Genomic DNA, 72,089 nt, shown 5'->3' with positions numbered 1-72,089 from the left:
TTTTAAAATGGAGAAAATTAAAACACTTTAAAGTAAACATTAGTAAACATTATCAGGTCCTGGCTACAATGAAGTGAATTCATTAGTGGCGGAGCCAGATAAAAAAATTTGGGATGACCGCTAACGTAAAATAAATATTATAAATAAAATGTAAATAGTATTTTAAATAAAACATTAAAGTTAAAATAAATACAAAGTTAATTACTAAAAATTTAAATTACATGTCTTAAAACTACCTTAAAGTAATGCTTTACGCGTTCCGAGTGACTTGAAATCGTAAATAATTGACTCCGAACTAATGCTTGCACTAATCTCCCTTTCAATATATACTGTCATGTTATCTCCAAGAAACCCATCATCCATCTTGTTTCTCAACTTAGTCTTAATAATTTTCATTGCTGAAAAAGACCTCTCAGTTGTGGTCGTAGAAACGGAAGAGTCATGATAAGACGAAGTAGTCTATCAATCAAGAAGTAAGTTTCAGCCTGTCCAGATGCAACCAAACATGAACATAGTTCTTGAATAGTTGATAAATTATTCAAGTTTGATGCTTGACGAGAAACAAATAGAAAATGTTGGAGTTGAAATTGCAAATTATTCTTCTCTTGATCACTAAAATCCATAGGATAATATTTTTCAACTAAAGAACAAATAGTATCAATGCTAAAAGCTTTATATCCATCCTTAGGAGCAAAACAATGAACATAGTATGCATAAGGACAATCCTTCATAAAGAGGGCTTGTAAACCATTCCATTCTCCTCTCATATTGCTAGCACCATCATACCCTTGGCCACGAATGTTAGAAACATCAAGGTTATATCGAGAAAGTATATCACATATTGCTTCCTTAAGAGTTAAAGATGTGGTGTCTTTAACATGTGCCACATCAAAAAATCTCTCTTGTATTAAACCAACTTTATCAACAAATCTTAATACGAGAGTCATTTGTTCCTTTTTTGACTCATCACGAGCTTCATCAACAACGATACAAAATTTGGAATCACCAATTTCCTCACGAATACTCTTTTTCACCCTACTAGAAAGAATTTGCAAGAACTCTTTTTGAATTTGATGTGAAGTATACTTGCAATTTTGTGGAGCATTTTCCAACACAACTTTTGCAACTTCATCATTGTAGGATGCTAAAAGTTTCAATAACTCAAGAAAGTTACCTTGATTTCTTGATTTGCTACTTTCGTCGTGACCCCTAAAAGCACAAGCTTATAGTGTTAACCAACAAACAGTGTCAATTGAAGTCTTGAGTCGTAACCGATTATTCACTCTTTGACTTGAACTTTTCACTTGAATAACATTTCTAATATGACCATCTTGATTCAACAAGTATTGACAAGCTTACATTGCATTGTTGTGTGGTGAGCAAGGATCCTTCCCTATGTGTTTAAGAAAGGAACAATGTTTTCCATTCCTAACTTTCTTCCAATTTCTAAAACCCATAGAAATAAAGACAAGTGATCCGGGACGTCCACTTAGTTTTTTGCTCAAAAGGTAACGTGGTAAGCAATATGCGGCATCTTCAGATGGTGAATATTCTAACCATGATGGAAATATGCTAAATCAAGTATGTTGAAACCTTCTCGGATGATCCTTGTTACCGGACAAAGGATAGTTTTCTAAATGAATTTGATATGGACCGCATTTTAGATAAGCTCTTCGTATTGCATCCACTTGATTTGGTGGATATTGCCAAATCGGAGGATGCTTTCCAAAGAATTTTCAAAACCATGATGCTCTTCAATTGTTGGATTCTCAAGAATTGTTTCAGATTCGGATGTCGGGATTATAATTTCTTCATCTCCCTCTTCTCTTTCAATTTCACATGCTTTCCTTTTGAAAAAAGAATCAATTTTCCTATTATTCATCTTTACTCTTCCTATAATATCATATCAGATCCAAAACTCAATTTAGAGAATCAATTTTCCTATTATTCATCTTTACTCTTCCTATAATATCATATCAGATCCAATTTCTTCATCTCTCTCTTCTCTTTCAATTTCACGTGCTTTCCTTTTGAAAAAAGAATCAATTTTCCTATTATTCATCTTTACTCTTCCTATAATATCATATCAGATCCAAAAATCAATTTAGAGAACATAAAAATTAAAAGAGAAAAAAATTAATAAACTTAATTAATCAACTTTAATCCGTTTTCAAATACCAGTAACTTTACTATTAGAAATTAGCAGCAACAATGATTAAATAAACCTTATTACAGTGTATAACTATATTTGTAAATTATAGTGTTATGAATTGGCTTAATAAACCTCATATAGATTATTTTAACACATCAAGAAAGAAGAAGAACCCTAAAAATCTCAAAAACACAAATCAAGCAATCACTTTAATTTGTTACTTTTTATAAAAGAAGAATGAATAAAGTTTATTACCTGTTAGATGTCGATCACTTTAATCTGTTCCGATTCCGGTGCCGGTAGCAAACCCATATGAGAAAGAAAGGAAATGTATGAATTTTTTACCTTATCTGTATTTTAACCTAACTTTGAATGAAAAAGAAAAAATAAAAATTAATTTTAATTTAAAATAAGAATATTTTAGTAATTTAATATATATGAATTTAAAAAATAACAAAAAGTTGAGGGGTGGCCGTGGCCTTCCCACGTCCCCTTCAGTTCCCGCCACTGAATTCATAAACATTATAATGTAGTATACTTTTTAATATCAATACAATTTTATTCATCTTAAATTTTTTTTTGTCAAATATTTGATTTTTATCCAAGTCTTTATAATTTATCGGGAAAGAAAAATTATACATAAATTTTTTTATTGTTTATTTTATAAATTGCATAGTTTTAGTTTTTTTTTGTGTAATTACTCTTTGCAATTGTGTTACACAAATTTTGTTTAAATTTCTTGTATTGATTTTTTAAACAAGTTGTTAAAAATCTAATTAGTTTAATTTAGCGATGTGTGATTTATAAATTGCAATAGCATTAACTATATTGATACAAATTTTGTGGATATTATTGAATTTTAAATATATTCACAAGTTTGAATTTTACACAATAAAAACACTTTTTTTTTAGTAATAATATATTTTTTTGAGTCAACATAATATCATCTTAAAGACAATAGGTGAGTTGTATTTAGCCACCCCATGCTAAAACAGATGAATACTTGTAACTGTTGTTGCCTTTTTTTGACTAAATGTTTTTCCTTTCATTGGGGAGCACAAATGCAGCCAACCCATTTATAGTCTTAGTTTCAATTCTCTCACCAATTCAATTACAAGTTTTACAAACAAGTCAAGAATATAAATAAACAATTTTATAATAAAAGTAAATCAATAAAGTACTAATATTGTTATATATTTTTTCAATTATTATAAATAGAAGATAAATTTTAAATTTATTAAATATTTGATATATCTGATCTATATATAAATCAGTTTTTTAATAATTTTAAAACGTGGAATTTTTATTTATAATATTGATAGAAGAATATATACACTTATTTATTTATTATAATTAAATAAAATATTAGTAATATTGTTAAAATAATCAAAGTTGAACAATTTATTTCATTAAAAGAATTGTTAAACAAGATTATGATATAGTATTTGATATTTATTTATCTATCTAATATAAGAAAACTAAAAAATATTGTAACCAAATAGAATATTTTTAATCTTTCATTAATTAAAATAGTTTTGTTAGCGTATCGAGGTTTTGTTTGGAGCAAATTAATTAATTAAAGTTGTAATAATTGGATATGTTTCATTTATATTTAAAATACAATTTTAAATTGTTAGTTGATTCAATGGTGATTGATATAGAATTTGGTAGAAAGAATCATGTTTCAATCTTCTCTAAGAGCAATCAAAAGAGAGTTGAAACTATTTGATATCTGAACTAACCCCAAATTGAATTAATGACCAGACTTTGGTGAAAAAGATACAATTTACTATAGTAATTAATATAACTTGTTGGTTAAGCAACAACCTAACCAACTATCTAACTACTTATTAGTTAGTCGAGGCTACTAACAGATTTAGTTAAAATAACTAATTGAACTTATATTTTCGCATGAGTGTATATTATATGAAAAATATTATTCTTACACCATTTTCATACACCAATACTTATATCGTGCACTGCTCACCATATTTATACAGTGAACGGTGTTTTTTTTAAATAAAATAATAATATTTATAAAAAATAATTTTTTAAGTAATTTATTTACCAATAAATTACACAATATTAACCAAATTTTGACATTAAAAAATATCAAATATAATAATTAATCTATATTTTATAATTTAATGTCAGAACTTGATTAATATTGTGTATTTTATTGGTTAATAAATTAATAATTTTGGTTAATAAATTATAAGTAAAATAAGTGATTAATAACATATATTTTTATGGTTAATGTAATAATAAAATTGGTAATAATAAACTTTAAATTTATGTTAAAAATAATATTTTTTTTAAAAAGTATTTTATTTTATTTATAAAAAAAATTATTCACCGTATAAATGATGTGTATGGTGTATGAATGGGATGTAAGATATGGTGTAGACATAGCATTTCTGATATTATATATGAAGTGTATATTATATAGTGAATAGTATAACTATTTCATTGAATATGAGTGTATCAGATAACTACTTCCCTAAATTATATATTCCTATAAGTATATAGTATAATTGGAAATACTATGTTTGGAAATTATCAAACAATATTTTTCTTATAGGACTAAACCTACATCAATCCTTGTTCTCTAAAATACACAAACTTATCAATTTTTAAAAGCCTTTATAATTCCATCATCTAGCTATAATTTTGTTGAACAATAAGAAGCTTCAAGCATTCCATTCACCATTTGTTTTCTTATGAGTGGAATCTAGTCTATATGTTTCCTCCTTCCATGTGAAATTGGATTCTTAATCAAATTTATGGTTAATTTGTTGTCAATAATAAGATTCAATGATTTTAACAATTCACATTGCATCCCTTTTAACAATGAATCTAAACAAATTGCTTGAAATAAAGCAAATGAGCTAGCTATGTACTTTGCCTTGCTAGATGATAAAGTTGTGACAAGTTGCATCTTTGTACACCAGGAAATAACAACCTCATTTACATAAAAACATATCCAAAAGTGTTTATTTTATCAGTTATGTCACCACACTAATCAGAATCAAAATCTTGCCTTCCTCGTTTTCCCGACAGTTAGAAATATCAAACTAAGTCTCATACTTCTCTTTAGGTATTTAAGTATTCTCTTTGTTATCACTAGGTGCAACTTCCTAGGCTCACCCATCAACTTGCTGATTATGCTTACTATTAGATTTAATTATTAGATTTAATTCATATTTAAGTTTGTTAGATATTAGATTTAAATATTAGATTTGATTCATATTTAAGTTTGTTAGATATTAGATTTAAATATTAGATTTGATTCATATTTAAGTTTGTTAGAGGCTTATAAATAGGGTGTCAATCATTGTAACTTTTAATCATGTTTTGTAGCCGTCATTCTCTTAATAGAATATTCATCTTTTATTCTACCTTTGCACCAACAATTGGTATCTAGAGCTCCGGTTCGGATTCATTGGGAAACACGGGAAACACGAGTGAACGTGAGGTCTTGTGTGTTTGATTTTGATTCTTAGATTCGTGTTGAATCTTGAACAAAATCTGATCAGAATTTTAATTCTGTGGGTTGGGAAACACTGTGTGAGAAATCTGAGTGTACTGTGCAAGGTAGAAAGATGAACGGAAACGGCAACATGAACACCAAACTTCCAGTATTTGACGGTAAAAACTGGAATCGTTGGATGATCCAAATGCGTGTATTGTTCGGTGCTCAAGATGTTCTAGATCTTGTCACTGATGGTTATGTTCCGGTAGCAGCAGATGCGACGGATGAACAGAAAAACGCGCAGAAGGAAGTAAGGAAGAAGGATCAGAAAGCATTGTTCTTCATTCATCAATGTGTTGATGTAAATGTGTTTGAGAAGATTGCAGATTCAACGACAGCAAAGGCTGCGTGGGACACACTGGTTAGATGTTATGGTGGTGACGCATCAGTGAAGAAGGTGAAGCTTCAGTCCTTGAGAAAGCAATATGAGAATCTCAACATGAAGAATAATGAGAAAGTTTCTGAATACATCTCCAGAGTGATTCTGATCACTAATGAGATGAAAGCGTGTGGAGAAACTCTTTCTGAAGAAACAATCATGGAGAAGGTATTGAGATCCCTTACCTCTCAATTTGATTACATTGTGGTAGCAATAGAACATTCCAAGGATCTGAGCACAATGAGAATTGAAGAGCTGCAGAGCAGTCTAGAAGCGCAAGAGTTGCGTTTGACTGAAAGAACTTCTGAAAGGGAAGTAGAGCAGCAGGCTCTGAAAGCAACTTCTGATAGGAGGTATCAGAAGCAGTCAGAAGCCAGGAGAAGATCTGATGGTGGTCAGAAGTCAGAAAGCTCAACCTCTGATAGACAAAAGAATGCTCAGAAGGGAAAAGAGAAGTATGACAAGAAGAAAATCCAATGTTACTGCTGTAAGAAGTTTGGTCATTTTGCTAGAGACTGTTGGTCAAACAAGGAGAGAAAATCAGAAGAAGCAAATATAGCTAGAAGTTCTGATGACGAATCTGTGCTATTGATGGCCTCTGAATCTGATGATATGGATCTGATAGACTGGTGGTATATGGACACTGGCTGTTCAAATCATCTTACTGGAAACAAGAAATGGCTGGTTGACTTTGACTCTGAAAAAAGGACAAAGATCAGATGTGCTGATGACAAATATCTTAATGCAGAAGGTATGGGGAATGTCAGAGTGATTCTGAACAATGGGAAAACAGCATTGATTCAGAACGTGTGGTATGTACCTGGCATCAGAAGCAATCTGATGAGTGTGGGACAATTAATTGAGAAAGGTTTCTTAGTTACCATGAAGGACAATCTTCTGAAGCTGTATGACTGCAATCAGAAGTTGATTATGGAGTCAGAACAGGGAAGGAATAGAACATTCAAGGTGAATGTCAGAACTGCAGACTCAGAATGTCTTAGTGCAACAAGTGCTGAGAAGGAGAGTGAGCTGTGGCACAGAAGATTTGGTCATTTGAATTTCAGAAGCTTAAAACATCTGAATTCAAAGAAGTTGGTACATGGAATTCCTGCAATTAAGAAGCCTGAAAAGTCATGCAAAGTTTGCATGGAAGGAAAACAACCACGATTGCCATTTGCGTCAGAAACTGCTCCAAGAGCAAAACATGCCTTGGGAGTTGTACATTCTGATGTGTGTGGTCCATTTCCAGTAGCATCGATTGGAGGGAATAAATACTTTGTGTTATTTGTTGATGAATTCACAAGAATGACATGGGTATCCCTTATTAAGTTTAAACACGAGGTGTTTGATGAATTCAAGAAGTTCAGAATGAAGGCTGAGAATCAGAGTGGTCAGAAGTTGAAGATTCTTAGAACTGACGGTGGAGGTGAGTATAACTCCAAAGAGTTCCAGAAGTTCTGTGAGGAGAATGGAATTGAGCATGAGGTTACTGCTCCTTATACCCCTCAACACAATGGTCTTGCTGAAAGAAGAAACCGCACTTTGCTTGATATGGTGAGAAGCATGCTAAAGGAGAAGAAGCTTCCTCAGAAGCTCTGGGGAGAAGCTGTTGCCACTGCAACGTATGTACTCAACCGATGTCCTACGAAGAAGTTGAAGGAAATAGTTCCAATACAGAAGTGGACTGGAGATAAGCAAAGTGTTAGTCATCTGAAGGTGTTTGGCTCTGTTTGCTATAAACATGTTCCAGAAGCCAGAAGACAGAAGCTGGATGATAGAAGCAAAGTGATGATTCTGATAGGGTACCACAGTACAGGTGCATATAAGCTCTATTGTCCAGAAACCAATAAAATTGAATTCAGTAGAGATGTGATTGTGAAGGAATCAGAAGTTTGGAATTGGGATAAGTCTCAATCTGACTCTGATGTTAGAACCTCTGAAGAAAGGTCAGAGTTCAGAATTTCTGAGGTTGGAGTAAACTCTGACGTTGATTCTGACTCTGATAGTGATCCAGAATCTGATGTTCCTGACTCTGATGTTTCAGACTCTGATGATCCAGACTCTGATGACCCAGACTCTGATGGTAATCCAGATTCTGGTGGCAATTCAGACTTTGGAAATATGCCAGAACCTTCAGATGGTCAAAGCTCTGGAGGAAGTCAACCATCTGAAGGTAGAAACTCTGAAGTTGAAGACTCTGAACAAGTTCAGAGACCACAAAGAGTCAGAAACATCCCCAGAAGATATGCAGAATTTGACATGCTGCAAGACACTGAAGTAGACTCTGAAGGAGAAGTTATTCAGTGTGCCATGTTAGTAGACTCTGAACCCATAAGTACAGAAGAGGCTCTTAAGCAGAAGCTCTGGTTGAAGGCCATGAAAGAAGAACTTGATGCTATAGAGAGAAACAAGACATGGAAGCTGACAGAACTTCCAACAGACAAGAAAGCCATCAGCGTCAGATGGGTTTTCAAGCAGAAGTTAAAGCCAGATGGTTCAATTGGCAAACATAAAGCAAGGTTGGTAGCCAGAGGATTTCTACAGAAACCTGGGCTAGATTACTCTGAAGTGTTTGCACCTGTAGCAAGACATGAAACAATCAGAATGGTGATTGCAATAGCTGCTAACAGGAATTGGCCTCTGATGCATTTAGATGTAAAATCTGCATTTCTGAACGGTCCATTAGAAGAAGAAGTTTACGTGTCACAACCTCCTGGATTTGTGAAAAAGAATCAGGAAGGGATGGTGTACAGATTATACAAAGCTCTATATGGATTGAAACAAGCGCCCAGAGCTTGGAATAAGAAGATTGATTCATTTTTCAAGAAGCAAGGCTTTCAGAAATGTGAGATGGAGTACGGTGTCTATGTTCAGCATACTTCTGAAGGAAATATGACTCTGGGATGGAGTTCAGATACTCTGAGAAAGGATCTGAAGATTAAAGTAAACAAACCTCTGAAGCTGATGATTGACAACAAGTCTGCAATCAATCTTGCCAGAAACCCAGTGTTGCATGGGAGAAGCAAGCACATTGAGACCAAGTATCATTTTCTGAGACATCAAGTTCAGAGGGGAGTGTTAGAAGTTGTACACTGCAGCACTCAGAAGCAGTTGGCAGATGTTCTGACGAAAGCTATCAAGACTGACCAATTTCTCATATTAAGGGATGGAATTGGTGTTACAAGTTTTGATGGAATATGAATTAAGGGATGGTATTAGATTTAATTATTAGATTTAATTCATATTTAAGTTTGTTAGATATTAGATTTAAATATTAGATTTGATTCATATTTAAGTTTGTTAGATATTAGATTTAAATATTAGATTTGATTCATATTTAAGTTTGTTAGAGGCTTATAAATAGGGTGTCAATCATTGTAACTTTTAATCATGTTTTGTAGCCGTCATTCTCTTAATAGAATATTCATCTTTTATTCTACCTTTGCACCAACACTTACTACATAACATATGTCAGGAATGTTATTGCATAAGCACCTCAATGATTCCACAACTTGACAGTACATGGTTTCTTCTACCCTTTTACTTCATCAAAGCATTCATCAAAAGTTTCCAACTTATAATTATGCCATCTCAACAATCCTCTCTAATTCAACGGTACCATCATAAACCACATTAGTGCATTCGCTCACCTCAACCTCAACGACACTATTTTCAATAGCAGCATTAGAGACATACTCATTTGATACCTTATCTAAACCATTTTGGCTATCTTCAACTGCACATTCTTCCATACCAGTATTCTGACTAACTCCATTATCATTGATATAAAATTTCTTTTTATCAATTGATTTCACTCACTTTAGCATCCACTACACTTTATAATTCAACACTAAAAATTATGTTCTTCTCAACTGATTCACTAACTAACTTTAACATCAACTACACTTTCTAATTCAACATCAGTAATTTAGTTCTTCTCATATAATTCACTCACTTCACCCCCCACCCCCACCCCTCACCACCACCAACTTCAATTTCCAATTAAGTATCACAAACTTTGTATGAATCTTAACTTTGAATAGGTTATGTACAAACACAAATGTTATCACTTCCTTTATTTGGTGTGTCCTGCCACTTCAATGTCTTTAATTAGTTTGAAAGTCACATCTCTGTTGATGTGCACCCTCTTATCCACAAGATTGTACATCTTATAGGAATTTATGGAATGTTATTATATGAATACAATGTTTTCACTTTTTTTTCATCCAGCTTACATCTTCTTTGATCATGTATGTGCTTGAAACATACTGATCCAAACACTCTACGATGATTTACACTTGGATTTCTTCCACCCCCAGACTTTTTCAGGGACTTTCATCTTCAGCTTCTTGGTGGAGCATTTATTTAGTATATAGGTGGTCGTGTTAACTGTTTCTCCCTATAACATATGAGGCATGTTCTTGTGCTTTAGTATATTTCTAGCCATGTCTAGTATGGTCAGGTTTCTTGTCTCTTTTAGACCATTATGTTGATGAGTGTAAGCTGAGGTAACTTTATGTCTTATGCCTTCATTGAGGCAACCCCACCACCAACTTCAATTTCCAATTAAGTATCACAAACTTTGTATGAATCTTAACTTTGAATAGGTTATGTACAAACACGAATGTTATCACTTCCTTTATTTGGTGTGTCCTGCCACTTCAATGTCTTTAATTAATTTGAAAGTTGCATCTCTGTTGATGTGCACCCTCTTATCCATAAGATTGTACATCTTATAGGAATTTGTGGAATGTTATTATATGAATACAATGTTTTCACTTTTTCATCCAGCTTACATCTTCTTTGATCATGTATGTGCTTGAAACATACTGATCCAAACACTCTATGATGACTTACACTTGGATTTCTTCCACCCCCAGACTTTTTCAGGGACTTTCATCTTCAGCTTCTTAGTGGAGCATTTATTTAGTATATAGGTGGTCGTGTTGACTGTTTCTCCCTATAACATATGAGGCATGTTCTTGTGCTTTAGTATATTTCTAGCCATGTATAGTATGGTCAGGTTTCTTGTCTCTTTTAGACCATTATGTTGATGAGTGTAAGTTGAGGTAACTTTATGTCTTATGCCTTCATTGAGGAAAAATGACTCAAAATACTTTAAGGTATACTCGCCACCACCATCAAACCTCAAAAACTTTATGGATTTCCCACTCTCCTTCTCAATCATGGTTTTGAACATCTTAAACACTTCAAGTGCTTCACTTTTGAATCCTATGGTATAAACCCATAAAATTCTTTTAAGTTCATCAAAAAAGTTATGAAATACTTGCTTCCACCTAGTGATGATACTTCAAAAGGTCCACATATATCATAATGCACAACCTCTAATGCATAATTTGATCTCTTAGGCATGTTCAATGTAAAAACCATTCTTCTTTGTTTGCCTCTTAAATAGGTTTTACATGTCAGTATGTTTTCATTCAATTTAGGTAGGAAATACACTAAATTCTTAGAGCTCAATTTAATTAGGCTTCTAAAATTTAGATGATAATACCTCATATGCCACGACCACTCAAGTTTCTGATAAGTGGTTTTCATATCGTCTTTACTAGTCATTTTTACTTACCATTTTAACGTTTTTTGTCCGATTTATTTCTGTTTATCGTATTTTATGCGTTGGTTGTGTTTTTTTTTACTGTTTTTAGGGTCTAATGAGTGTTCGAGATGAAAAATGATCGAAAATAAGCAAAGAATGGAAAAGCGTCAAAAGTCGGAAAATCCTCATACAAAATCCAGGGGGCTGCTACGACCACCCGTAACAGCTATTATATGCCATATTAGAAAAGGCCTAGGGTTCCCCACTTTTAAAGTTCCTAGTACATGAAGCAGAGACCTACTACGGGTCATAGGAGGGCGAGATACACTTTAATTCTTTCGTTTTTTAGACCGATTCTCATGTTTTTGGCTTTTGGTTTATTTAGATTGGTATATTTCTGATGTAATGACCATTGAACAAAGAGATGTTATCCTAGTTTTAGGTTTTTCTATAAAACTCATAGTTGGTTATGAGTTCAGGTTCCCAGATTTTATTCTGCAAGAGTTCTACGTATTTTATTTGTCTTGCTACTTAAGTCTCCATTAGAGCATTAGATTCAAGCTTTTCAATTCAGGTTTTATTATTTGTTTTCATTACAATTGCTTGTTTAATTCAATTGCATATTATGAATTCATTTGTGAATATCGAATTGATTATGTTTACCCTCACCATGAGTAAGTAATCCATTAGGGACTAGGGGTTATGGGGATCATCTTATAGTCGTTTATATGATTTGTCACATGTCGATTACGAGAGTATTTTGTCTTAATTTATTCTAATACCTGAGTCCATGCATTCCAAACCTTGTACAAAAGTAAAGTGTTATCAGGTACTGGTCATAATAGTCTGAAAGGATATGTGTTGGTACTAGAGCACATGTTTTTAAACAAACAAGTCCAATATAGTGAAAAAGCTTTGATGAATTTGAGAAAGTTTTATAGCCCAACAAAAGTAACGAATAATCCGGCCATGCGAAAGCGGACGAATTTTTCATCATTGATAGGGCAACACGTTGGTGAAAGAAGGTGTTTTCCATATTTATTTGTATTTTTATAAATTGTGTCGAAACTCTCGTAATAGAAGTGACTTAGATTATATGAATGTGTTAGAGTGAGAACCATAACCCTGGGTCCTATTTGCCTCAATCGTGATTTAAGTGACTTTCCAATTAAGTTGTTTTTACCAAAACCTCAAATTATTGATTCCTCTAGATATACGTTGATAGAACGAAACTTGGTACTTAAACCATTGGTCTATGTGGTTTGATAAAGTTTTACTACTTCGCACAGTCGTGCACTTGTGGCGTGCCAGTTCCTCAATGATTAACATGTACACCTTATTTTTATTATGAATGCTACATTTGAATGTCATACTCTTTAACATTTTTGACTTCAGCACCAATTTCTTGTATGGATCAAGTAGTTGGAGTGCACCACAACTCATGGATGTTGAAAATATTTTTTTACCAATTGCCCTATACTCAGTAGGTTGCACATCATCCCTAAGTATGTAAATTACCTTTTAAATGAGTGAATTATTATCATAATTTCTTTTGATTACAATGTAACATATGCCTTATGCTGCAAGGTCACTACTATTTGCAAGTCGGACATTGGTTTTCTTGCTTGATTCAAAATTTGTGAGTCATTCCTTGTGTTAAAACATATGATTTGAACACCCTGAGTTATACATAGGATTCCATCACAGTTATGGCCATTAACATAACACCTTCTAAATTATAGTCATCATCATGAGTTATATGGTCATCTTTTCCTATGAGTATCTTTCCCTTCCTTTCTTGCGCTAATATTCATCACCAAAATGGTAAAAAAAATTAACAATTGTAGCACTTCACCTTCCTTTTATAAAAATTATTTCTTCTTTGATTGGTTGGTGCCAAAGCCTCTTGCCCTTGGAGTATTCAACTTTGTCATCAATCTTTGATCTTCCATTGTTGGACCATTTTACATTATTGAAGCTTTCTTTGCCTTTCTTCACAAATTGAGCTTGCAAGGCTTCTTGAACTGACTTTTCAGTTCCTCTATCAATCACCATGAATTCATCACTTTCTCAACCACTTGTTGATCAATGATAGTCTTATCACATGTTTTCATTTGATTCACCGTTGAAATTAACTTAGAAAAGTAATCAATCATCTTTGGACAATCTTCCATCTACATCAAATCATAATTCCTTCTTAAAGATTAAAGCATCACTTATTTCACTTTTTCTCCACTATCATGGTACTTCTTTAGGATATCTCATGCCTCATCGGATTTTAACACCTTTGAAATATTTCCAAAATGACGAGCACTCGAAAACTAAAGCTTCGCCCTCTCTCTAAACAACACAGTTTCTTTTCCTCCTCTATCTAATCCAATGTTTCCTTCATCTTTCAAGATTAATTTTGATGGTGGTGGGGTGACGAGAGTAGTTTCATTTAAGACTCTTCGCACCTCCTACAAACCCCGTCAATTTTTTTGTAACTTCCAGGAGGTTTTGTTACCAGCGCCAATGGCATTTGGTTGTTGGTTAACTTCTTCTGAGATTGTCACTTGTTTACTCTGGGTGCCACGCGTAACACAAATTTGTCTCTGGCCTCCAGCTCTGATCGCTGTCTTGACTCTCGTGTTTGCTCGCAACTCCAATTGAAGAGGTTAGTTTGGTTTTTGTATTAAGTTATCTGGGTTCCTTGAGGATCTGGGTTGCTTTGTTCATGAGTAAAATTCCTCCTTCTCCTCTCTGGAAATCAAGCTTCAACTCGAATTCCCAACCTACTGTTGTCATCACCTATAAAGTGGTTTATGTTCTTCAAGGTCTGATAAGGGTCAGGTTGTCGTGTTGATCCAGATCTTTATGGATGGTGGTGGTGATTTGGTTCATGTTGTTTGTTTTCGATTTCCTCCTCCACGCCGGTAGGATTGATTGTTGTTTTAAATCCCATCCTTATTTGGTTCACTCTTATTGTTTGAATCCAAATTGTATGCTCGAAAGGGATTTTACGATTATTGTTGTTGTAGCATAACGCTGATGGTACATAGATTGATTTCGTGTTGGTGGTCGGTTTATTCGCCAGTTTTTGAAACTTTAGTTGAGATTCTCATACAATTACTCTTCATCTTTTTTTTGCAACTTGATTTCATACCTGTACGCGAATTCTCTAGGTTGTGCTCGTGTTGAGTTTTTGTTTGTTAGGATTAGTTAGAGTTAGGTTCATTCGTGTAATTTTCTTTTTAGTTTAATTATACTTTTGTTTGGACTAACTGGGTCAAATTTAATGTCGAGTTTTGTATTTCTCAGTTTTTATTTAATATAATTTTTGTTTACCTAAAAAAAATGACGAACATCCACATTTTATTGAATATTAAACAAAGTCTTGCAAATCTTTCTTCTTCAAAAATTTGAATGTGGTTGTTTATGTATTTTGCATCATCTCAAACACGTCTTGAGCTTCAATTAACGTCTTCATTAAGGCAGTTCATCTTTCTCAATTACTTACATTAAGAATGAAGATGTTAGAAAGAAATTCACTATTTATATTCATGATTGCTGCAAGAACCCTTTACTACTCATACACCTCACTAAGGGTTTTCCAATTCAATGTTCCTCTCATAATTCTCTTGTGTTTCCCATTGACACAATTAGGCTTTTGATGCCACCTGTTAGTGCAATTAGATTTTTTTTCAACAAACTAATAAATTAAAGTTGTAACAGGGGTGGTATATTTCATTCACACTCAAAACATAATTTACAACCAACTTAACTAACTTACTATCAAGTACTAACTAACCACTTGTTAGTGAGTTAGTTTAAGCTACTAATAAACTTAGTTATAAACTAATTACATGAACTATATAATCATACAAATATATCATATATTTGAGAAAGTAACTACTTTATTAATATACCCTCACAGATGTATAATATAACTATTTTATTGAAATATATACATGCGCAAGTGTCTAATAAATCCGTGTATAATATATCCACTTCACTAAATTATATACTCACACTAATATATAATATTAATGAAAATGCTAATGTTTAAGACTTATTAAACAACATATTTGACATATCTTTAATTCACTTAGATGTGTTCGTGATGAATAAAATATTAAATAAAATGTATTGAAATAAAAAATAAATAAAAATTTAAAACACTTATTTGAGTTATTCGACATATATCATAAAAATATATAAAGAGATCCGAGACCGATCCAGAGTCATAAGAAAGAAAAAATAAATATTTTTAAACACTTCTAGAAATAAATTTGTAGACATCTAACACTCTTAATCCTAGCAAGGTGCAACAAAAAAAGTTTCAATACTTAGACTAATAATAATATTGGTAAAAGAAATACAACAATTTATAAAGCATGTAAAAAGAAAACAAAAACTTGAAATGTTGCACCACCAAGTTGTTTTCTTGACCACTAGAAAGTCATGCATTGTCCTATTTTTGACTTAAAAAAACAAGTTTGAAAAAGACCAAACTAATGTATAGTGTTTGAATGTTTGGAGTTGTTGTTTATGACTTATGAGGTCCTAAGTGGATTAGGTTGAAATTTTGACACGAATTAAATTCAATCCTTTTTACAACTTTTGTCGAGTATCTCACACGATTTTACTTTTATTTTGTATTTTTCTTAGCCTTCACATTGAGTAAAGTTGTTTTTTATTTACTTTTTATTATTTCATTTGGAGTTTATCACTTTTTTATATAACTTACTTTTTTTTAATTACCAATGGAAGAAGCAAAGTTGCTTCAATTCTCACCATTGATGACTAGATGCATGAACAAACGTTTTATTTAATCTTAACACATAAGAAACAAAGTATATAAATTAATAATATATATAGTGATTAGTATATATATAAAATTAACAAAAATGTATTATTTACCAAAATTTGAGAAAAAATAAAATATTCTCTAATTGTTATTAAATTTAGTAATTAATAAATATAGACTCAAATTCATATTTTCTATACTTTTCGTAAATAGTTTATTTAGTTATTAATAATCTGATAGAATATGCGTGATAAGATATACTGATCAAAATAACAATCAAGATTTTTCTAACGTGTAGAACTATATTAAAATTTAAAGCGTTCGATTTAAAATCATTTCTCAATGAAAACTTTTATGCAGAAAATCCGAATCCGTTATATAAAACAATTATCATAGAAAACCAAAACTTTATTTGAAAGTGTTTAAGTTTAGATGTTGGATTTGGTTTCTTGCACTTTACCATTTGACTAAAGAAAAATTAGTTAGGTGTTTTATTATACTTTTTTGCACTCTTTATGAGAGTTGAAAAATGTGATATAGTATAAGATGAAGAATTTTGCTGTGGAATTTCATTTCTGAATTTTTCAAGTAAGTTACTCTTAAAAACTCCATGCACTTTCACATGTCATAATGTTCTTTTCTTGTAACTCAATTATACTATGAAATATTGTTCTAATAAAGTTTATTCAAGATTGCTTCTTCTACATTTTTCTCTCTTGATTGGTTGCATCTAGTTAAATTTGCAGGTTAAAGATGTTGATAGCCAAAGGTTTGGTATCTATTGTAGTGATCATAGCTTTGATTCTGCCACAAATTTCACCACAAGCTGTTTCAACTTCTGCTGCAGGTAATTGATTATTTGGTTTCATCAGAGTCTCTAAAATTATAATTATCACATTTTTTCATATTTTCTTAATTGACATGCAATTATGCATGATTATTAATGTTGAAACATTATGAGAAGTACTATGTTTATGTTTATGTTTGGTGCAGATAACGCGACAGAAGAGATTAGGCAGAAGGATAATACTATTAGAGTTGATCCTTTGGAAAATTTCACAAAGTATAGAGGAGGATTCAACATCAGCAACAAGAATTATTGGAGTGTAAATTTTTTTCATTTTTCTTTTTGATCTAAGTTTAAACACCAATGATGTTTTGTTAACATGTTTTTAATGTTTTTTGTAGTCTTTGATATTCACTGGAGTATATGGATATGGAATTGGAATGTTGTTCCTTCTGTGTGGAATATTGTATGGAGTTTTTTTGGTGATCGCGAAGTTTTGTTATCGCGAAAATGATGAAGGAGGAAAAAGAATGAAGAAGGTGTTGTTTCCTTGTAATTACAAGACATGTGATGTTTTACTAATTCTTTTGGTTTTGTTTCTCATGTTAATCGCCATGTAAGTCACTCGACTTTGTTAAAGGTTTTAAGTTTTAGTCGAATGCGTTTGATGCAGCTTCAATCGCGGTCGCGTTGAGTATATGTAAATAAAAGGTTGATGTATGCATGATTCTTGATTTTTGTAGAGTTGCAACGGGGCTAGTTCTTGTTGGGAGTGTGAGATTTCATTCAGAGGCGAAAATATCGGTTGATATCATAATCGAAACTGCAAACGAAGCGTCTGAGACAATACATAACACAACAGAAGCATTAAAAGGCATGGAGAATAGCTTGATGGAAGCAAATGTTAATATTGAGGCTTCTTCCAATCTTGACTCTACTGCTGAGAAACTTGATGATGCGTCGGAAAATATTGAAATGCAAGCCAGGAAGAATAGGCGCCTTATCAACAAAGGATTGAAAATAGTGTAAGACTCTCTTCTTCCACTGTCGCTGACATTTCTGATCGAAGACATGTCTGGTACCAGACACCAGATGGTACCAGACACAATATCTGTTTTTTCAAACTATTATCATTCTACATGTGTCAGTGTCTGTGTCGTGTCTGATAACAAACACTATCGACACACGTGACACAACACATTCAATAATCTCTTTTCTCAAATCATTGTCATTGCAGGTTTGTAACTACCATAGTGATTATGTGCTTGAACTTGCTTGCTGTAACAGTTTTGTCAGGTATTAAAATTTTTAGTTGATTTTACACCTCAATGAAGAAACTCTTCTATATATTATTATACACATAATGAATGATCCATGATTCAATTTCTCATATAACATTGAAACTTTCTTTCAACAGTTTGTGGAGTACTAAGGTTAAGGAGGTCATTGTACATGTAAGCATGCTAAAACTTCAATTTTTTTTGTTTACAAATTTCATATATGATAAATGTTACAAAATTAACATTTTTTTTCACAGGCTTGTTGCATTTTGTTGGTTGATGACAGTGTTATGCTGGCTATTCTTTGGAGTCTATTTCTTCTTAGAAAAGTAAATATAAAGTCCTAATTACATATTCTAATGATTTTCTTAGTCAAATTCTCTGCAGCACAGCACAGACACCTATGAAAAAAATACGTGTCTGCGTGAGTTTTGATGTTCGAAACAGACACCGACACATATAATTATATTTAATTTATTTATTTTTCAAATTATTATAAACGTCAACATGTCAGTGTCAGTATTGTGAACATTATATCCGTGCTTCATAGGTTAAATTACTAAATTACCCTCACATATTGTAGATTTTCCAGTGATGCATGCATAGCTCTTGACAACTTTCAAGAAAATCCTTATAACAACAGCCTAAGCTCAATCCTTCCATGTCAAGAACTTCTCAAAGCAAAACCAGTTCTATCTGAATTTAGTTCCGGAATTTATCATCTTGTTAATGAGGTAAATTTTCTATAATCTAAAAAATCATATTCCTTTCCAAATCACTCCCACATTGAACAAACTTTTTTATCATTTTCCAGGTGAATGCAAACCTATCAATGCAGGCAGCATCATATCCAAATCCTGTTCATGTTTGCAATCCTTTCTCAGAGCCACCAAATTATTTCTACCAGCCCGAGAATTGTCCCGAAAATGCTATCCGAATAGGAGACATTCCAAAGGTACGTGACAAATTGCGGTTGCGTAACTTAAGTCTCAAGAAACAATATTTTTTTTTCTAAATTATAAGACCAAGATATAATATTAACAATGTGATTCTCTTGTTAAGGTATTGAAGAGTGGAAATTTCATGACAAATAGTGAATATGCAAGAGTTGAAACTTACACAAACTCAATTCAAGATTTATTGAATGTGTATCCAAGTATGGAACATTTGTTAGAATGTCAAATTGTGAAAGATGCATTTTCTCAAGTTCTTGTTCACCATTGCAAGCCTATGAAGAAATATGGTAAGATGGCATGGGTGGGAATGGTGTTCCTTGGAGTGGTCATGGTTTTGTTGATTCTGCTTTGGACTATGAAGGCTAGTTTTGAGCATTGTTATCATGTTTCAGATGGTTCTGTGAAGCCTCAAGAGTAGATAAAGATAAAGAGATTGAGATTTGATAGAAACTTAATATTGATTAAGAATTAACTAATTATATTTAGTGTTTTTGAAATTAGAAATTAGATATTGGAAGGCAAAAATGCGCAAGCAGCTTTTCAATAATCATGTTATAGGAAATGCAACATTTGTATATGACAATTTATACAGATAGAAATTAAATTTATATGACATGTATATGAAAATTGGTATCTTTTGGATCATAATTTGATTAATAGAGATAAGACACTTGACATGTTGATTGAGGAGTTAGTAGCTAACCCAGAGGAGGCTGAAAATGAGAATATGCAAACCCCTCGATACTTAGAAAATGAGAATCCATGCCTTAAATGGTTAAGATAAAAATCATCAACATCTAGATACAAATACTATAAAATTAATAATCTACTTTTATGTATAGCTCCTGAATTAGACAATTGGTTTATGCCATTTGTCTTGTCATCCACTAATTTGTTTCATCTAACTTTGAGTACAAGTAAATCAAACAAGATATCCTAAATTATATCTTGAATCTTGTCGGTTACAATTTTGAAAGCAATTAATATAGACAACAAATATGATAAATCGAACAAATAAAGGCACAAAAAAACACCGATATTTTGAATGTGGAACCCCCTCAATATGAGAGTACAAATTACGAGTCGTCCAGACCAAAGAAATAACTCAATTATAATCAATTAAGGATACAAGAGAATATTAAAGTGATTCACAAACTAGTGCTAACAACCGTAAATCACAAAACAAACTAACTTATAAATAAGAATAAAAAAGCTGAAACATTTCCCAAATCTGCAGCTTCAGTGCGAAGCAGATAACTCTCACTCAGATGTTGTTTTGAAATTTTGAATGGTCAAAAGTTAGATACATGTGTTATGAATCTGTCCTCCAAATTTGAGCTCGATCTAACGGTTAACGAATCATAGATCGTCGATTTAGTGAGACTCGTTGCAGAAAAACGGGAATGAGTTTCTCTCCTCTTTTCTCTCTTTTGAATCCTTATTTTCTCTCTATCTCCCAATCCTAAATTGATTATCTCCATTTAAATAAGTGAGACAAATGGGCTAATCATATTTAGGTCTTTCTCCATATAAGAATGGAGCCCAAACCCAGCAAATATCCCCCTCACAACTATGTAGAGGAAATCGCCAAACCGGCGATCAACAAGCTTCAAATTTCCCTCTTCGTAACGCTTTAATCATCATATTAGAATCATTATCATTTGTATGAACTTTAGCTAACTCCAACAACTTATCATCCAAAATATCATGTATTCAATGATATCTTACATCAACGTGTTTGGACCTATTATAAAAAGTCGGATTCTTACCAAGATGAATAACGCTTTGACTATCAACAAATAACACATTTGTCTTGAACAAAACCATGCTCTTGCAAAAAAATTCTTCAACCATAGTAACTCTTTTTGCATGCTTCGGTAATTACAACGAACTTAACCTCTATAGTAAATAATGCTACACACTTTTGCAATCTGGACTGCCAAGCCACAACTCCCTCTGCAAATTTAACCATGTAGCTCGAAGTGCACTTTCTGGAATCAATATCACAGTTAGAGTACTTCACTAGAGTAGGCTTATCTCCTCCAAAACAAAGTATCACTGAAGTAGTACCACAAAGATACCTTAAAATCCATTTTACAACATTCGAATGCTCTCTACCTGGATTTGACAAAAATCTACTGACAATACCAATAGCATGTACTATATTTGGTCTTGTACACACCAATGCATACATCAAACTACTCACAACAAACGCATAAGGAACACTTTTCATATCAAGCGCTTCATATTCACTTGAAGGACATTGATTAGAAATCAACTTGAAATGAGTAGCGAGAGGAATGCTTATCGCCTTAGAACTTTCCATTTTGAATCTTTGCAGCACTCTTTCGATATAATATTCTTGTGGCATCCAAAGTTTCTTCTCTTTTCTGTCACGCATGATTATAATGTCAAGAATTTGTTTAGCTGCTCTCTTGTCTTTCATGGAAAATAACTCTTCCAATTGCTTTTTTAAATTGTTAATGTTAGAAATAATTCTCCCTACAATAAGCATATCATCAACATATAATAACAGGATAATAAAGTCATCGTTAGAAAGTTTTCTAACAAAGAATAAATGATCTGAAGTAGTCTTCCAGTATCCTTGATCATACATAACAGACTCAAACTTCTTGTACCACTGTCTTGGAGTTTGCTTCAACCCATATAAACTCTTTCTCAATATACACACATGATCTTATTTACCTTTAACTTGAAAACCATCGTTTTGTTTCATGTAGATCTCTTCCTCCAAATCACCATGAAGGAAAACCGTTTTCAGATCCGTTTGCTCAACCTCTAAATCAAGAGTAGCAGTCAAACTCAACACAGTTCTAATTGATGACATCTTTACAACAGGTGAGAAAAAATATCATTAAAATCAACACTCTTTCTTTGACGAAAACCTTACACCACTAATTTTCCTTTATATCTTGGAGACTTAGTGTTGCTCTCATGTTTAACTCTATAAATCCATCTTTTTTCCAAAGCCCTTTTGCCTTTAGGAAACTTCACTAAATCATAATTGTGATTATCATGCAATGATTTCATCTCATCATGAATTTCATTCATCCACTTTTGATTTTTATCACTTTCCATGGCCTCTTGAAAAAACTCGGGTTCACCCTCATTAGTCAAGATCACATACTCATCAAAATTATACCTTGTAGAAAACTGTCTCTTCCTGTTAGACCTCCTAAGTTGAACTTGAGATGATTTTGGAGCTTCACCAAGATTCCCATCCTGTGACATATCGCTCTCCCTTTCACCATAATTAGTTGGAATATTTGCCTCATCTCCAAGTTATTGATCATCAATATAATCATATGGCCCGCCATTATGATCATCACCACCAATATCATCCAGATTATGACTAGGTAACTGAATTGTATCAACATTAGACAAATTGATATCTTTCTTGGGTGTAGCCTTCTCTACCTTATCAATGTCTTCAACATTTTGGTCTTAGATAATCACCATATCACTGCTTCGAATAAGCTTTTTCCCTACAAGATCATACAACCTTAACCAAACTCATCTTGCCCATAGCCGATGAAGATACATTGTTTTGACTTTGCATCCAACTTGGATCTTTCATCCTTTAGAATATACACAAAAGCCTTACAACTAAAGACTCTCAAATGAGCATACTTGACATTCTTTCCAAACCAAATTTTGTATAGAACTTCACTGTTCAAAGCAATAGTAGGAGTGAGATTAAGAGCATGTATTGCCGTGTAAATTGCCTCGCCCCAATAGTGATTAGGCAACTTAGCTTCAGAGAGCATACAACTTACTATCTCAATTAGTGTTCGATTTATCGTCTCAACTAAACCATTCAATTGATTAGTTTTAGAAGGAGTCTTTTCATGTTCAATACCATATTTCTTTCAATAGGAATCAAATGGTCCACAATACTCTCCATCATTGTCTGAACTAACACATTTCAGCTTCTCATTTGTCTGCCTCTCAACCAAAGCATGAAACTCTTTGAACTTTTCCAACACTTGGTCTTTTGTCTTCAAGGTATAAACCCACAGTTTCCTAGAGCAATAATCAATAGAGGTAACAAAATAAAGTGCACCACTAAAGGATTTTACCTTTAATTGACCACAAACATCATAATGTACCAATTGAAGCAACTTTAACTTCCTTGAGAGAGGATGTATCTTGAAAGATACTCTAGTCTGTTTACCAGCCATGCAATAAGAAACTTCTCCAAATCTACATTCTTTAATTCAGGAGGAACATCCTTTTGACCAAAACATTAAGCCCATTTTCACTAATATGACTAAGTCTTCGGTGCCACAAAGATGTTTCATGTCGATAGGATTCACAATGTCCCTAGCAACCAAAGCTTTTGTTCAATAAAATTTAGAAAGCTTTTCCCCTCTATCCATAACCAAGTTACATTTGTTGAGTTTCCACTTTCCAGAACCAAAGTGATTATCATAACCATAATCATCTAGCATATGCACAAAGATCAAATTAAAGCGAACATCTGGAGCATGTTTGACACCTCTAAGTAGTAATTGTATTCCCATGTTAGTTTGCAAGAAAACATCACCAACACCAATTATCTTAGATACACCATCATTACTCATCTTCAACACTCCAAAATCACAAGAAGTATAAGATGTGAAGAAATCCTTCCTTGGTGTAGCATGCAATGTAGCACCACTATCAACTATCCACATGCTCTCGTCTGATACAAGATTAACAAGCTCATGATCATGAAGAATAACAAGATCATCACTAGTAGTGTAGCGGGGTATTCGTTACCTTTATGTTTATTGACTAAACCAAAAGTAAACATACAATTCGAGTCGCCACGGCACTTTTATTTGTCCAAAGGAAAATCTAAAAAGCGAACAAAAGCCAAGTAAGAAGTTTTATCAAATCAAAAACTAATAAAAATGTCAGAGATCTGGGTAAGGGGGTTGGTTATGAAATGGGAAGGTTTTACGCACCCAAAACATCCTTAGTACTCTAAGGGAACCTCTTTTTGCAAATGTGTGTTGTAGGTTGGTATTTGTGAAAATATGTGCAAAAGATTAGGGGATGAGAAGAGAATAGATTATATTTACAAATTTGTTGTTTGAATGGATGAACCCATTGCCTACGTACCATCACAAAGGGTAGGATCAAAACCTCGTAGTTCGGGGTAAAAATCTCAAAGATTGGTGAATTGATTTGATCAAAAGCCTTAAGGTCTTTTATTATCAAAGGGAGAAAACTCAACTTAAACCAACAATCCACCATGTGAGGAGGGCTCCAACATACTAGTGAGGGGTTAACCCTATAATAAGTATGGAAGACTTATAATCCAACACTAAGGATGAGGTGAGATTTACATCAACCACTATGATAACTCAAACCTATGACTAATGTTTTATGAAAAGTTTTAACAAAGGTGGCCATTGGAACCACAAAAACAACTTGAAGTGAGTTGTATTTACAAGTTAAGTTTATTTACAAAATGAAGCAAAGTTGGATTAAGATTCATTCACAATGAGTATTAATGAAAAGATTTTGAAAAGTCAAAGGCATAAGGCCTAGGTTTCTAGTTTGAAACAAAGTCAAAGTTTGCAAGAAAAGATTTTGGCTTGGGTTAGAGTGGGGAGAAGAAGAGAAGGGGCTAGTCCTAAAGCAATCAAAGATAAAGAGAGAAGATAAAACCCTTGGAGTTCCTTTTCTTGAAATCATAGAGATGATTCAAGATGCTCCTTTCCTTTGGACTTAGCAAACAACAAGCAATCACACAATTTAGATTCAAGCTCATAGGATCTCCATTTGGTTTGTCTCTCTTAACTTGGCTACTCATGACAATGGTCCTTCTTACTATCTCAAGATGAAATCCCTATCACACAAGAGAAAACATCAAAAAGTTCACAACACAATAAGAGGAATAGACAAAGAATAAGTTTTGGAAAGGAAGTCCTTTGAAGTCAACTTTGAAATTTAGCATTCTAAAGGCATGATGCCTAGTTGCTCTTCAACAAGTTTAGCATTCTAAAGGCATGAAGCCTAGTTGCTCTTGAACTCTTTTAAGCATAGGTAAGTCCTAATTCTAAGTCATTTCTCCTTTTTGCATTAGGTTCACACAAAACAAAAGCAAAACCAACACGACACAACAATATATTCATATATGAGCTCAAATGAGCAAAAGGAAAATGACATAAACATAAATTATGTGCTCAAGTGAGCAAAGTGAAAAGCAATATGAATAAATGAGCAAGAAATAAATGACATTAAAGTAAATTGCAAGAAATTAAATGCTCAAATTAAAGTTAGTAATTAGTATGATTATGTTAGTTTGTCATAAGACAATTTAGCGCTATGTTAAGCAATCGTAAGTGGACTAATGTAGTAGTCACACCTATCTGAGACTTGTCAATAAAACTATAGGCAAATAAACACAAGTTAGAGATCATGGCTAGTAAGCCAAGCTCCAAAAACTTGCCATGCCAAAACAAAAGGGGAAAGACCTTGTATGGACTTTAGGTTTTTTTGCTTGACCAAGAAGCAACCTATCTTGGACACAAAGAAACTCACTTGATCTTGGATCAAGTTGAGTTTGATTTGGGTCAAAGAAGGTTAAACCTCTCATTTGTCAAGACCAACCATAAGACATTAACTCATTGGCAAAAATAAAAAGAAAGGGATGAAGATGAAATGAATGGAAAGAGAATTCAAGTGTCAAACTCAATTGATCAAATGTGAACCAAGTCATCATCAATCAATGCCAAACAGAAGAAAAATGGCAATTACAAGTCAACAAGTCAATCATATTTTTTTTGGTATTTTTGAATTAAAAATAAATGCAAAATAAAATAAACAAAATATGGTCAAACCTCAAATTTAATTCAAATCAACTTCAACAAGTCCAATTAAATTCTCATAGGTCTACCATGGTCAAACAAACTTTGACAAATTTTTTCAACAATTTTTGAAATCAGAAACTATTTAAAAACAATTAAAAATAACACAAAATGAATTAAAATCTCAAATAAATCTCAAATCAATTAAGAAATTGATGAGACTATTTTTCATTGACTTATCATGATCCATATGTGTTAAGAAAATATTTTTGGATTTTTCAAATATTAGAAAGTATTTAAAAATGAATTAAAACTATCAAAAATCAAATAATTCACAAAAAATATTAAGTGAAGTCAGAAAAATAATTAAAAATCAAAATATGAAACTAGATTTTTCAAGAAATTTTTTGGCACTGGTCTCATATTTTTGTGACTTCAAATAAAATATTTATGAATTTTTGAAAATAAAAGGAATTATCTGAAATTAAAAGGAAATAAGAAAAATAGAAAAAACCAGCGCCCTCAAATGGTTTCATTAATTGACGTCGCAAGGCATCAAGGGCTCAGAGGCGCGGTCACACGAAACACTTGAGTCAAGCGCGCAACACATTGATTTAAAAGAAGTAAACACTTTGGACGCTCGTGATTAAAACGTTTCAGCATGATCCAAAGGCTGTGAGGCTACCACGTGGGGATGGTGGTGGAAACCACCATCTTCTCCGACGATCTAACTAGATCCGACCACCACGCGCTGGAAATCAAATGTCAATGAAAATGAAAAATGAAGGCATCAAAATGAAGTTGAGGTGATGTGCATCACCCCTGTAACCATGGATCATCCGCACAGTTCCTATTTAAAAAGAAACATGAGTTTGAAGATCATGGTGCATGAACTGAAATGGCACGATTTGCAAAATTAAGACCACCACTGGTCTGCCTCAAGCATGAGGACTTCAGAAAACAGCATAAACCAAAGAAATTCACATTATATTGCAAGATCTAAATAAAAAAAGTTTGAGGTTCTACCTCTGAAATGAAGCTTCAAACGGCACGAATCCTTCAAGCTCTTAATCTACTTTTGCTCTGGAAGTGTGATGATGATGCTAGGTTAAGGATTTGAGCTTTGAAAATCAACTAATGATGTTGAAATTCAAGCTTGAAAAAGAGAATGAAAACTGAAAATTCCTTTAGTGAGGGTTTGGATTTCAATTCAGCAGCAATTCAGATCTCCACTTGGTTGTCAATTGAAGCTCAAGGCACCTCTATTTATAGCTGGATGTGATGCAAGGCAATGGTTCCCTCGAGTGCATGAAGTTTGAATCCTCCTTGCATGGGCCTGCACAGGCGCATGTGAGGCCCAAGAATGAATGCAAATCCATGTTGAGATCAAATGGAAGTGAATTGGATGTGAAATTGGATTGGCATTTGCTTGTACATCAAGTTATAATATGAATTGCAAAAATGAACATAAACATAAAGCTCTTCGAAACTCCCACATGGAAGGTCCAAAAAATTAATGTGAGTAATGGTTGGAAAGTCCTTGAAATAAGGAACAAAAGTCATGTTGGGAAAAAATTCATTTGGAGTTTGTAACTTAATGAAAATTGGCTGTGAAAGTTTGGGTACAAAACATGTTTAGGTTACCTTTGAAAATTTTCACCAAAAGCAAGCATCTTCAAGCCCTTATGTTTCAATTATTCAAGCCTCAAATGGAAAAACCTCCAACATAAAAGTTATATATATTTTCAATATGATCAATTTAGACTCAAATTTTGCATCATTTGGATTTTTCATGAGAAAGTTATCGGCACTTGAAGTTGGACATTTTTCAAATTTAATGACTTAGGTCCAAAGTGACCTATAATGTTTTGTATTGTCACATGTATTTATTTTAGGATTATGAAATTTTGTCCAAAATAAAATTTTAATTAGACATCTCAAGATTTCCAATGCATTTGGTCTCACCTTAAAATCACAAAAAATAAGGAAGTTAGGTCCTTGGGAAGTTGACCTAAAATTAGGGTTTCAGTCAAAATGACCTATAATGTTTTGAAATGAATGATGACCTTACAAGTTTCAAATGGATTTTTTATGAACATTAAATTTGTTCATATGGTTCATAAGAGCATTGTTTCTCTTGGGGTCATCTTCATTTGACAAACACATCAAAAATAGTATCTTAGTGATCCTCAGCTTAGTCAGATGACTTGACTGGTCAACTTCTCAAGGACAAACCTCAAATGTTAATGAATGAATGATTTAGGATCCTAACATAGGCTCATATATGCATAAAATAATTAATGAAAGAACTTAACTTGATTAAATTTGATCATAGGTTGAGGTTGCTTCATGAGCAAGGCACAGTCAAAGCATAGTTGAATTAGGGTTTCCTTGGGAAACAATCCTCAAGCCCTTTGGGTTATCTTGATCAAATTGTAAAATTGAGATACTTGGGAGACATATATGATGATTAGGAGTTTTGTGGACAATTTTCATGCTTTTTCTCATCTTCATCTAGCCATGTCATTGAGCTTAGGAGCCTCCTAAGAGCATGGGAGCACATGATCACTTGAGCTTCAAAACAAAAAGAGTTAGTGATATATTTTTGTGCTTTTGGTTAGTAAACAAATAATAAAAGCAATAATATACAATACAAGCATGCTTGGTGGTCTCAACACTCACACAAGTCCCACCCCTAGGGTAAAGGAGCCAAAATGCTATGATCCTTGAGGCAATGCATTGAGCAAATGATATGATGCCATGAGGGATCTTAGGGTCAAAATTAGGGTCTTAAAAGTAGCATTATTAACACGATCATCATCATGATCTTCATGGTCTCTTTGTTTAGACTTAACCTTCTTGCCTTTGTTATCTCTTTCCCACTAATAGCAATACTTTAGTATGTGTCCTATTTAATGACAATAATGACACTACAAATTCTTGTATCGCAACTTGGACTCGCCTATGTTATTATCTCTACCACTCTTAGGTTCATTTTTATGACTTCTCCCCCTATTTTAAGTGACAAGTACCTCAGGTTGAGATAAAGAACCATGTGTCTTCCTTCTCATCTCCTCATTAAGAAAACCACCCTTATTCGTTTCCAAAGAATTGATAACTTAAACATGCAATTATCTTACAAGAATTGAAATGCAAGTGTGTGTGTGTGTGTGTGTGTATGTTTATTTATGTGTGTATGTGTGTGTGTGTGTGTGTGTATGTGTGTGTGTGCGCGCGTGTGTGCGTGTGTGCGTGTGTGTGTGTGTGAGAGAGAGAGAGATGGGTTATTTTGGTAAAGTTCATCATCTTCAACCATAGTCATAATCTAGTATTGTGGACCTTCATCTCTAAATATTGAACATTTGAGGGAGGCTAATGGTACATTAGGGTATCTAATATTTTTATGTGAAGTTTGTTACTTGTAATAGGTGTGAGGATCGTTTCTTGAATGCAATTAATTCTCATAGTTAGCGAGAAATATCCTTTGATTTCCCTTCAACGGTATCATCTCAAAGTAATATATAAAGGCCTCATTGCATCATACTGACGACAGACAATTAGACAACACCTTCGATCTATAATACTCAACATATTTTCATTGTAATATTCAATAATCACATAAGAGTTGTTGCTCATATTGTGCTGGTCATTGTTTTATTATTCTTAATTGTGTTTACACTACTTATCTAGAAGCACTAAGGCAAACACCTGTATTTTTCTAAATTTGTTGATATTCCTCAAGTGACTTGTTTCAAGTCTGTAGACTTGAGAGGGCTAAGAGATTGTCAACCTCTTAGACGTTTTTGTAATCTATTGAGATTATTGGATTAAGTCCTTATTGAAGGAGAAATCACCTTGGCCGGGTGGACTGGAGTAACTTTGATTTTCAAGCGAATCAGGATAAACTCCTTGTGTTGTTAGCATTTACTTTTGTGTGTGTAGTGTTGCAAAAAAAATTTGATTACTGTGAAAAGAATTCAACCCCCCCCCCTTCTTGTGTTTCTCTACCTTCACATGAATGGTGGATTCAAATGGAATTGGCTTGTAGATTGGTGGACATGATTGACTAAGGTAGATGGAATAACTTCATGATGAAGGAATTGGGAGAAACTTTTGAGATAGCTTGAAGATGTATTAGAAAAAGGCTCTAGTTGTTAGGTTTTTTGTTTATGTCAAATTGTAAAGACCAGAGTTTCAAATGTACAAAAACTATTGTAATGCCATAATGTTAAACTTTGTAACCCTTTTTATTTTTCAATGATAACATTTGAACATATAAACAATGGATGTAATGCTTAGTTGAATTCAAAACTTTTAACATGACATGAATTTGACATCATGATTGCTAAAAGCCTCAAAACAAATGAACAGGCTATGGAAAGGAAAAAAACTTCCAATGATTCAAAAAGTGAATGCATGAATTAAAATGGAGCTTGCTTTTAGCAAAAACCAAAACTATGTACGCAATTGAAATATATGCATGCATTAATGGATGAAATAATGAATGAAATGGAAGTAATAAGTTCAATCTCGTAATCCTAAACCAAGCACCCTAATTGAAATAAAAAATATTGGGTAAGGAAATGCATGATCCATAAGGAAAATGTCCAAATGAATAAGTCAAGTTGTTGACTTTTTTCTCTATTGACTTTTTCTCTGATGTATGCTAATGATATTCAATGACTAAATGAAATGGTCATTATGATGATGTAAATGGGATGCAAATGAACCTTATGTAGATTAAAAGAAACTTTAAGGGGGGGGGATTTAGGGTATGACAATAACCCTTTGGCTCCAACCTCACAAATCACAACAATTGTCAATTGGTATTATAACTTCCATTAACCATGAAGATTAGTTCATCTGACTGTAACACCCCAAAATTTACCCTTCATTTTTTTTGGAAGCATGGGATTATGTTTCACATTGCATTAACATCATACTAGGTCATACTCATTGCATACTGCATCAGTGACTTGGAAAATCAGGGTTTTGATTGATCATTCCTTACCAGAAGGAGCCCACACAAAGCAAGTTTGAGAATTGGACTTCATTTTCCAAATATGCAAGCCTCAAGGGTCTCAAGGTGGTCCAGGTATCTCATGGTGGTCTGCAGTTAGTCAGTGGAAGAGTCAGAGCTCTCAGAGTGTGCATCTGCATTTGATCAGAAATCAGGGTTTCATGGCTATCTGCAACAGGCAATGTTTGATGGGAAGAAAATGGGGCTCATTCATGTCATGATTAGAGAGGCATCTTGGCCTATAAAGATCCACAATTATCTCACAAAGATCCATTGGCAATCAGTGTAATCAGTTTATAGTCATTTTTGCCTTAAAACCAGGGTTTGGTATAAAATCGGTTTATTTCTGATTCCTTGAGTGAAACTCATTTCCATGGCCCTCCACATGTCCACAAGGATCTACATGCAAAAATCAGCTCTTTATTTGAGCCAGAGGTGCCTCAATTGATCAATGAAATCGATAATCAGACGGTTTGGGAAAAGTCAACTGTGGGGCCAGAAAAGTCAACTCCTGACATTTTGAAGGTGGAATCTCAAAATTCATGCTTAAGGAAGTCCACATGTGAAATTTGATCAAGGTTGGATCATGGATTCATCGTTTAATCAGGAGTTGGAAAAGTTACCAAATTTGGAAATAGTTGACTTTCCATTTAAGGCAAGTTTTTATGGTTTTTGCACCCACTTTAAGCCTATATTCCATCAAGATGCAAGCCCAATTTGGAAATTTCTTCAAAATGAAAGTTGTTCCTCTTGTTTTAAGATTTCTAGAGATATAAAGTTTGTTTCATTTGGATTAAAAGTGAGAAAGTTAGGCTTGGTCAAAGTAAGACATTATTTTAGAACACTTAGAAATTTTTCTAAGTCCAAAATTTGCAAATATTTGTCAAGACTTATGGGCCAGATTTCTTGCACTTCAAGGCATCTTTTGAAAACACTTTCTTCATGACAGTTGTACCTTGATATGTCCTCTTTCACACCTTTTTTGAACCACCCCATTTGGATCATTGGTTTGGAAGATACACTTATCTAAAGTTGGTATCATAGGCTGAATTTTTTTGACAGCATATAGGCCAAACTGGCCCAACCATTTTGCAGCCATGAAACCTGAACTTTATGGCCATTTTCCATCCCTTTCCACTCACCATTTCAAGATGTGTTCAACATGAAAAATGTTAAGTTCCATGCCCTCTTTCTACTGTTTGCATTGCCTTGCCATTTGGATCATTGGTTTGGAAGATGCACTCATCTAAAGTTGATATCATAGGCTGAATTTTTTTGACAGCATTTAGGCCAAACTGGCCCAACCATTTTGCAGCCATGAAACCTGAACTTTATGGTCATTTTACACCCCTTTCCACTCACCATTTCAAGATGTGTTCAACATGAAAAATGTTAAGTTCCATGCCTTCTTTCTACTGTTTGCATTGCCTTGCCATTTGGATCATTGGTTTGGAAGATGCACTCATCTAAAGTTGGTATCATAGGCTGAATTTTTTTTGACAGCATTTAGGCCAAACTGGCCCAACCATTTTGCAGCCATGAAACCTGAACTTTATGGCCATTTTCCACCCCTTTCCACTCACCATTTCAAGATGTGTTCAACATGAAAAATGTTAAGTTCCATGCCCTCTTTCTACTGTTTGCATTACCTTGTCATTTGGACATTTATTCATCAAGTTAAAATGCCTTAAAGTTACCCTGTTGGACTTATTTTCATGTTTTGCTGCATAAACCAACCAGCCCTTGCATTTCCTCATTTGGCCATTTGCTTTATGTGCTTGTGTTGTCAACTCACTTAAGCTTTGCCACAATTGGATTTCCTAATACCACCCCACTTTTTTGCACTTTTTGCTCATGAATCCAAGTCACATTTTAGCCCATTTACACACTTCAAACCATACATATTTAAGAGCTTCTAAACCCTAGCTAAAAGGTGGTGGTTGCAGAACTTTAGGGCAAGGCAAGTTTGGTTGTTTATTTCATGTTGCATTCCTCTTCACCAACATTGAAGCACCATTGAAGAGCATCCCATTTCCCTCCATTCCTCTCATCCCAACAAGAAGCAGTGGACTTTCTCCACTAGGTAGTTTTTTTTTATTATTCCAACCTTCCATGGCCATGAATGCTTTGCTTGTTCATCATATCTTCCATGTTCATTTCATGCTATCCATCCATACTTCATGTATTGTTCATTTATTGCCATGCTTTTTTTTTCGTGTTTATTTTACATGTTAATATTATGCTATGATTGCCTATGGACTCTATATTGAAGCATGTTCATTAAACTTTAATTTTGAAACATTGAATTTTTGCCAAAAATCCTTGCATGAGCCTCCCTTGCTGTTCATTTTTCTCTATGCTAGAGGCATTATTTTTAATGAAATAAGACACCATTGTATTCTACATGTTTCAAACTTGAATTTTAATTTTTATATCATCCCATTTGGAGCCTTGAGTTGTGAGATATGGGGATTTGAAGTTTGGGAAAATATGCTGCATTTCTCACGTGTTGGTGCATGAGCCTACCTTGCCGTCCATATTTCTCCATGATAAAGTTATTATTTTGCATTAAATAAAATACCATGATGTTCCTCTCACTTTGTACTTGAATTTTGCTTTTTACATCATCCAATTTCATGAACTGTAGAGTGAGATAAGTTGAGTAGAAGATGGAAGGTTTTGTTCCATTTTTTCGTGAATGCATGCTGTTTTGTTGTTGTTTTACATTGCATGAAAGGATGGGGTGCGTGGCTTCATGGCAGTGGTTCAATCCCGCGTCTCCCTCTCAACCCCAGCCTCATCGGTTCGATACCCACTATTTGCATAAATTTTTTAAATGTTGCATTTTTATTATTATGCCACGCGGACTGTTCACGTGGGCTGGGCTCCAGCGCTTGCTTCTTACACCCCCACCCAAACTGGCCTACTCACATTATTTCCATTCTTTTTTTAAATTCATTTTATTTTTTCTGTTTTCATTTTAATTATTAAAAATATTTTCTTTATTCATTAAAATACCCAAAAAATATTTTTCACATTCTTTAAGCCTTATTTAATTTATTTAATTTTTATTTTTATATTTTATTTAATGATAATATTTTATTTCAATTATTTATTTCAAATAGTCCATTTTAGCACACATTTTTTCATTTATTTTATTTTCATAACTTAGAATTATTTTTAATTTCCGATTTTTGGGATGAGGGTTGACCATTATCTCATGGTCAACCTGACCTTTTATTGGAATTTTATTTCCCATTTTTAATTTATTTTGGATTTATTTTCGACCTAGCTTGCTTGCTTGACTTTTCTTTTGACTTTTGTTTTATTTCAATTAATTTATACACCAATTTTTATTATTTTTGAAATATTTTTGGGCGATGATGATGTCCTGACCCCAACTAACTTAGTTTAATTTTTCATAATTTATTGGATTAATTTACTATTTATTTAATATTTTTTAAGTTGACTTGACTTTTCGGTTGACATTTCTATGATTGATGTTTGACTTAGGGATTGCTTAAGGCAATTCAAGAGATCTTTTGATCCTCCCTTGTTCATATCATATGCCACATATTAGAGGCTTTTCATCTTGATTTTATTTGATCCTTGCATCATTTCCCGATTAAATTATTCATTGATTCTTTGTGTGCATAGTTTCACTTGTCTGATTCATCTGATATTTTTTTTATACTTGTTTCTTTCATCCATGCTTCTATTGTTTGATTGTTTAACATGTTTATACTTCTCATACATTGTCTAATGCTCATTCATTTCATTCTTTAATTCATTTGATTTGATCATACACTTGTTTATATATCTTATTGTTTGATTAACTGTTGCCTACTTGTATGGTGTATGAGGCATATATTTTTATTGATTGCTTGCCATGAACAATCCCCATTCATAAAAAATGTACCCCTCTCCCATAAAGTGTATAATGTTTATTATTTCATTCTTTATTCATCTGTTAATACAAGAAATAAAATGAACATCCGATAATCATTTCAAAACAAGATCAAAACTTCGATCCAACGTCGAGTAATCATTTTCAAAATTTTAAAAGAACCAACACGTATTCATCCATTCTTTTGTAAGTCGATTGCTTCATGCATCTCCATTTCTCTTGTAAGTCGATTGCTTCAGGCATCGCCATCTACCTCTTGTAAGTCGATTGCTTCATGCATCGCCATCTACCCTTATCCCTAGTTCCTTTCCTTGCTCCATTCGTCGATTCTTGTTCCGTTTAGGTAGCACCCATTAGATAGAACCCTTTGTATGATAACACAGGTAGTATCCCTTATTCTTTTGTATGATAACATAGGTAGAATTCCCATATACTTTGTATGGTAGCATAAGTAGAATTCCCATATACTTTGTATGATAACATAGGTAGAATTCCCTTATTCTTTGCATGCTAACATTAGGTAGATGTTCCCATTTGTAAATCCTAACACATAGGTCCGTATTGCATGACAACTCTAGGGCAGAGCTTCCCCATTCTTTTAGACCTTCTGTGCGTCTCCGATCTTGTGGCATGTCACTCTGTTCTATTGCAAAGAGGTAACTGCCTAAGACTCGATTCAGCGAGCTGCGACACCTACTGCTAGGACGTGAACACATTGCCCACTCTCCTTTGACACAACTGGTGTCCTCCTTTGTAAATCCATGTTCAGATGGCAATCCCTATGTAGCCGAACTACGACAACTCTGATTCTCATGTTCAGATGAGATACGTAGGCACAAGATGCGATGTCTTGCCGAGTTTGACTGACAACTAACAACTAATCTTTGCTTTGTTTTCGCCCTTGTTGTGATTATTTTCTCTCGCCCTCGTTGCGATCGAGACATTTCCTTTCTCTTGCTCTAGTTGCAATCGAGACCCTTATTCCCGTAGTTAGCTGAACTACGTTTTGGCTCTGATTCTCATTCCAAATGAGATACGTAGGCATAAGACACGATGTCTTAGCAAGCACACTCCTCCTTAACCCATAGGCAGCCGAGCTACGAAGACTCTGATTCTCATTCCAGATGAGATACGTATGCAGTGGATGCGACATCCGTGCGAGTCATTTTCTTTTGACCCTTCTCTTTTAGTAAATAGTACATTAGATAAACACACACCCTTTAGACAAGAACAACAAGAGTGGATCCCGTAGAGTACTACGGATGCGTAGGGGTGCTAATACCTTCCCTTCGCATAATCGACTCCCGAACCCAAGATTTGGTTACGAGACCTTGTCTTTTCCTTTCCTTTCTCCAGGTTTACTTCGAGCATTTCCTTTCCCTCCTTTGGGACAAATAACGCATGGTGGCGACTCTTCTGTCATTTCTTTCTCGCCGGTTGTTTCTTTCGCACACTAATATTTTTTAGGCTGCGACAACTGGCGACTCTGCTGGGGAACGAACCCAGAATCTCTGGTTTCCCTAAGCGAGTCCCTCCTAGCTTTTGTAGGTTTCTTGTTTATTGGGTGTTTATTCTTTTGTACAGTTATTTATTTTTCAGCATTTACCTGCTTTATTGCATTTGTGTACATGTCATTGCTTGTATCTGTTGGCTCTGCTGTTGGGTTGTTTGTTTGTTGGGGTGGGATGTTCTATGAGAGATAAGCCCACTACCCAGGCTTGAGCGTACACATAAGTTTTAGAGTGGATAGTCATGAGGCTTGCGTGGCATGTGGTTACGTTAAGTCGTTCATGAGACCCACATTCCAGACGAGGTTTCTGTTGGATATATTTTGTCCTATGGGTGTTCCATAACGACAGATATTCCTTTAGAAATCGTTGACTCTGGTGACCATTTCCCGAGAACTCAGTCGAGGCCTCTCCTCTGAGACGTGATTATGTTAGCTCTGGTGGGCGCATTCTCGCTGCTCAATCCGAGGACCCCGAGACTGGGAACTTGCTTTAGGATGTCCTGTTGAGGGGAGTCAGTGGAGGTCTTTTATCCCGTAATAATGCCAAACCTTTAGTGGTAAACGTATTATTCGACTGAAGGGCTGAAGCTGACGAACCTCTGTTCTTACAACCTACCAGTGAGGGGCGGGCTAAATTCAGGAAACCTTAACCTTCAACCAACCCAGTTTTCTAGAGCAGAGCTTTGATCTTGTATTATATTCCTCAGTGGGTTTCTCTTCAGACAGTGCAACCCGACAGTGGTTCAAGCAGATACAGCAATCTTGATTTCCATGTCACTGCATTGCATCACATCATTCTGCATTCATATCATTTAACACATGTTTATCCATTTCTAGGGGGTTTACATCTTCTTCTTGGTTCCGGTCGGGGGTTTTCTGGTTCTCTTAAGATGGATATTGGCAGAAAGAGACATGTCGCCTACAAGTTTCCGGTGGTCTGTCTGGAGCCTATTCAATAGTTGATGAAGTTAATGGACAGTGGTTCTCTAGAAGGATTCCGGAAGGAGTACGGTTTGATTCTAAGTTTCGTCATGGTTCTTTCCAAGGATCAACATGATGCTCCCTTCACACTGCTGCAGTTCTATGACCCTCTATTGAGGTGTTTCACATTCCCGGATTATATTTTGGTCCCTACTTTGGAGGAGATTGCCAGTTTTCTCAGAGTTCCTATCAAGTCACAGTTGTTGTTCTACAGTTCTGAGTTTCTGCCCGATCTCATCATGGTTGCTTCGGCCACATATTTGGGGAAATCAGTCTTGAAGGCTAATATGTGTCAGAAGGGAGGAGTCAGTGGTTTTCATTTGAGTTTCTTACTGGGAGAAGCAAAGAAGAAACTTGAAGATGGTGACCAGAGGGGTTTCAATGCTGTGTTGGCTCTTTGTGTGTATGGGATTGTCCTGTTCCCTAATGTTGCCAAATTTGTGGACATGGACGCAATACGCCTCTTCATGTTGGGAAATCCAGTGCCGGCCTTGCTAGGAGATTTCTTTCATTCGGTGCACCACAGGAATGAGAATAGAAAAGGAGGATTGTTGAATTGTTGTGCGCCTTTGTTTTATAAGTGGCTCAGTTCTCACCTACCCAAATCAGGAGTGTTCATTGATGTTGAGGACTCGTTGAGTTGGTCGAAGAGATTGATGGGGTTGAGAGCTGAAGATATTTCTTGGTGGTCTGACCGGAGCTTGCTTCGAGCGGATATTATTCACAGTTGTGGGAACTTCCCAAATGTATCATTGGTAGGAAGAAGAGGAGTAATCAACTATAATCCTTCTCTAGCAGTTAGACAGTTTGGATATGCTTTAAGAACTCCGCCTTTGGAAAAGGATATGGAAGAATCTCTATTTTTTCATTCTTCGCCTGATTTGACTGTATCCCGTAAGGTAGCAGAGGCTTGGCTCAAGGTGATCAAGAGAGGAAGAATCGTGCTTGGAGGAGGAGATTGTAGAACTTACCCTCAGTATGAAGAGTGGCTTCAAGGAAGAGTCGAAGAGTTTGGTATGCCGTTTCCTATTGAAGAACCTTTGTATCCACCTACTCCTGAGCAGTCAACAATGGTGAGTCGAGAGGAGTATGATAAATTGAAGAATGCCATGGAGGAACTTCAAACTGAAAACTCGGAGTTGAGTGTGAAGTTGCAAGACTGTATGCACTTGTACCATGAGGCAGAATATCAGAAGGGGGAAGTGTAAGACCCCAATTTTGTCCCTAAGATCCCTCATGGTATCATATCATATCATTGCATGGCCTCAAGGATCATTGGACACCTTGCTTCCTTCCCTGTGGGTGGGGATCTTTTTTAGAGTGATTCTTGATCACCAATCATGTTTGCATTTGTATATCATTGTTTTTCTTTTTTATCACTAACCAAAAAGTACAAAAATATGTCATCTAACCTTTGTCTTGCAGATGAAGCAATAACAGGTCAACACATCAAAGACATTCATTGAGCAATAGATGGTGGCCATTCTTGAGATTTGGGCCCCACAATCATTCACAAGAGTTCATATGAGCTATGATGTCATTTTTGAAGCAAAATCCCAAGTGGTAGAGGCTTGAATCTCATCAGAACATTCTCAGATCATCTGAAGACCTAGAAAGTCAACTGCAAAGTCAACTGTGGATTTGGAGGTGGGAAGTGATTAGAAATACTTCATTCATGTTCAAACAAGTCTCATTTGACATTTCAAACACTCACATTGAAGAATTTGAAGTCAGGTCAAGAATTTCCAAAAATAGCAGGTGACCTATAATTTGAACTTTCCAAAAATGGAAAGGTTTTGGACCAACTTCAACTCAATATTACATCATCAAGAAAGCTTCAAATGAAATTTTGTTGAACATGAAAGTTGTAGATCTTTCTCTCCCATTTCCAAAATGTCCTAGATCATGAATTTCTAATGTGTGGTTGAGGAGATATGATCAAATCATGGCAAAGTGTGTTCAAAACTTCAAATGGGCATAACTTTTCAACCAAAGCTCCAAAATGATTGGTTCTTTTTGCAATATTCTCCTCATGACTTGTAGTTTCCAAAACATTCATTACATGGCTTGAATTCCATTTGCATTGTCATGTGCTCATTCATGTAGTTTTTAGAAGGAATTTTCATAAAACCATTTTGGATGATTGTATGCATACAAAACCAATTCCAAAGGGTGCATGAACTCATTTTAAGTGATTTTGGGCCTTATTCTGGCACTGTTCACGCATGCATGAAGGGCATGAGGTGAAAAACCATTTTTGTACATACACCTCATAAGTTGCTAATCTCCATTAGCTTTGGCTTAAACAGGTTTTAAACATGATTAGCATGGCATATATAAGGTTAAACATAACTGCATTTGCCATTAACATTCATTTTCAGATCTGAATCTCAAAATTCTCCAAACTTTTCTCTCAATTTTATTTTTGCAATTCTTCACACAAGAGACATTTCTATTGATTGATTCATGATCCAGAAGTATTTTTGAGAAGATTTGAACGTGGAATTGGAAGGAATCGTGCCATATTGAACCAGATTCAAAGCTTGAAGCATCCATGGTGATTTCAAAATCTGTTGGATTCATGTGCAGTTGAGCTTCAAATTCATCATCAATCACTTCAATAAGGATTGTGGAGGAACTTTGAGCCATTGCTGAGCTTTGTAGAGCACGATTCCAGTTTCTGCACTTCAAGAGGTCCTAATTCGAATCTTTTAATTTTAAAATCCATGGCTATATTGTTGTAGATCGTGTTGTCCTGATGAATCTGAGCTTTGAATCGTGTGATTTGGTGCTGTTTTGAGCTAGTTATGCATGTTTAAAGTTTTGATGTTCATTTAAATTTTTCTTCGATTTGGCTTTGTTATGATGATTCGTGTGAAATTAATTGTTGATATTGAGTATACATGAGATGATGATTCGAATGCTGTGCTTGATTGTGATTTCTGGACACTTTTTGATTTTTCTGGAAAATTCAGATGAAGATCATCATGATCTTCATCTTCAACCTATGAACATCATCGTTTCCAAAATCTACTACGACTTCGCTAGGATTTTGCTACGAAATCCATCATTAGCTACGAAATCCTGGGAATCGTTTCCAGCGCTAGGGTTTAAAGCCAATACGGCGTCGTTTCATGTTGAGCGCCAAAATTTGAATGTGGCAATGGTTCGAGTCCGTCTGAGCGCATTATTTCAAATTGCCTTGCTTTTTTTTCCTTTCCCTCCTATTTTCATATGCTATCACCATTTTCATTTTTAATTTTTCCATCAACTTCAAAAAATCATATAAAATTGAAAATTGATCCAAATTCATCCCAATTTTTTGCAAAATGTTCCTTATTCTGTCTAGTTTTTATTGATCATAATTTCCAAAGTTGTGCTTGGCTGGATATTATTTTGGGCTAGAATGATTGATCATATGTCTTATTTTGACCTTGCCTTGCTTATCCCTTTGTGAAATGCTTGTTTCTTATCCAATGAATGTGAAATTTTGCATGATGAAACTAGACACATTGCTTGACATTTTGGTTTTGGTTTGGTATTTTTCCTATGCTCCATTGTTGTTTTATGCTTGTGCTAACTTGGTGTGACAATTTGTGTCACACCTTTGAATGTTCAACTTGTGCAACTTGATTTCCATACCAAATGATCTCCAATGTTTCTGATTTTTTGTATATGGATCATGTTAGATGTCTTAAATGTGTATGATTTTTTTCAGATTTATTTGAATCATTTCTGTTTTGATTTGAATTTTTCATTCATGTTGATCACATATGAGCTTCGAAATTGTCTTGAACTTCACTTGATCATAAAATGCTTTTGGTGAATGATTTTGATGTGAGCCTTTTTAGGATTTGTCAATAAGTGTTTGAAGTTACTTTGTGTTAAATTTCAGCTCCTGTTTTGAATTTTTTTCTCCATCTTTGACCCTAGGCTTTGACCTAGTGGTTTGTTGCTTACAGTTGAGTTTTGATTTCAGGTTGAGCATCCAAGTTCCATAGTTGATGATGCTTCATCATGTGATTGTTGATGTTTGCTTTTGTTTACTAACACTTGTGTGTTTTGTAGGTTGATGCTAACTCATTTGAGTTTGCCTTTTGGCTTGCACGTTTTGTACATTGGGATTGTCTGTTGCTTATTGACTGTTGTCTGTTTGTCTGAGCATTATGCTGACTTGTTTAGTTGTTTCCACATGTACCTAAGTTGCTTTAAGTTCATTTTGAACTTTGCTTTGCTTGGTTGCTTAACCACTTAGGTATAATCTCTAATCTTCATGTAGTCTGGAAGACCTACTGTTATTGGTAGGCACCTGTCTGAAGTCTTCCTTAAGAGGCAATGCTTGTGGTTGTTTATCTTTTGTGCCAAGCAGGAAAAGTCCTCTTATGAGGCAATTGGCAGATAAAAGAGATGTGTAATCCATCTCCTGCTACTCAGTGTGTCATTCACCTTGCTCACACCATGTGTTGATGCATGGTGAATAATAACCCAAGATCTTATAGAGTCAATCATTTGTGGAGAAGAGTTCCAACTTTCTGAACTCCCACACTTTCCATTGATCAAAGCTCTCCCTGACTAGGGATAAGAGCTATGAGGCACACCCCTCATCTCCTTTTCATCTGCTTCACCCTAACTCTCAATGTTAGGGTTAAGAGCTCAAAATACCCCATTCCAGTTGGCTGTAAAGCCTAACCTTGCTTGAGCCTAATTGATTGTATATAGTGTGTGCTAATTAATTTGTTTGTTTGCTTACTTGATTCATCTGTGCATATTTGCTTATGTGTGCCTTTGTGCATTTAACATCATTACTTGTATATCATTTCATAAACATTGTTCATCATTTTGTAACATTTTGTTTTGTCCATGGAGGAGGCAAGCATAAGTCCATTGATTGGCAGTTGTTTCCTATGATATGGTAGGAGATTGGTATAAGTCCATTGATTGGCATCCGGTATCCATTTTGTTTTGTGAGACTAGTATAAGTCCATTGATTGGCATCTGGTATCCCTGTTTCTCTTTGTTTTAGGATATTGGTATAAGTCCATTGATTGGCATCTGGTATCCATGTTTCTTTGCTTTGTGAGACTAGTATAAGTCCATTGATTGGCATCTGGTATCCATGTTTTGTTTGCTTTGGGAGATTGGTATAAGTCCATTGATTGACATCCGGTATCCATTTTGTTTTGTGAGATTGGAATAAGTCCATTGATTGGCATCCGGTATCCATTTACTTTATTCATCTGTTATTTGCTTGCTGCCTATTCCAAAGGAATCACTTGAATCATCTACATATGATCTCAAGAGGTGAACATCTAAGAAGTTTTACTCCCTTAACCCTCCCACCTTTTGTTTCTTTAAACCTCCATGTGCATGTTAATGAAACAAGAAACTATTGTGCAAACATTTTCATTTATTTTCAAACTAGAAACCTAGGCCTTAAGCCTCTGATTTTTCAAACTTCATTTTCATAATACTTCTTTTGAATTGAATTTTAATCATATCTTGACCACTTTTTGTGAATAATCCTAATTGGTTAATTTCACTCATTCAATTATTTTGTGGCTTTGCCCATTCTTGATAAGTTTTCATACATTAGCCATAGGTTTGATTTATCCTAGTTGGTTGATGTTAATCTCACCTTTTGTCCTTAGTGATTGAATTGTAAGACTTCCCTGCTTATTATAGGGTTAACCCCTCACTAGCAAGTTGAAGCTTTTCTCACGTGGTGGACTTGTTGTTTGTATAAGGTTGAGTTTTCTCCCGTGGATAACGAAAGACCTTAGGGCTTTTGTTTTAAAATGAATCCACTCATATTTTGGAAATCTTTTAGCCGAACTACGGCGTTTTGATCCTTACCTTCCATGGAAAGGTACGTAGGCAACGGGTTCATCCGTTCAAACACAAAAATAATAACTTGTACATTCTTTTCTCATCCCTTCAATCCATGTTTGCACAATAAATATTTCATAAACAAATAACATTTCATACAACAAGTTGTGAAAAGGGCTCCCTAGGAGTACCTAGGACGTTTTGGGTGCCTAACACCTTCCCATTGCATAATTAACCCCTTACCCAGATCTCTGATCTTTTCATTAGTTTTTTATGTGTAAAACTTCTTAGGCTTTTGTTCGCTTTTTAGCCATTCCTTTGGATAAATAAAAGTGCGGTGGCGACTCGATTCTTTGTATGCTTTGCTTTTGATTTAATCAATAAATCATAAAGTGACGAATACACCGCTACAGGAAGCTATCAGATTGCAAGAGGAAGCAGAGAGGAAATTAGCTGTGGAGGTGGACTTCTTCAGGAAGACAGACAAAGCCTTGGGATCATCCAGTTCTGAGTTGAGGCGAGTCAAACAGCAGTTAACAGATGCTCATGGTAAGTTAGCAGGGTGGCAAGAGCAATGGGATGCATTTTCAACTTCTAGGAAGGCAAAAGAGGAGGAGATGGTGGCCGAATTGACTGGTCAGATGGAGAAGTTGAAGATTATGCTGAAAGAGAATAACAATGAGCTCCTGTGTGCCCGTTCGACCAATGGCTACATCACAGATCAACTCGACAAAGCTCAAAAACAGATTGAAGAACTCAAGGTGCTAGAGGGTTTGAAGAGGTCTAAACTTGAAGAGGTATTCAGAGAAGACGATGGGAATTACTACAGAGAGCACATCAACGAACTGGATGGGGTTATTCACAAGAGGAATCTGCTTATCCGGCGTTTGACAGAATCTCCATATCATCCTGACACAGTGGCACTACTGGCTGAAGTGAGGAGCAGTCCTTATGGGTTGTATACAAGAGGCTGATTCCTGATTTTTGTTCCTCTCTTTACTTATTGTGTTGTAGTGATGATCCACAGACTTGTTGTGGAGATCCTCTTTTGATGCACTGTTGGCTAAGGCCTTTCTCTTTGAACTCATTTATATGATGGTTTTATCTCTATTGCATCTTGATCTCAGAAGTTTATCCACAACTCGGTCTTCTTGCACTCTTATCTGATGTGAGACTGGAATCAAGGGGATAGAATACCCTTTGGAATTGATAAACATGTCGTTGCATTTACATATTCATTTACATGTCTTGCATAACAGGTACCGCAGCGGTGTACTCATTTTGTTTGGTGTGCCACTAGCAGGATAGCTGATTCAGGAATTCACCGGTACGGTACCCGCAGAAACCAGCAGAGAGCTATGGAGGGCCTACAAGCAGAACTCACCGAGATGAGGATCCGCATGAACCAATTCATGGATGTGGTTCAGGGAGTAGCTCAAGGACAGCAAGAGCTCAGACAGATGATGCAAAGGAATCCCTTCACTACTCAACCAGAGACATTGACTGATCCTCCAACTGGAGAGGTTAACGGACCCAGTGGACCGGGGCCTACCCCGATCCCACATGTCAACTCCGATCAACAGCCCGTCCATGATGATCAGGACGATCAGTTCACCCAGATGCAGGAAGACTTTGGCATGGGCCATGGCATGGACCCCATGTTTAGAAGATTAGAGGAAAGGCTGAAGGCAGTGGAACGACAGAATCCTCTGGGAGTAGACGTTGCTGACTTGGGATTGGTCCCAGGCGTGAGGGTGCCACTGAAATTCAAAGTCTCAGTCTTTGACAAATACAATGGCATCCAAGGATACTCCATATTCTTGCAAGATTTTGGTTGCTCAAAATTAGATCCTTTCAGCCATCTGCCATAAGATTAGCCATTTGCTACCTGAAGAAAGTCTGAATGTGTTTGCTGGAATTTTTTTGAACAAGCCGACCCAGTTAGAGTATTTTGTTGACAAACATGTTGAACCCGATTTGAAAGTGAAGTTTCTTTTCTTCAACCTTTTGCCAAGCATAATCAATTGAATTTCATTAGATTGAACAAGAAATTCAATCCACGTCATGTCAAAGCTTTCTACTGCAATCTAGAGTTAACTCTTACTGGTTTAGTAAGTAAATTCAAGGACCATATTGTTAAATTTAATTACACTGATTTTAATGCCCAATTTGGTTTGAAGTCTATTGTTATGAATGTATGCATTGTAAAATCACAAAATTATGATAGCATATCATTTGTCTAGTGTATCTCTAAGTCTGTTTTTAGTGATCGATTTGACATGGATAATTTTCACATAAGCCAAGTAAAATTTGAAATGAGAATCCTTCATTGGATTATAGTCGAAATCTTCAACCAAAAGTCATGTTATTGGGCTAGGATAACGACTTTTATTTGTATTTGATGTGGGCACTTATCCATTGCAATCCCATCAATTGGGTGAAGTTTATCATTAAGAGGATGTTTCAATACAAGGAAACTCCAAACAAATCTTTGTTCTTCACTTCATTTGTTCATATGATTTTGTAGCTGAATGATATTGTATCTGAGGAAGTTGATTTGTTGGAAGCTCCAAAAATGTTGGAAGAATTCGTTATCTCTGTGACGAGGTATTACCCGATTAAAATTATGTTTACTCATAATTGGAGAAATCCAGAAGGAAAGTGTATGTAGATAGGTTTGTGGAACCTAAGAAGATGAAGGGAGCTAGTTCTATTGGAGAAACTAGTTCATCTTTTGTTGTTCTATTATCTGTTGATGTGAAAACATATTTTGATGATTGGTTTTGTAAAACTTTGGCTGATAATCAAGCCCGAGAAGACTGGATTATGGGCCATATTAAAGTTATGGCTAAGGAAGCATAAGAAAGTAGAGAGAAGATCAGGGAAGAATTGAGAGCAAGAGAAACAAGAGTGGTGGCCGATGTTTCTACTTTCAAAGGTTCCAAAGAACACATTAGAAACTCCCCATTTGTTTTCTACTTCGATCCCATAGTTGATGTTGCCACTCCTGACCCGTCTACAACTTATTTACTCTAACTGTTTACCATTTCATGCATATCATAACATATCATTTTACATCATGTTAATTATTGACATTTTGGATATTACCTGATGTTATTTTGTATAGTTGACTTTATGAGTTTTTTATTATATACTTCGTGGCCAGTTTTAGCCACATTTTTAGTATCTCTGTGATTTCTTTATGCTATCTCTTTTATCTTTAAATTTTTTAACCAATTTTCAAAATTTGTTTCTCAAGGTTTTCAAAGAGAAATTCAGAGTTTGCGTTGCGGAAAGCGATTTGCGAAAATCGAGACATTATAATTATCTTGGAAGGAATCACAAATGCAATTATACTACAATTCACAATTATCTTTACTTGTTCAAAGACAATAACAATAAGTTACAAACTACATTGAATTGATAAATTGCAAATTACACGAGAAGTGTTATTTACTATATTCAATTGCTATAGGATTCTAATACCATATTTTATCCTCATAGGAGCCTACTCCACTCTCCAATGTTCTTCCACTATGTTTTGACAAATATACACGAGTTCATACAACCATAAAATCTACAATAATGCTAAGAAAATAAATCTCCTATATGGATCTTGACTTGTATACAATTTTGATGTCAAACTCTCTATGAAATCTTTACTCGATTCCCACTTCTTAAATCTTCCAGCTTCACCAATCTGCTATAAGTCTTCGTATGTGGCAATCCCCCCAGATCCCACTAATTTCTTGAGAGATAAACTGTCTGAAGATTAAGAAGAACTCCTACCTTATTTGTAGGTTCCCGCACAACACTGCCAAGGTCAGCCTGGAGGGAAGAACCTCATTCTTTTCACAAGAATTTGTCACCACCAGTCACAACAACCACAAACTTGCAAGCCTCCTGAAAAGATTTACACACTCTTCAAAGAAATGTTAGTTTCAATACAAGTTTTCATTAACAATCACAAATCTTATCAATCAAAATTTGAATCCATTAAACAATGAACAAAACATGAGGTTGAAAATGAAACAATTTTGTTTTTAAGTGCTTTGAGTTTTCAAATATGGAAGTTGTTATCACGTAGTTACGTATGTTATGCTCGTTACCACTAAAAAGGTGAGGTGGCAAAAGATTTATAGGTGCTGGAGATTAAGCACAAAAATAGATGAAAAAGATTGTTTGATTCGAGTAAAAAAAAATTGTTTATTTGAGTCAAGTGAACAAGTATAGTGGAACACAATCAACATAAAAGAAGTGACCCAATTTCCAGTGATTTGAGTTAGGTTATTACTGTGATTCGAGTCGTGAAAGGTCATGATTTGAGTCATGTAGAAAATGTGATTCTAATCAAATTGGACAGTTCCCAATAGGAAAATGTGAGTAACTGTGTAATTTGAGTCATGTGTAAGTGGTGATTCGAATGAAACTGGGAAGAGGCTAACAAGAGTTTGTATGATTGAATCATGTATAACTTGTGATTCGAGTCACGGTGTTGCATGATTCGAATAAAGTGAAAGTTGTGGTTCGAGTCACAAATACAAAAATCATTCATGTCTTCCTCTGTTTGACTCGATTCAAGTCATGGTCTATGAGTGATTCGAACCACACACATGAAATCTTAAGTTTTCAATTTTTTTCAAAATATTTTGAACACTATACATTGTACATTGTGTATTTCCTCTGTTTAGAACACTTGAATCAAGGTGTTAAGTTGCTGGATTCGAACCCTGTACATTGTGTGACTCGAATCATACAATTTATGGAAATTGGTTTTTAGCGTCGTGTGATTTGATTTGAATCATAAGTATAACTTGATTCGAATAATAACTTTCCATGAAAGCTAGAATTAGACACTTCCTAATTTGATTCGAATAATGGATCTCAAGTGACTCAAATCACAACACTAAATGACTCGAATCATGGTTTTCTCTTGACTTGAGTTATGGGTTTGAATAGTGATTCGAATCATAACCTCAAAACTATAAATTTCCACCTTATATTTAAATAGTTGTTTCTTTGATCCAAAAACAACGAATCTCTCATTATGAACTTTTTTCATAATGAAAGAAAGATGAAACTTTTGTTAGACAAAATGTCAATTTGTCTTTTCTTCTCTAGTGTGTCTATTCCTAGAACCTTTGTATCTTTTTCTTGTTTGAAAACAATTTCTTGAGTGTAATTCATGTAAAATTAAATCTCATTGTTGTTACACTTTGTGTGTGTAAATTATTATTGAGGGAAACAATAGAAAGAGAGTTGATCAATCTTGTAATAATTCATGTTTTATCAATCTCATGATAGGCATCAAGAACCAATACCCATTTTATCCAGAAACTTGAGAGAATCTTTATGCGTGTTCTTCATTCACCAAAATCTATCTCCTTGTCGATACCTTGAGATTAACCTCCTAGAATGTGGATCCTATGAAATTAGAGTGTGTCTGAGAGTCTTTTGACATTGTTCATTGTCTTCAACTTTAGTCCTAATCCAATATCGTAGGCCATCATATCTAAAGATTGAGCATTTGAGGGAGACTAATGGTACATTAGAGTATCTAATATTTTTGGGTAAAGTTTGTTGTTTTTAATAGGTGCAAAGAACCATTTCTTGAATGCAGTTTGGACGTTGCTTTACCTATCAAATGAAGAGTTTCATTATGTTCCATGGAAGACTTTGATGATGTTAAGTACAAACTGTTAGCAAGACGAAGTTGGGAGTTATCAAAATTTGGTGAAGTCGTATAAAGACTGTTCATAAGACGAAGTTGGAAGTTATCTCATTGAACGCTTAGCTAATGACAATCGCTGAGACAAGTCTTAGAAAATCCAATGAGGAATGCTGCAGAAAGGAAGCTTGGAATATGTTATTGTGGATAACAAGGTTATTGGATCAAGATCATTAAGGATCTTGTATTGCTAGCAATTTGAGTATCTGCATCAATAGAGGGAATTGTCGTGTGTGATATTTCGTTGTAATCAAAATGCTTGTATCGAACTTAGGAAATAGTAGAAGATCATTATTATTTTCCGATGGTTTAAACACCATTGAAGAGTGGAGTAGGCAAAACGAGGACGAATGTTGAACCACTATATATCTTTGTGTATCTTTCTTTCTTCCCTTATCTTTTTAATTTTCTGTATCGTTTCTATAACTATTGCATTATTGCATCATTTGTATGTCATTTATGTTAGATCTTGCTTGTAGCGATTTAATGTGTAACCGTATGTGTGCGATGCATCAAACCTAATCTATTTTCGAAATTGCCTTTTTGAGAATCAATCTATTCAACCTCATTTCTAAACCTTTTGTGCCCATATTCTCACCCAATAATGCAACTATTAGGTCTAATGCATCGGGTCTCTGAATTGGAGCACGACCTAATAATCTACATATGATAGGAAGATGTAATATGCACAAGACATCGTTCAAAGTGATACTTATTTCAATAGCAGGAATATGAAATGATATCTTCTTTCTATGGTTAATGCACTTTAGTATCTCATGGTACTCCACAAATTAATGCATCAATATCAAATAATTAATTTTAATATAAATATTATAAATGAGATGTTAAAATAAAAAATCTACATTATTTTAACCAAATACTTTTTAACGTAGATGTTAAAAAAACTTTAAAAATCTAAATAATGCATGATTTTTATATTTAATTAAAAAAATCTAAATTATTTTAACCAAATACTTTAGAATTTATTTAAATAAAGTAAAATAATGATTTATAAGCATACATTGGTTGAATATTTTTTGGTCTCGTATATTAATTTTTAGATTCATTTTTATTCCTTAACTTAAAAAAGATCATATTATCCTTTTAAAATTTTAAACATATCATATTAGTCATTTTCATTTAATTAACGACAAATTTAATGATTAATTTTTGAATTTTTTCATTATTAATTAAAATTCAATATAATTTTTTTTAAATTTAAAAGATCAAAATAAATCTAATACAAAAACAAAAATATATTAAGCCTGGATTTTATTTTTAATTTCTAATAACATTCCGAAGGAATAATTAATAGAATGTCAAAAAAAAATATCACTTGCAATTTATTAAATAAAATTCTTAATAAAATATCTTGAATCCTCGTTTTTTTTAAATAACCACTTTTTAAAAAAAAATCTAAAATAATCACTCTTTCAAAAAAATAGTGAAATAACCACCTTTCAAAACCGATGCGTCAGATGAACTATCACATCCATTTTAAATCAAGAGGAGGCGCCATTGATGTTGACGCATGCTTTAAAAGAAATGCATGGAGGCGCCAGCAACCATGGCGCCTATGTATGAGCATTGGTGTATGCGCCAATTCATCTAGCGCATACACCTTAATATTATTTTTTATTGTTTATTTAATAAATAATGAAATAGAATATTATAAAAAAAATAAGATTGTCAAACGCAGATGAGTACGATGGATACCTATAACCGTTTTGGTGCAGACAACATATTTCAGGTTAAGGGCGTTGTTTGAGACTAGACGTTTCAAATGGAGTTCAGTGTTGCAATCAGGGTAGTTATTCAATGATGCTTCAATGAAATTCATTAGACACGAATCTGCCAAAGCAAACACACACGTGGTCACGGTGTTTGACCGTACTAAAAGTTGGTATTGTGTTGCCGAGTCCATGGATCATAATGAGAGCATGCCAATGGGAAAATACAGAGTCGAACTAGATAGAGTTTAGTGCGACTGCGGAAAGTTCCAAGCCTTTCGTACGCCCTGCTCTCATGTCATTGCGACATGTTCAAAGGTTCAAAGAGATCCATCCTACTTATTATCTGACGTTTGCAAAGTCACCAACCTATCAAATGTTTACAAAATTAGTTTTTCCGTATTGGCAAAAAAGGATTACTTGCCAGAATATTAAGGGGACATTGTCAGGCACAACGAAGTTATGCGAAGGAAGAAAAAGCATCGCCGAAACAACACCCGTATTCGAACCGAAATGGATACGACGAACAAAATGGTTAGATTATGTAGTTTATGCCGTCATTCAGGTCACAATCGTACTAACTGTCATAGTATTGGAACAAGCACAACAAGATAAATTCACATGTACCTCTGTTGCAATATATAAAAAACTAAATTTATTTCATATTATAAGTTTGTGAGGAAATACCATTACATAAACAACACAAACAACTAAAACAATTAAAATACCATTACAATAACTAAGCGATTACAACCATCAAAACAATTTTGAACATATAATGCATCATCCTATAAACGTCTCTATCAATCTTAATATCCACTCATTCACGCACTTCTCCATTTTGGTTGAATGTAGACACAAATCATTAGATTCTTCTAATCCTTTCACCATCTCCAATTTCTCCATCTAACCAAATGTTCATCGTCCGATTAAGACGTTCAAGCGAATCTATATTCCCAAGTCGAATCTTTATCGGAGACGCAACGACTGAAAAGATTAAATCGACATTTCGCTTGTGAATGTCTTCAGACATGGTTAAAACTCAGATTGAAGTTGAATGAAAGAAAATGTGGTTGTAGGGTAAAAGTTGTGTGAAAAATATGGTTGAAAGACGACCTATTTATAGAAGAAGTATGAAAATGCATGCGCCAAAGGGCTAGACGCCACACATGTCAACACATGTATGTGCCAGAAGCATGAGCGCAACCACATGCAAGCACATGCATGCACCAACATCCTTGGCGCCTCCATGCATTGCTTTTAAAGCATGCGTCAGTGGTGCTGACGCCTCCTCTTTGTTTAAAATGGATACGTCAGTTCATCTGACGCATTAGTTTTGAAACATGTTTATTCGATAATTTTTTAAAAATATTTGTTATTTAAATTTAAAAAAAAAATTCAGAATCCTCGTAGTACACTCACCGTATTTATTAAATTAATTTAATTTGATTTTACTAAACTTATTTAATTTATAAAATAATGAAAAAATAACTTATTTGAATCAAATATTTAAAAAATAATTGAAATATGAAACTCCATGTTCATAGGTAGGTTTTTGAGTTACAGAAATTGAGTTGAGTTGAAATGGAAAACAAAAATGGTGATAATCGGAATCACTTTTCTTCTCCGGTGGTGAAACTGAGTGATTGTTTCTCGGAGCTTGTCAAATTCACCCTCACTTCCCACTCTCACCTTCTCAATCTTGAAACCAACTTCTGCTCCACTCTCCTCAAACAAGACAATGCTTCTTCCTCTTCTTCTTATTTCGGTAATCTTCATTTAACCTAATTTCTTCACAATTTTTTAAGTTTTAGATTATAAATGATTGTTCTATTTTGCAGAATCTTTTTTGGAAGGTGTTCCACAGTATCCTCTGTACAACCGTCTTGCTTCAGCTCTGTTAAGGTGTATGGATTCTCAAGGATTTTGTAGTACAGGCTGCAATATAGAAATGATGAACAATAAATTTGAGAATTCTTCCATGCAGCAAAAACACAATGAATGGCAGAATTTGATTATAGAGAAGGGGTCTGAAATAGTGAATGTATAGTGTTATTATGTGAACTGCTTCCTTTGTTTTCTCTTTTTGATTTCTCATTAGGCTGGTTCCAATGTAGTACAGTTTTGTTTCAGCAGATTTTGAAGACTGTTTCCTTTCAACTACATGTTCAAGAGCCTTTTTTTACACAACTAAAAGGTATTATTTCTCACTCCCTTGTTCATTTGAATATGATAAAGTTCGATGTAATCACTGATAACATTTTTGTATAACGGGTGTTATTGGATTGAGTTTGAATAGTTATCTACTGTCCCTAAAACTATGTTTGGATATCATAAAATGAATGGAGTGGAATGGAAATGAGTGGAATGGACTGAAGCGGAATGAAGATTCCATTCCATCGTTTGGGTATTTTATGACGGAGCAAGACAAGTTCTCCATTCCGCCCAAATCGGAGGAGGAAGAAATACGATGGTAAGTGATGGAATGGATCCATACCATTCATTCCACTCCATTCCGTCACATTCCATCGGTCCAAACATAGGCTATGTATGGATATCATAAAATGAACGGAGCGGAATGAGACGGAGCGGAATGGAGCGGAGCGGAACGAACACTCCATTCCATTGTTTGGAAATTTTAGAACGGAATAAGGCAAGTTGTTCATTCTGCCCAAATTGGAGGGGAAGAAATATGGTGGAAAGTGATGGAATGGAATGGAATCCATACCACTCCATTCCACTCCGCTCCATCACAATTTAAATGATCCAAACAATGGAATATCATTCCACTCTATCTCATTCCGCTCCGCTCCATCCGATTCCATCAATTCAAACAAAGCCCAAAAGAGAGAATGAAACATATAACTGCATGCTAGTAACAATCGATATAATGACGTTTTTGGGAGTAGTATTCTCCCTCTAACTAGAATTTAACATCTGCCATGTTTTATGATGTTATTGCCTGCAGATGGCCTGAAAACAATTGAGGGGAGGTGTGCCAGTGCCAAATACAACAGGTTTCAATATTTTTTAAAATTTTCTAATATATGCCTACATATGTATACCTATTATTCTGTTTTATTATTCTAGATTTCTTTTGGTACAAAAAGTTACACTTATTTTAGTTATAAAATAACACTGTAAATCATACTGTCTTATGATGTTAGCATAATTTTTTATCTCAACAACGCAGATTTAGTAGAAGATTGCCCAATTCAATCTTGTGTGTGCGTACTGTGAATCAATTCTGAGATTCATAATAGTTACTGGCTCTATATGGACTTAATTGGATTTTACTATCTTGTAATAGTTGACTATCCATTTTACTTCTCTATTCCATTTTTACTGTTTTGATTTTTTTGCTTAATTTGGTTTCTAGGATTGAATTAGGAAATCTGATTCTCTTAAATAAGTCTTTGGTGTTTGAAGTTCAGGTGATGCTTTGTTTCATCAATAATTGGTGTTACTGTCTGCAATGCCTTTTCCCTGTCTCTTACTTCATCAATATACAGGGAGTAAGGCGGTATCCTTCATTCTTTGACATGTTGGAGACAGAAGGCCTTGGAAAAGTTCTTCCAGGAGTTGAAAGTGTTGAAGAAGGTATTGAATATCTGGTTTTTCGATAAAGAAATTGAATCAGCATTTATAACCTATATGAACTATATAACTATCAGGAATGGGTATTTATTCTTGCATTGTATTTGTGAATCCATAGAGTTTTAATATGAAAGAACCACCATTCAGTCCATGTCTGAGTCAATACTTGATTTTACACAATGCTTCCATAGTAACACTTGCATGGCATTACGTTATAGGTGTGAAGATCTATAGGAGGTTTTACACAGAAGAGATGGAACAAGCAAATGGCGTACTTGCAATCAGTGTTTCAAAACTCTCGTTTCAACCATGCACTTCATTGGCTAGCTTATTTTCTGTGGGTTCACTTTTCTATGAAACCATTATAACTGACTACTTGTTGGATTTAAAAATTGACTTTGATTTGCTAATTTTTGTATCTTCCTCATTGTTGATCTTGATATGTATTTCACACGCGGAAAAGAAAGTGGTGAGCTTAATAATTAGACATTCATGTTTTGCTAAAGAGGAATAGAAACATCCAGTAATAGCTACTAATGCTTATTTACTTACATGTCTTGTTTCATTTGACTACATATGGACTAATGCTCCAGTATTCTCGTATGGAATTTCATTGAAGAGTTATTGATTATTGTGCTGTCCTTCTTTTATCTAGGAATTAAGTTATGCGGGTGTACAAGGCCTTCTCGGTCTAATGCATACCACTGGGACAGTTCCTGATGCACTTCCGCCACCAAGATCAACTCTGTTAGCATCATTTAATTTCCCATGCAATCCAAACGTAAGAAATTGAATTTGTTGCAATGTTTTGGGGTTAATTTTGCAGAGTTTTAGTTGCTTTTACCTCTTCAAGGGTTTGTTTTTGGTTTCATTTCTGTTATATTTTTGAAGAACCTTAGGAACGTGTATTACTCCACATTAAATTAAGAGTTGAATGATTGTTTTTAATTTGGAAAATGCTTATTTGTAAGAAAAATAGAAAACAAGAAAGGCAAGAATAAATCTCAACCATTCATCATCACCACTATCCCATGATTCCTATTAAAAAGAAAATTAAATTTATAATAAATTAAAAATTATCCTCTAAAATAGTGACACTTGTACATTCTTGCATTTCTTATTCAAATTATTTCGTACTAAATAGCACTACTCTTTTAATTTTACTATAATAAAATGTTCACACCCCTATGTTACAACCAGTTTATTGATACTTAATGACAAATCATAAATGTACTTATGATCAATACTCAGGAAAAGTCCTTGACTCATGGAGCTCGGGCATTGGCCAAGCATGCCGGTAGAAGTAGCAGTGGTTATTGGGGTTCTTTGGTTGGGAATGGTAAGAATTTGTTTTTGAAAGAGAATCATTGAGATATATCTTTGGTAATTGCTTTTCAATTCTTCTTTGGTTTTCGAGGTTTTTCTTCATATGAATTTTGTTTCGGGTCCACATTGCTTATGAATCGAGGCTAATGGTAGTTTATATATAACACCCATACTCTTCAATCCAACAAGGTGTCTTTTCCCAAGGTTCTCACACCTAAAGTAGACAATACCTCGTAGCATTAGTGGTATAGACTTGAGGTCGACCGGGTTGGCCTCCATTGAAGATTTTTAGGGCATTTGAAAGAGCTTATTTAGATTTGTTTGAGCTTATCAAATGGAAAAAAAGTATTTTTTTTTTAGTATTTGGATATAATCACAGAAGTAACTTATGAATACATGCTTAGTTAAGATTAAGTACTCAATTAGGTTGTTTACTCAACACCCCTTTGATGAAAGATGTTTTCGGTTTAGGTTCGATATGTTTGCCTAAATGCTTGTCAGCAAGTATACTAGTAGCGTGTCTCTGACACAGTCTCTCTCACTCTAATAAGTTGATCACATTGTTTTTACTTATCCTATTTTTTTCAATGCTCTTTCCAGATTCTAATAAAAATAGGCTTGCAATGGACGTTATTAACAACTTAATAGCACATTGCTGTTGGATGAATATACACATTGTCCCGCCACATGGAGTTGTCTTTGAAATAAGAGTTGCTGATGGATATGGTGCTCGTTGGAATGAAGATGGAAGTAAGGTGTGTGGATACACTAAATTCTGGTATTTATATGGTTTTCAAATTTTAGCACTGAATGTGTAGTATTGAACTAACATTTGAGTCATCTTACTGTATATATGATGTCTGGGAATCAAGGTGTTAACCTGGAGAAAACTTCTATATTTTCAACTTGCATTATACATACGCATTCTTTAAACTCGGTAAATAGGACTTGTATATTCAACATAAAATCTCAAACTACTACTTTTCAATGTATTTCTTTTTCAGTTTATTGGATTTTTAGAGCCATACATGCAAGATGGTCACTCGAAAGGGTGGAAGCATTAGTTCTGCTAGCCAGTTTTACCAAGACCATAGCAGCCAGCAACACCTATGTAATTGAATACCACTTTTTCATTTTAGCTTGTGATTATGTGTATTATTTGTATTTTTGTCTCTACTTTTTGGCATTGCGATTTAGGATTGTGTTAAGAGTAAGTAATTAGGTGAAATAACTTTGCATAAATAAGTTGTACTTCAAAAGAGGAGGATGATTTCAAATTTCGTAGTATAAGGAGTGCTCTTCGGGTCAAAACCATACCAAATGTTATGTCATGAATCATTTGTAATGGCTATTATGTCAGATTTTGACATGATGCTTGGATCCTAGGATTTGACAACTTATGATACATGATAATTGTTCCTTACTGCTCTCGTAACTATATAGTTAATGATTATGCTTATTTAAAAGGCCAGAATTGGAATTCAATTAAACATGTTATCCCACCTCATATTTGCTCCAAAATTGCCAACATTAAGTCTCATACTCATCATGGTAACTGAGGATTTTTTCATTTGAAACTCATCATGGTAACTGAGGATTTTTTCATTTGAAAATTTTCTATTCCCTGCTTGTTGAGATAGACTCCTTTGTTATGGTTAACATGATCATGATCATCTCTTGGAAGACGCATAATCTTCACCATCTTCCCATTTTTTCTTGAAGCGTTAGCTCTAATTAATCGAATAAATTAGAAATGTGAGATCAAACATATTTATCGAGAACTTAATATTTGAATGAGTTGCTTTACCTTGGGGACTTTGTGTTTGATAGTCTGGTTGCATAATTTCAGGAAGTGTCGTGAAATATCTCATTGAGAACAACCTATTATGTAACCCACCCAACAATGTTCCAATGGCGTAAATCAATTTTCAAACCTTTTCGAAATTAAAAAACAAATTTAAGACGTTTCCTTATGCCATGTCTACCAAATAAATTATTGGTAACAATTTAAGGGTTTGTGACTTCAACAAATCATTTAAGTTTGAGGAAATTCACTTCAAACGGTGACAACAAAGATATTTTTTTTCTTAATTACGAGAAAGGTTGCCACTATTTTGACTAAGGACTCGCCAGTCGTGTACAAAATAACTAATATAGTTTAAAAAGATAAAATGGCCAAAGAAGCATTACTCTAGCATGCAAAAATGATTATCTATGCACAAACTATTGATAAGTGCTAAAAATACGAGAAATACATATATATTTATTGACTTATTTTACAAGCAGTCAATGAAAAAAATTTTAATTTATCAGCAACATATGATAGAACGCTTGTATGAACTTTCTAATTATGTATTTGTTAACTACAGGCAAAAAGGATTAAGAAATCACCAAAACAACACAAGAGACCAATCTAAGGACTTTCCCAACAAGTTAAGGCTCGCTAAGCCAAGAATGCATGCATGCTTAGTGAGCAAAGATGCAACCTCTCTAAGCCAGGAAACACAAGCACACTTAGTGAACGAAGTTGATTCAAATACTTCAGGGTTAAGTTACTTCAAGGTGAAGGAAGGGTTTGGTGGCTAAGCAAGTGTGGGTGGTGCGCTTAGCGAGCATATGCAATAATGCTAGTCATAGGGTAGTTGGAATTACTTAACTTAGTAGAAAGTGTGCGCCTTAACCGAGCTTGGGCACGCGCTTAGCAAGCCTACCCTTTCCAACCCTATAAATAGGGGTTCTAGGAAGTTTGTTTGATATCCCAAGTCGGCGGATTCGAGGTGGTTCCTCAATGAAACTAGATTCTCGTCACAAATCATAACAAGAGAGAATAAAGAGGAAGATCGAGTGTGAAAGTGTTGTTCGAGGAATCATCTACAAATGCTTTTCAACTTCTTTCTTTTAGAGCTTGATTCTAAAGATACAATGAGTAAGCATATCTAATTTTCTCTTTTGTTGGGGTTATATGTAGTTGCCTTGTTATTTTTATTTTGATCCCGACCATAACGTTATCTATAACTCTTCATAAATTTTAATATTGATGGATTCTTAGTTCTTAATGTTTGTTTTGGATTAGCTACCTAAAGTATTTTTTCATGATATGACTTGATATTCGAAAGGTACTAGTTATCACTAAAATCAAATGTGTCATCTATTGGATGCTAAAGTCTAGACATATATTTAGGTTTAATATTTGCGTTCACTGTTGATCTTTGTGGACTGATCATTAATATCCGTAGAAGTGTTAGAATTTAATGTTGACGTATTAGTTAATAGGTCGAAAGATCATTTATTAGGTAATACGACTAATCTCACGTCGTTGACTTAGACATAAGCTGCGATGAGAGTCTCAAGTGATAATATTAATAACTGATTAGAATTTCACATTACTGGTCAAAGATGCTACATAAGTATAGGTCAAAGAAGTCTAACCCCAACAAAGTTTTCCCACGGTTGAAACACCGAAAGTTTATTTTTGGCTATTTTAATTTTCAAGTATTCCCCAAACAGACAATCTTATGATAAATCAAACTTAAAGTAATAGTAATTATTGAACGATCTTTGAAACACAATCAGTCCCTGTAGAGGAAATAAAATTGCAGTTGCTATATGTGATTTTTTTTAAATAACCACCATTTTCAAAGTTAATTCCAAAATAACAACTTTTTCAAACAAAATTCCAAAATAACCACCTTAAAAAAAGATGCGCCAGATGAACTGGCGCATCCGTCTTAAACCAAGAGGAGGCGCCTTAGGTCTTGGCGCATGCATTGGAAGCCTCATGAGGAGGCGCCAATGTCCATGGCGCCTGTATTGTGCCTCATGAGGAGGCACTAATGCCTATGGCGCTTGCATTGTACCTCATGAGGAGACGCCAATGCCAATGACACCTACATGTCTTGACATGTTAGATGCCTATCCTCTTGGCGCATGCATTTTATATTTCTTCACTATAAATACCTCATCCTGTATGCAATATTTTTCACAGAAAATCTTCCCCTACTACCATATTTTCTTTCATTCAACTCCACTCTCCTTTAAGTTTTTGAGTTTTAACTATGTCTGAATACATTCACAAGCAAAATGCCGATTTAATATTTTCCACCGTTGCGTCTCCGATAAAGATTCGACTCTGAAATATAGATTTGTTTGAACGTCTGAATCGGACGTTGAACAGTTGGTTAGATGGAGAAATTAGAGATGGTGAAAGGATTAGAAGAATCCAATGGCTTGTGTCCACGTTCAACCAAAATGGAGAAGTGCGTGAATGGGTGGATATCAAGACTGACTGAGACGTTCATAGGATGATGTATTACATGTTCAAAATTGTTTTGATGGTTGTAATCGTATAGTTCTTGTATTGTAGTTATTTTAATTGTTTGTGTTATTATTTATGTAATGGTATTTTCCTCACAAACTTATAATATGAAATAAATTTAGTTTTTCATATATTGCAACAGAGGTACATGCGAATTTATCTAGTTATGCTCGTTCCAACACTAGGACAGTAAGTACGATTGTGACCTGGATGACGACATGAACTACATAATCTAACCATTTTGTTCGTCGTATCCATTTCGGTTCGAATACGAGTGCTGTTTGGGCGACTTTTTTTTTCCTTCGCATAACTTCGTTGTGCCAGACGATGACCCCTTGATATTCTGGCAAGTAATCCTCTTTTGCTACTACGGAAAAACTAATTTTATAAACATTTAATAGGCTGGTGACTTTGTAAACTTCAGATAGCAAGTAGGATGGATCCCTTTGAACCTTTGGACATGCCGCAATGACATGGGAGCAGGGAGTACGAAAGGCTTGGAACTTTCCGTAGTCGCACCAACCTCTATCTAGTTTGAATCTATATTGTCCCATCGGTATGCCCTTATTTTGATCCATGGACTCAACAACACAAATACAAACCTTTAGTGCAGTCAAACACCGTGACCACATATGTGTTGGCTTTGGCAGCTTCATGTCTAATGAATTTCATTGAAGCATCACTGAACAACTACCCAGATTGCAACACTGAACTCCATTTGGAACGCCTGGTCTCAAATAGCGCCCCTAGCCTGAAATATGTTGCCTGCACCAAAGTGGTTATAGGTAGGTTACATATGCCTTTAAAGACATAGTTCATTGGTTCCACAAGATTTATTGTCATGTGACCTCAATGTTGACCGTTGTCGAATGCCCTAGTCCACTTCTCCAATGGAATACTATCAATCCACCGTACTGCATCTGCATTTGATAATCTTATTTCTTCGCGGTAGTGTTTGAAAGAAGGTTCTGATAATGCGTAACCTGCGTTGACAACCTTCTTCCGCAACGCCTTGTCTTTGATTTCCCGCATGAAATTCTAAGCAATATGTCTAATACAGAAGACATGCGTCGAAGGAGGATCTTCCCAGCCATTATCAATGTTACTATATGCACTGATGATTGAAGGGTGTTTGTAGGAGATCAAACATAAGTTAGGCTGCGGTGCAATGTGCAATCGGATATTTCTTAGGAAAAAACTCCATCCCTCAATAGTCTCCCCTTCAACAAGGGCAAAGGCGATTAAAAAAATGTTGTTGTTGCCATCTTGTGCCACTGCCATCAGTAACGTTCCTTTGTATTTCCTGTACAACCATGTACCATCAATTTTTGTAATAGGTTTATAGAAAGAAAAACCTATGATGCATGGTTGATACGCCCAGAAGAGACGGTGGAATATTTCATTTCCAATAGCATACGTCCCGTCTTGTCTATATGTGGATAACATTTCCAACTTGACAATAGTCCCTGGAGCATAATGTTTTAGAGCCAACTAGTATTTTGGAAGTTGTTTGTAAGACTCCTCCCAATTTCGAAACACTTTTTCAACAACCTTAGTCTTATCTACCATGCCTTCGTATATGATGGAGTGTATTGGTACTCTGCCCTAATATGCGAGATTATTGTACTCACCTTTAACGATGGATTGTCGCCAATGACAAACAATATTTCATCGTATATTAGCTGAGAGCTTAGTTTCCGATGATCTTGCATTGGGTTTGTCAGCATGCATGTGTGAATTGGACCCATGGATCCAATCTCCCAAGAATTACTCATCTTCCTGTACGAACTTGACAATCTGAAAAAGCAGTGCTCATTCGAACAATAAATTTTGTACCTCAATGCATTAGTTCTATCAACTCTGAAATCAGCTGATAGTTGCATGTGAAATTTTTTGATGGCTTTTACACAATCCTCTTTTGCGCGAAATGTGTCTCCTTGTTTCAAAGATTCTTGCATTTGCACATAAGGATTGTACCATACATCTGATGAAGGTTCATCATAACCCAAATTCAACCTTGTCATGTGTTAAGGTGGATAGTATACATGACTAGCCGGTAATGGCTCCTCTTCCTCATCAGCGTTCACCATTGAATCAACCAAGATCTCAACTTCTTCCTCTTCGTCATCTGGAACATTCACCTTAGCTTATTCGTCATCAGTTTCACAAAACACTTATGACTGATCAATGAACCAAGACACTTGTTGTTGTTATGGTAATATATACAATTCTATATTGTTGTACCCAGATTGTTCGTGACTGAGAAACATATGTTGAACATCTTCATCATCTCGAATCTTCTTTTGATAAAACTTCACCTGGTTTTCTGCAAACCAAACTGGATTTTTATAGATGATTTGGCTAACAGGATTGCACTGCAATTTCTTTTCTATTCTTTGTTTCAAATGTGAAAATTTTGATCGTCAATTTATTGTAAACCGAGTTACCTCTGTGTTGCGAAAACAAAAACCGAATAGTTGATGCTCAAATATTTCACCTTCGATATGGGCACTGATCATGTAATGTTGTGAGGAAGACATTTTTTTAAAATCTAAATTTTTTTTCTATACTGAAATTGAATGCATTGATATGTTATTCAAATGCACTTAAATAGCGTAAATGTTGAATGCGTTGATCACACTATTCATCTGCACAGACTTGACCATGCAGTGACAAGAATACACAAGGAATGCATGCAGTGACAAGAACACACAATGCATGCGCCCAAGGAATCTATGCACACAAGGAATCTCACAAGATAATCTCTGCCATAATAGTCCTAACAGACGCCTATTCCCTAGGCGCATAAAGCAACCTATGCGTCAAGGCCTAGGGCGCCCCTTCATGACAAAGACTCCCAGGCTCTAAGAGTAAGGGCGCCTCTTCCTTGCATGTGAATATTCACATGCAGGCGCCAAGACCATGGGCGCCTCTTCCTTGCATGTGAATATCACATGCATGCGCCTAAGACTATGGCTACTCTACTTTTCCATGCATGCAACCAATCATATGCTGCGTAAGTTGCAAACCTAGTAAGACTCCCTCATCTATAAATAGGCTTCAAATCACAACATCAAATCATCTATACTCTTTCTTTACCACACTCTTTCTCTTCAACACTCAAGCTCTGCAACATCAAATTATATCTCTGTTGACAGTGGGTGATGAACACAAATGAACACTCGAGAATATCTCGACATTTGTATGTTATCGCTCTCTTTTTACTTATTCCATATTTAATTCGTATACTTTTGTTATCTATGTTTGTATTATCTATTACTTCTTCTTATTGTATTTCTTACTTATATGTTATTAGGACCCAAAGCGTTTTTGATGCCATGTACATGAATATGTACCCCACGATCCTTTGATAGAACCATATATTAGAGGATGTAGATTTGGAAATCTCCTAAACATTGTCTTGTACTCAGTGGACTACAAGTTCATTCTTGCTTTGTTGGAGAGATGGAGACCCGAGACCCACATATTTCACCTTCCTTTTTGTGAGTGTACCGTCACACTTGAGGACATATACATGTTGTTGGGTCTCCGCATAGATGGTAAAACCGTGAATGGTAAAGTAAACCAAGACAACTCTATTTGCGACGAATTATTGGGTGCCCCTTTGTGTGACAACCAAACTGAAGGAGAGTCATCCGGTAAAGTAAGGGGGCAAGGTATAAATTTAAAATACCTTAAAAAATATTATGCGAGTATAATATTGTCCGAAGATCAACCGAGTAAGAAAAAATAATTAAAGCTCGGTGTTATATTATGATTTTATTTGGTAATTTCTTATTTCCAGAAAGTACATGTAATTCAGTAAATATTATGTATTTACCGTTGCTATGCAATATTAATAAGGTAAGCACATATAGTTGGGGTTCAACTGTGTTGGCTCATCTATATAGTGCAATGTGTAAAAATGCAAAAAAGAATATTTGTACTTCTTTCATGTGCGTATTTGCTACAAGCATGTGGTTGGTCAAGAATGTCGTCACTCGCCCCGATAAACGAGAACCCATTCATGTTCCCGTTTGCAACAAAGTAAGTGTAACACTTTACCATTTAATTAATTATATTTTATATTACAATTAACTGTAAATAATATTTTTCAATTTTTTTTATCTAAGGTGGTCAGTAAGGGGGATGAACTACAATAGGTGTCTGAAACACGCTATAGTAGTCTATCACAATCTATTGGACCATATTGGACCAGACGATGTAATACTCCTACGCAACTATATTTTTATTTAAAAATACTTATCAAATTATTTATCATTTAATCGTTTCGTATTGTTTTACAATTTATCTAGAGGTCATGTATGGGTCTTGATCATCATGTGAACCATGATGATGCTGCAGTTTGGACAACAAAGACACCAATTATCGGGTTCACTACTGTGGAAATGCACCAGAGTGACCGGGTAAAACTGCAGTTCGGCATGCAACAACAGATTCCAGAACCTCCGACGTGTTTGGGGAATTGACATCAAAAAAGAGTTGATGCCCAATGGGATTATTCCTACTGGAGAGACTTTGCAAAAGAGATGTGTCGTCAATGGAGGAATCGACGACAACGCATCTTAAACAAACCAGTCATCTATGGTGCAAGACCAACTCAATAATATATGACATGATTTAGGTCAGTAACAATAAAACAATTTGTGTCTGAGCCACGGTATTTGATAGATCCACACCAACTAGCTTCGTCATCGTACGCCCAACAACAAGTCCCCGTCCAACACCAATGTCAAACCACCCAAACCCAACAACCAACCTCACACCATCAACCTACCACATACATCCAACAACCAAACACCCAACTTCGCAACCCATTCATGCCATCCACCCAACAACCAAACACCCAACGTCGCAATCCAGTCATGCCACCCACCCAACCACAAAACCAAGAATCAAACCCTATCCACCAATAACCATGCGCTTCAACCACAACCGCCTATAGCTCAGATGATTCATATGTGTCACTTCATCGTAGCCCCCCACCAATGACCACTCAAATATCCCATCGCAAAAACACACAACCATTGTTTAACTATAGTGCGCCCTAGGAACCATTGTTTAGTTTCCAAAACGATTCAATATCCCAATTTAGGCAACTATACCGTTCACAATCCACCCAACCACATCGACCTAACTACGATGACATGGGCACCGAATTCCATTACGGAAGCACCGTTGGCCAGAGCCATCCGGATATTGGAAACAAATGATGACACATCTGTAAAATACCGCTAGAACTTCCGTCGGACCTTCACACCAGCCATCATTCGATCAGGTCAGCACACAAAGACCCCAAACACCTCGGGAAAACCGTGGGAGACATCGAAGACAAACTAACACACCTGGATGTGGAACAGGGAAACGTTTCGATCGGGTCGGTCATTAAATTTTTGTCAATCCCATGTAACATTTATTATATCATGAATACATTTTTTTACATTATTTTTTATTATTTCATAAATAAATAAAAAATAAATAAAAATACAAGGGTGTATGCACCAGATGAATTGACGCATACACCACATGCATTAAGTAGGCGCTATAGGAATTGGCGCCTCCTCATGAGGCACAATGCAGGCGCCATGGGCATTGACGCCTCCTCATGAGGCTTCCAATGCAGGCCCAAGGATCTAATGCGCCTCCTCTTGGTTTAATACGGATGCGTCAGTTCATCTGACACATCTTTTTTTAAAGATGGTTATTTTAGCAATTTTTTTTTAAAAATTGTTATTTTAAAATTAGTTTTAAAAATGATGACTATTTAAAAAAAAAATCGCAATATGCACTGCAAGAACTATATTCCGGATGGTCTAGCTGATGACTTATATGACTATTAGATTGCCTAAAAGTTATCCAAAGACATTTATGAAGCCTCGAAGAAGTATAACACTAAGGAAGTTGGTGAAAAAAGTAAGTTGTGAGTACCAGATGACTTATGAAAATTCTGCAGTTCCAATCCCATAAAATCTAGAAAATATCACAAAAAAATATTCAATGAAGGTATCTCTTTAGATGAGTACTAAAGTTGACGCACTTGACATATTTAAGTCATTTGTTACTGAAATAAAAAATTAAATCAGTAGAAAAATTAAGATGTTTTGTAGTGATATAAGCACAAAGTATACATACAATCCATTTAAAAAAGCTTATAAATTATGTGGAATCATATATGAAAACACGGCTCGATACCACCCTAAAATGAATGAAAAAGTTGAAAGAAAGAATAAAAAACCAACTAAATTAACTATTGTTATTATATTAAATTATAGTGTTGCATCAAATATTATTAAATATTTATTATGTGTTGAAAAAAAAATTATAACCCTCTGGGGTTCTTTGCATAAACCAGAAACGAGAAAATTGTAGATAATATAAAAACAGAAAAATGTCTTAGTCAAGACGGCGAAACAATAGAATAAAAATATCAAAATATGGTCCCCAACAGCGACGCCACAAAATTGGTATTCTGGAAGTGTACCATTATATCGAAGTAGTATAAAAAGTTATTGCACTTCAGAGACCAATTTCGAATACCGAGTTCTATTGTCTCAATGTTTATCTAAGACGATTATTGATTTTGTTAGAGTTTTTTTGTTTGTTATAGTAATTAAAAATCTTAAAAACAAAATTTATGGTTCATGGTTCGTATCTCTAACAAACTCACGCCGACTCCATTTAATTACGAGAAAAATAATTCATTTTGTAGAAAATTAGAAAACACTGGACAACACCTACTTTTGTCGGACCATCAACTAAAAGAACATTAGTAATAAAAGGAAATTTACTGTTACCAATAGTTACAGAGCCAATGATCTTTCCTTTCTGGTTTCCTCCGAAACGAGCGAAGCCTCCAGGCTTAAGTTCCAAATCTTGGAACATAAACCTTATGCCCGTCATATGTTGCGAGCAACCATTGTCCAGGTACCATGACTGGTGTTTCAGCTGAGCTGCTAATGATATTTATAACATAAATTATTTTATCCTTAGGTACCCATTTTTTGGATCCTCTCTTGTTAGTTTTCCCAGAGTTTCTTACAACTCCGGGTCTTTTAGGAAAAGGATAATCATGGAGAATTTGTGCATGATACTTAGGTTTTAAAACTGAGTTCTTACCCTTTGTATGTTTTTGTGTTTGTGTAGAAATATCAATCTCAGTTCCAGCAGGCATGAAATGCACATATAGAGTTTTTGGTTTTACTTTCTGACTTTCGTCAGATTTTATAGTTTATGTACAACCTAAACCTTTCTTGCCATTTTTTATAACTCCATAGATCAAAGAAGCCATTTTACTTCTATATATGCTTTTAGCTAGAAAGTACTGGAATGGTCTGTCATATCTAATGATGCAATCAGTACCAGAAGCTTCTGAGACTATTTCCTCCTCTAGTTTTGAAATTTTTCTTTTCAAAGCAGAGTTGTTACTTTCTAAAGAGAATACTTTTTTATTTAGAGAGGAAATATCTTTCTCAAGCTCACTGCAAGTTTCAGAAGCAACTACTTGGACTTGTTTAAGGTCCTTGTATTTACTCTAAAGACTCTGGTACTTTTCCAGCATTTTAGAGAGATATGATTCAAGATCAGAATGAGATAGGTTACATAATACCTCTTCGGAATCGGAGTCGGATTCTGATTCTGATAATACTTTGTCTTCTGGTTCTTCAGAACCTTTAAGATCATTTGTAGTTGCCATCAATGCAGCATTGGCCTTTTCTTTGTCAGAATCTTCTTCTTTGGATTCTGAGTCATCCCATGTAGCCATAAGCCCTTTCTTGCCTTTAGAAAAATTCTTCGTAGGCCTTCTATCCTTTTTCAACTTACGACAATCATTTTTGTAGTGGCCTGGCTCCTTGCACTCAGAGCAGATAACTTCTTTTCTATAATCTTGCTTCTTCTTTCCAGATGAAGAATCAAAATGACCAACAGTCCTTATGGCTCCTCTAAACTTCCCTTGACCATTATGCATGTGCTTCCAGAGTTTGTTGACTCTCTTTGAAATTAGAGTATGTTGACTCTCTTCATCAGATCCTTCTGATTCTTCCTCAGCTTGATAAGCTTTTGTCTTCTCAGGCTTAGACTTTAAGGCAACATATTTACCTCGCTTCTGAATTTCATCTTCCTCGAACTCAATCTCGTGGCTTCTTAAAGAACTAACAAGTTCTTCAATACTGATATTGTTGAGATCCTTTTCCAGCTTCAAAGCAGTTACCATAGGTCTCCATTTTTTAGGAAAACTTCTGATAATCTTATTGACATGGTCAGCTAAAGAGTATCCTTTGTCCAGAACTTTCATTCTTGCAACAAGCATTTGAAACCTTGAGAACATAGTCTCAACTGTTTCATCATCTTCCATTTTGAATGCCTCATACTTCTGGATTAATGCTAAGGCCTTTGTCTCCTTTACTTAGCATTCCCCTCATGAGTCATCCTCAAAGAGTCAAAATTGGATTTGGAAGAATCTCTGTTTGTTATCTTCTCATAATCAGTACAAGAGATATCATTTAGCAATATAGTTCTAGCCTTATGATGATTTTTAAAATCTTTCTTCTGTTGATCAGTTTTAATACCTCTTGCTATATTATTTCCTTCAGTATTAACTTGGTAAACGCAACCATCGACTACAAGATCCTAGAGATCAAGATCGTAACCAAGAAAGAAACTTTATATTCTATCTTTGCAATAATCAAATTTCTCACCATCAAAGATTGATGGTTTCACATTGTAGTGATCTATTTCATTATTTTTAACAACGTTAGCAACAACCATTATTTCTCACACAAACTGGATCGGTACTGAACATGGTAAAGTGTTGATAAAACTTTTATCACAATCAGAACCAGAGCTCTGATACCAATTGAATGTTAGAAAAACACAAGAAATGGGGGTTTGAATTGGATTTTACAAAATAAAATCTTTTTACTAACTCAAGAACATCACTAAAAAGTTAATAACAAAGAGATAAAAACACAAGTATTTTTATCCTGGTTCGCTTGAAACTCAAAGCTACTCCAGTCCATCCTCCAAGATGATTTTTCCTTATACACAAGTACTTAATCCATTATAATCGACAGATTACAATAATCATAAAGAATAAACTTCTTTGTCTTCTCAAGGATCCGACTATACCCTAGTCTCCTTAAGGTCTCACAAAGAATAAACTTCTTTGCCTTCTCAAGGATCCTACTATGCCCTAGTCTCCTTAAGGAATCAAACGAACAGTTTGAATAATATTTTGTGTGTTACAAGTTGCTTCTATACAAGCAGATTTTACACAAATGATAAACAAACACTTAAAGAAAAACAGTGCACAAAAGAATGATAGCTTTTCACAAAGAAACAAACTTGTCAAAATGTTGTATCACCGGCCGATTTCTTCAAGTCTCCAAGTCTCACTTATATAGCATAAGAAGAAGACCGTTGGAGGGAAAAACGGGGAAAGCTCATAGAACGGTTGTCCACAGTTAGATGGTGAAAGAAGTGATACTGCGTACTATCCTTCGCCCATAAAATCAGTGATAGGTGTGATGTATAGTACTGTCCTTGCCCATAAAATCAGGTAGTGGAAAGGATATTCGATTTGTACTATGTACAATTTGATCACGTACCCATTTGATCTCATCTTCAAGTTCATTGACTTCTGTTTAAAGTTGATAAAACATGAAATGAAGAAACATAAAGCTGGATTTAGAAACTTCAGAATCTTTGGTCAGAACCTTGAGAGCGTTAGTAATATGGCCTGAGATCTTCAGTATCTTCAGAATCTTCAGAGTCTTCAGAATCTACAATCAGAACCTTGATAACCTCAATCGTATGGCCTGAGATCTTCAGAATCTTCAGCTACGTAACACAACTTCAGAAGCTTGCCATTCTTTAGAAGCTTGGTAATCAGAGTCACGTACAGAAGTATGAACTGAGAGAACATTGTAGCAGCAACATAACATCTCCTTAGAAGCTTCTCAGAAGTCAATCAACACAGAAGCAAAAAGATCATTGCAACAATAACATTGAACATCTTTCAAAACGTCTTATAACTGGTGTAAAAGCGGATTTGGAACTCATTGTTCAGAAACTGATGATGTTGCACGTCATATACTCAGAATCGGAACTGGATGTTAAAGCTACACAATAACAAACCATTAGGGTACCCAAATTGTTTTCACACAAATACAACATTGTTATCATCAAAGCTCATGGTATAAATGCAGAAAAAAATCTTGTTCTAATAATCTCCCCCTTTTTGATGATGACAAAACATGTATTTTTATGAACATATTTGTACAGGGTAATCACAGAAGAATACATCTTACAGAAGCACAGAGATCCCCCTGAGATGTATAATCCTAAAAACATAAAATCAAAATGAAAGAAAACTTTCTTGATTAACCTTATTGTAGTACCAGAGTGATTTTAAATCTAGATTCTGGTTTATCTTTAGAAGTTGATTAATGTTGTCTAGAGAATTGGTTTGTTAACATCAACATTCCGATGAGCTTCACTTTATAATCTTGGTTAAGTTCTTATGAAAAATATTTAGAGTTGGGTGTCTTCAGTCAGAACTTGAATTATGGTTCTCTTTGAAATTCTCTTTTAGAGTTAAATTGCCTTTGAAGAGCTAAACTCTTTGAAAAGAACTTTCAGAACCTGGTTAAGAATAATTCTTAAAAACTTGATTGCCAAGTCTGATCATTATGGAGGAAACTCTTCCTCATAGCTAGATGCCGAAAGTTTCTAATTCTTCAGAACTTGATGCCAAGTTCCCAATATTCTAAGTTCAGAACATGGTTATTAATTCCTTGAAGATTCATACGCTTGAACCTGATTCTCAATCATCAGCATGAAGGTTTTACGGACTAAAATTGAAGACCATTTCATCAGAAACTGATAACTTGTATTCTGATCTTTGAAACTTCATAAAAGTTTCTGACGTTTGAACTAAACCATTCTGGCCTATGAACTTAACCCTGCAAGACAGATAACAAACTATTCTTTGAAGTAGTTGTTAGAATAAAACATTAAACAATGTTTGGGTTCTTTAGTTAGAAATTTAGGTATATCAAAAACAATTACGAATCTTCCCCTTAGATATGTTTCTCCCCCTTTTCCATCAATCAAAAAGACATAGAAAAATAAAAATAATAAAAGAAATAATGGAAAGAAACAAAACACGATTTTCATTGATTAATGCCAACAACAGAAAAGTTACAATCTAATTAAATGGACGAAAATACAAATAAACACAATAGAAATGCAACAAGTACTATAACAAATATAAAAGGCACACACACTCTAAGATAGAAATAAAAATCACACACATATGCAAAAACACTTTTTAGAAAAACTAAGGGTTTTAGGAAGGAGGAGGAGGCGGCGGAACAACTGGGTAGTCATCCAGAAGATTTAAGGGATCCCCCAAAGGATCAATATTATCTTCATAACAGATCTCCATGTAGTGTGTTAAAACTTTTGGTGGATCGATCTTAGTGAAGATAAGATAGTTTTCCGATGGAATATTACTACTGATGATTTCTTCTTTAGATGGAGGTGTGCTTTCAAAAGTGACAGATCTAGGAGGAGATTTAGGCTGAGCTAGTTGTAGTTTTTGAAACTGTTATTGAATCTGTTGTTGAGGAGAATCCATTGTTGAAGTTGAAGGAGAGGTTGAACAATTGCGGATAAATGTTTTAGGTTTGAAAGATGAAAATGTGGGAATATTATGCGCGTAGTGTGAAAATGTGAGTGAAGTGGGTTTATATAGAAAAATCTGCAATGATGAAAAGGAAAAAAATACGCAGTCATAGGGGGAAGTGTTAGAGCTTCTTTAACCTAATTCCAAGAATTACGAAACCCAATGTATCACGCTTTCATCACGCATGCT

The 72,089-nt window shown here is 34.7% G+C and overlaps 3 protein-coding genes across 6 annotated transcripts; 2 read left to right on the top strand and 1 right to left on the bottom strand.

The window, feature by feature from the left end:
* The first annotated feature begins 16,790 nt into the window (after positions 1–16,790).
* On the top strand, positions 16,791–20,067 carry LOC127087287 (uncharacterized). 3 transcript variants are annotated; one of them, XM_051028164.1, is made up of 11 exons: positions 16,791–16,997; positions 17,144–17,256; positions 17,403–17,515; positions 17,598–17,812; positions 17,940–18,221; positions 18,434–18,492; positions 18,614–18,650; positions 18,734–18,805; positions 19,060–19,210; positions 19,291–19,431; positions 19,539–20,067. In XM_051028164.1, exons 2-11 carry the CDS (start codon positions 17,163–17,165, stop codon positions 19,848–19,850), a joined length of 1,476 nt encoding a protein of 491 aa, XP_050884121.1. In that variant the 5' UTR covers positions 16,791–16,997; positions 17,144–17,162; the 3' UTR covers positions 19,851–20,067. The 3 variants fall into 3 exon arrangements, with proteins under 3 accessions (XP_050884121.1, XP_050884120.1, XP_050884122.1); XM_051028163.1 differs by having other exon boundaries at positions 16,792–16,997; positions 17,156–17,256; XM_051028165.1 differs by lacking the exons at positions 16,791–16,997; positions 18,734–18,805 and having other exon boundaries at positions 17,026–17,256.
* A 32,413-nt stretch (positions 20,068–52,480) lies between these two features.
* On the top strand, positions 52,481–57,301 carry LOC127087286 (uncharacterized). Of its 2 annotated transcripts, none has more exons than XM_051028161.1 (11): positions 52,481–52,723; positions 52,797–52,999; positions 53,089–53,152; positions 53,924–53,972; positions 54,335–54,389; positions 54,468–54,555; positions 54,771–54,889; positions 55,208–55,333; positions 55,804–55,891; positions 56,479–56,633; positions 56,883–57,301. In XM_051028161.1, the coding sequence occupies exons 1-11, from the start codon at positions 52,540–52,542 to the stop codon at positions 56,940–56,942; spliced, it is 1,191 nt and encodes a 396-aa protein (XP_050884118.1). In that variant the 5' UTR covers positions 52,481–52,539; the 3' UTR covers positions 56,943–57,301. The 2 variants fall into 2 exon arrangements, with proteins under 2 accessions (XP_050884118.1, XP_050884119.1); XM_051028162.1 differs by having other exon boundaries at positions 52,482–52,723; positions 53,092–53,152.
* A 4,919-nt stretch (positions 57,302–62,220) lies between these two features.
* On the bottom strand, positions 62,221–68,507 carry LOC127082537 (uncharacterized). The gene is made up of 2 exons (XM_051022777.1): positions 67,821–68,507; positions 62,221–62,334 (listed from the first exon to the last, which is right to left on the bottom strand). Exons 1-2 carry the CDS (start codon positions 68,505–68,507, stop codon positions 62,221–62,223), a joined length of 801 nt encoding a protein of 266 aa, XP_050878734.1.
* Between the last annotated feature and the right edge of the window lie 3,582 nt (positions 68,508–72,089).

The sequence above is a fragment of the Lathyrus oleraceus genome, chromosome 5 (genome assembly GCF_024323335.1).
Source record: "Lathyrus oleraceus cultivar Zhongwan6 chromosome 5, CAAS_Psat_ZW6_1.0, whole genome shotgun sequence".
NCBI classification, from domain to species: domain Eukaryota; kingdom Viridiplantae; phylum Streptophyta; class Magnoliopsida; order Fabales; family Fabaceae; genus Lathyrus; species Lathyrus oleraceus.
Note: the sequence above shows the minus strand (reverse complement) of the source record. Positions and strands in the feature narration are given on the sequence as shown.

Bases quoted from the DNA above. Each gene is read 5' to 3' on its own strand.
- LOC127082537 (XM_051022777.1), bottom strand. From the start codon at position 68,507: ATGAAAGTTCTGGACAAAGGATACTCTTTAGCTGACCATGTCAATAAG. The intron at 62,335-67,820 runs GTATTATGTAAC...GAATAAGCTAAG, and splicing joins CCGACTCCGATTCCGAAGAG to GTGAATGTTCCAGATGACGA.
- LOC127087286 (XM_051028161.1), top strand. From the start codon at position 52,540: ATGGAAAACAAAAATGGTGATAATCGGAATCACTTTTCTTCTCCGGTG. The intron at 54,390-54,467 runs GTGATGCTTTGT...ATCAATATACAG, and splicing joins CTTTGGTGTTTGAAGTTCAG to GGAGTAAGGCGGTATCCTTC. The intron at 54,556-54,770 runs GTATTGAATATC...ATTACGTTATAG, and splicing joins AGTTGAAAGTGTTGAAGAAG to GTGTGAAGATCTATAGGAGG.
- LOC127087287 (XM_051028164.1), top strand. From the start codon at position 17,163: ATGTTGATAGCCAAAGGTTTGGTATCTATTGTAGTGATCATAGCTTTG. The intron at 17,516-17,597 runs GTAAATTTTTTT...TGTTTTTTGTAG, and splicing joins GCAACAAGAATTATTGGAGT to TCTTTGATATTCACTGGAGT. The intron at 18,493-18,613 runs GTATTAAAATTT...TTCTTTCAACAG, and splicing joins TGCTGTAACAGTTTTGTCAG to TTTGTGGAGTACTAAGGTTA.